This window comes from Abramis brama, assembly GCF_963993115.1.
Source record: "Abramis brama genome assembly, chromosome: 1".
Classification (NCBI taxonomy): Eukaryota; Metazoa; Chordata; class Actinopteri; order Cypriniformes; family Leuciscidae; genus Abramis; species Abramis brama.
Window position 1 is genome coordinate 52,474,567 of NC_139963.1, and position 63,461 is coordinate 52,538,027.

General features: G+C 38.0%; 2 protein-coding genes across 2 annotated transcripts; one reads left to right on the forward strand and one right to left on the reverse strand.

The window, feature by feature from the left end:
* Nucleotides 1–1,048: 1,048 nt before the first annotated feature.
* On the forward strand, nt 1,049–4,547 carry LOC311081631 (uncharacterized protein; the record flags this gene model as incomplete). Its single annotated transcript, XM_084112216.1, has 4 exons — nt 1,049–1,273; nt 3,135–4,042; nt 4,357–4,422; nt 4,506–4,547. The coding sequence occupies exons 1-4, from the start codon at nt 1,216–1,218 to the stop codon at nt 4,545–4,547; spliced, it is 1,074 nt and encodes a 357-aa protein (XP_083968342.1). The 5' UTR covers nt 1,049–1,215.
* Nucleotides 4,548–25,477: 20,930 nt separating this feature from the next.
* On the reverse strand, nt 25,478–28,413 carry LOC311081637 (uncharacterized protein; the record flags this gene model as incomplete). The annotated part of the gene is made up of 6 exons (XM_084112227.1): nt 28,362–28,413; nt 27,913–28,157; nt 27,513–27,679; nt 26,293–26,357; nt 25,978–26,072; nt 25,478–25,596 (listed from the first exon to the last, which is right to left on the reverse strand). The coding sequence occupies exons 3-6, from the start codon at nt 27,654–27,656 to the stop codon at nt 25,478–25,480; spliced, it is 423 nt and encodes a 140-aa protein (XP_083968353.1). The 5' UTR covers nt 27,657–27,679; nt 27,913–28,157; nt 28,362–28,413.
* Nucleotides 28,414–63,461: the final 35,048 nt, after the last annotated feature.

Below are 63,461 nucleotides of genomic sequence, written 5' to 3' on the forward strand. Positions count from 1 at the left end.
CTATTATATTAACAATATTGTTAATATATATTAACGATAAAATGTGCTTTTGAAGCTATTTGTGTCTATTTATTGTCTTAAATATTCATAATGTCAAGGGCAGCAGACATGGTCATCCGGTATAACCGGCCTTGGTCATTCGGTAAAACCGATATAGTAAATATTTAATTGGAATAATATTGAATATGTTGGAGTGTTTAGAGTAGTCCAATAAATGATTACATTTATGAGATCAGTGATAATTTTATATAATATTTCTTCTGTGGTACACACTATATCTCAACATCAATGTCAAATCATTTTTTTTCATGAAGAATTATCTGCAAATTAATAATTTTAGATATATTCATGTCATTAGATCTTGAAAAAAAATGACAAAAAACAGTTTAAATTGAATTTGTACAAACCACAAAATCTTATTGTTAACACCTAGGTAAACTAAAAAATGGTTTCAAATATAGTTATATCACCATTCTATTTTTTTACACTTTTAAAAACCTTATTCGTCAATGACCCTACTACAAAAAAACTCATTAACTTCAATGTTAAACACTGTAGTGTGACCAAATTCAGTTCACACATCAATGGTCTCCTACTACAACACTTAGTGTGATAAAACGTGCTTTTTGCATTTTATACTATGAAACTTACAGCTGCTTATTTCAGGCCGGGATGGAAATGCTCAAATATGGTAAAGCCCTTAGCCTCATGTTCACTGTTTAAAACACACGTATGTGTATTGATTACATTTGAGGTGTAGGCTATACTGTATGTTCGAGACTGGACTCTGGATTTGCGTTTGCAAAAGCGCTTGACTTTGTTACTTGAAGAATAAAGTTTATTTTCTGGCATCAAAACCCCAAGACTTCAAGAGGGATTTTAAGTGAAAGACTCCACAACAATATTTGAATGAATAAGGAGACTAATTTTAGGGTTATGAGTTGAATGAGCATCAGTTACTTAATGATAGACGGATAGATAAAAATGCTTAGAAGTGTCATTTAGTATAAAAACAAACTCACTAACTGATGTATTCTTGATTTTGTCAGATAAGCTCCTCCCACAGCAATCACATCATCAGTGAAGCTCCTCCCACTGTAATTCTCCAATAAATGCTGTAAATTCCCATCAGTCTACAAGTGAAGACGAGCATCAGAGCATCAGGAAGAGCTGAAATCTGCAAAGACTGAGTTTATTAAAGAGGACAGTGAGAACATGAGTGATCCAGAACCCTGCAGAATGAAATACACTGAAGATCCTGAAGAACAAAGAGGTTGGTGTTTATTCTTCATTCATTCATGATGCTGTAGAACATTCGTGTTAGAAACATTCAAGCACTTCTTCACATTTAGTTAAACAGGTAAACTATGACATTGGTACAAAAATTTCATTTTTGGTTTTCAAAAAAAGGTCAGTAACGCGAGGTTTGAGAATTTTTCATATTTATTGTCAACATCAGGTCAAACTAAATATTATTTTAGCTCTTTTACTTTTAATTTATATCTGGTTCACATTTTTTCTTCTTTGTTAAAAATTTTGGACTTTTCATAGTTTACAACAATTGTTTAGTTTTTTTGTTTTGTTGCAATACACATTCTGTATCAAGTAAATGAACTTGCTAGACTGGCAGACAGAGTTGTATGCGTAATGTAATGTCATTCACCATTGTTTTGTGGCTCTTTTTTTTTTTTTTTAAGTATTAGTTCAGGCACAGGTACTGTTTTAAAAAAGTATCGATTTGGCACCGATATTTTAAAAAACCCAAACAATACCCAACCCTAATTATTCATAGTTATAGAGATCAGTCTTCTTATAATATCTTAGGTAACAGGGTTGATGAATGTGGCAACACTGTGCAATTTGTGTAATTGGATTGAGATTATTTTCTTGTCCTCCCATCATGCTCTAAAAAGAGCCCAGATAGTTAGTGATCAACCATACTGTTTTTTATAACCAATACCTAGGGTTGCACCGATATGAAAATTTTGTCCGATGTTTTGAACCAGTGGTGGAGGAAGTACTGAATCTCAGTACTTAAGTAAAAGTACAAATAACCAGGGAAATAATTACTTTAGTAAAAGTATAAGTACCACAATGACAACCCTACTTAAAGGGATACTTCAGGATTTAGCATTAAAGGAGAACTCCGGTCAATTTTTTTTGTAAATTTGGAGTGCTGTCAATACAGAGAACAGCGACAAAAATCGGTGTTGCCTACACCGTGTTATCCTCTTTTTAAAATTTGCACCCTGTTGACTTCAATGGGGCAAGTTTTAAACCTGCTTTTAGCCTCTTAACATCCTTGATGTGTCATTACAAGTGCACAGGTCATGTGAGTGATTCCTTCAGAGTGAACGCGGGTGAATCTGACTGCAGTAGATGTGAAAGATATGAATAAAAGTGATGTTAATTCAGCCAGCGCACATACCTGTAGTTACTTCCTGTTTTCGGTCGAAGTCCATAGTAGTCGATTGTCGAGTTCACGCGCGTGATCATAGGTAACAGGATGAACAGGATGAACTATCCATTTGAGCAGATATTCTCTGACTCTCTGTGGTCATTAAAAATCCCAAGATGTCTTTCGAAAAAGAGTAGGAGTGTAACCCCGGCATTCCGGCCAAATTTGCCCAGTGTTCTCTGTCCATCATGGCCTCCTAATCATCCCCATTAAAATATATAATGGCTTCATCACTCTGTCTCCTCTCCACCATTAAGCTGGTGTGTGGTGGGTGTTCTGGCACAATATGGCTGCCATCTATGGATAATCCGACCCTTCCCCTTCTATGTAAAAGCGCGATATAAATGTAATGAATTATTATAATTATTAATTAACAACAATAAATCCAAAATATAATAATATACAGTCTTTTCCACTTGACTGCATAAAGTTTGTGTTCTTGTAATTCAACTAAGATGCCACAGTGTGACGTTTCTGTGGCAAGCAGAGCGGGAATTGGATTTGCCAAACTCAAACTGGAACACATGGAAACTTGTTTATTTAACTTTATTTAATTAATAGAAAAAAACAAACGGCAAAATGGTAATGTTTTATAGCTGTTGTCTACATTTATGTCCTTTCACCTCATTTTTTTTTTCTCTTTGTATGATTTTTATGATTTTTTTTTCCACTTCAGATCTGATGGAAGAGAAGGAGGAGAGTGAAGAACACTTGCGTCGCTCAAAGAATAAACAGACATTTTTAAAGAAAAGAAGAGCCAAGAAATTTACAACCTGCACTCAGTGTGGAAAGAGTTTCACAACCAAACATCTTAAGCTTCACATGAGAGTTCATACAGGAGAGAAGCCATTCACGTGTGATCAGTGTGGAAAGAGTTTCACTATTAAAAGTCAGATGAAGATACACATGATGATCCACACTGGAGAAAAGCCGTACGCATGCGATCAGTGTGGAAAGAGTTTCACACAATCATCATATCTTAATCTTCACATGAGGATCCACACCGGAGAGAAGCCGTTCTCATGTGATCAATGCGGGAAAACATTTCTTTGTACATCACACCTGAAGAGCCACCTGACAGTTCATACGAAGGAGAAGCCACATTCATGTTCTGTGTGTGGAAAGAGTTTTTCACTGCGGCAACATTTAAAAGTACATCAAAAAATTCACACTGGTGTGAGAGAGTACATGTGCTTTGAGTGTGAGAAGACTTTTACTACAGCGCAATGTTTAAAACTGCACCAGAGGATCCACACTGGAGAAAACCCTTACAAGTGTTCACACTGTGACAAGAGATTCAGTCAGCCATCATCTCTGAAATCACATGAGAGGATCCACACTGGAGAGAAGCCGTACACGTGTGATCAGTGTGGAAAGAGTTTCACTATTAAAAGTCACCTGAAGATACACATGAAGATCCACACTGGAGAGAAGTCGCATGTATGCCATCAGTGTGGGAAGAGTTTCTCCCTTTTAGAAAACCTTAAAGTACACATGAGGATCCACACCAGAGAGAAGCCATTCTCATGTGATCAATGCGGGAAAACATTTCTTAGTGCATCACACCTGAAGGCACACTTGACGGTTCATACGAAGGAGAAGCCTTATTCATGTTCTGTGTGTGGAAAGAGTTTTAAAGTGCGGCAAAATTTAAAAGTACATCAAAAAATTCACACTGGTGTGAGAGAGTACATGTGCTTTGAGTGTGAGAAGACTTTTACTACAGCACAATGTTTGAAACTGCACCAGATGATTCACACTGGAGAAAAACCTTACAAGTGTTCACACTGTGACAAGAGATTCAGTCGATCAACACATTTGAAAAGACACGAGAGGATCCACACTGGAGAGAAGCCGCACACATGTGATCAGTGTGGAAAGAGTTTCTTTTTTGAAAGTCACCTGAAGAAACACATGAAGATCCATGCAGTGGAGAAACCACATCACCGCAGTCTGAGATCACGGTGAGTAGTTCAGTGCTGAGCATTAAAGGGCACCTATTATGCCCCTTTTTACAAGATGTAATATTGGTCTTGGGTGTCCCCAGAATGTATTTGTGAGGTTTCAGCACAAAATACCCCACAGTTAATTTATTATAACCATTTGAAAATGTCATTTTTGGGGCCTGTTTTAACAAGAGGTGTTTTTGTGTGTAGCACTTTAAATGTAAATGAGCTGCATAATCCCCGCCCTGCTGGACCCAGATGATGAAGAGACTCCGGCACAGAATAAACACGAATGAGAATGGACTAAACGTCTCGGAATGGTTATTTGATACATTTATGTACTTATAGAGTTTTAATCGCGTCCCCTTTGCAATTACAGTATGGATGTGCAACACACACACACACACAAACAAATTGTGATAACTTTCGCGCAATTTTTTGAAAAACTAACTTACACACACGCTTATGTGGCAAATATGAGAAGACGGCTAACGTTACAGAACCAGAAACAAATGCTGCAGGGAGATAGACGTTTATACTGTCTGTGGAGATAGAGGTATTCATTTTACATTTTTTATTGCTGCAAAAAATAATGTACGTGACATAAAACTGTCTGACGTTGTTTGTTGAGACATCCTATGACGACGACAATAAATAGCTTTAGACGCATTTGTTGTTGAACTGGCTGACATCGATTGAAATGACTATTTGCTCAAAAATGATAAAATACACTTACTTCTGGAGGTGACGTTGGATCACGAACTGTAGGCAACGATCCACACTTGAGAATTAACTTTGACCCTCGTTCACTAAACAGTCAGTCAGAAAATGATTCTTGTATTTAGGAAGTTTAAGTGGTGCCTTTTCTTCATAAATAAAATCCATCCGCTGCGTTTTCAGTGGCTCTGATGTCAGTGAAGACTAGTATCTCCATTCTTACATCCCACAACAGAACACCTACACTTCTTAGGAGACATTACCGGCTGTCGAAACAATGGCAATGGTGTGCAGAACAGATCACCGAGGGCGGGGTCTATGCCAAAACCAGATGTCAATCAAACCGCGTCGGTGGGGCTTAGCTCATTTCTACGTCACACTGAGGAAAATCTAGAACAGCTCGTTCTGAGACAGTGCTTGTGATTTATTGAGATAGTAAAAAAACTACTGGGTGGATTTTTATCATTCTAGGGTGGTTTTGCTCACACACTGCCAACACACATTTATGTTCAAACACCATGTAAAAGTGAATTTTGCATAATAGGTGCCCTTTAAAGTCTCTTCTGTGTAAGTTAGTTTCCTAACAGACATGATGAGCAACAGGACATCTTGGTGGTTGCTTGCTATCCGCTTCACGTTTTTCACATTATTATGAGATATTGAGTTATAATTATAGGGAAGTATCTCATTATTATTATGAGAACATTTATCATTATGAGATGTTAAATCGTTATTATAAGAAAGCACCTCATTATAATGCAATGTTAAGTTATTACAAGAAAGTTTCTAATTATTATAAGATACTAAGTCATAACAACATTTCTCATTATTGTGACTTACATATTTATATTATTTGCGCAACTGTGATTTAAACAGGCTTCCATACTTTGTCCCACCGACATCATGTGATGAAAACAGATTAAATCAAATCAGCTTTCTGTTTCTAACATCTGCTTGTTATTATTAATTTCATTAATTAGTTGCAGCCCTAGTTCATTGAAGTTGGTTTTGATCATTAAAAATAATTGAAGAATAATTGTTTGTTGCTGTGGCTTCGACAAAACCTGATTATCCATGTTATACTGCATGATTTGAAGATCTTTAGTTACAGATGTCACAGTTCTGTTAGTTTCATTTTCATGGATTTTAGTTTGTTTTCTCAGTCACATGTTCTCCTTTGTCTTAGTTTTCCCACCACATTATGTTGTAGCAAATTCTAAGTCCTCAAATCGTGTCCTTTTCTTATCACTAGGTAGCCAATCAGCTATCTTTCTCTTCTTGCTCCACCTCAAGATCTCGCTACCGTTAGCATCATTTTTCCCGGAGACATTTTTTTTCTATTGCTGGAAAAATCTTTGGCCATTCCCATTTTTAAGGAATATCTCGGGTCACATGATTCTCTGCACCTGCAGTGTTGTAATGCCATCCATCATTTTTAATTAACGTTTTTAGTACCATCTTATCAACTACCTATACACATCTTCTCTCTGAGCTTATTAGGTACTCTTTCATCCTTACAGACCCCTTGACCTGATTTAACCTGATTTATCCTGATTTAACCTGGGTTCTGACTGAGACACAGAAATACAGACTTTTACATGAGGCAAAGGAAAATCTCCAACATTATCTGTTGTCATCGCCATTGATTAGATCTGCACAGGTGTTTGTTATTATACCCTCATTTGCCTTTTTTAAGTTCTCATTTGTCTGGTCACTTTTTCACTTTTCTGGTCAAACAGCGGTTGGTTTCATTTGCCTATCTTGTTTGTATTACCTTCTGAGTGGATAAAGACGTTATACCTGATCTTCATCGTGTGTGTCTTGCAACCATTTGTGACACGATCAATTCCACTATTATTATTATTATTATAATTATTATTATTTATTTATTTATTTATTTATTTATTTATTTAAAATATGTGATTTATCATTTATCATCTCTCATCATGCCTATTATAATTTTTGGCAATTCTACCAGAAAGCATCTGGAAGGAGAGGACAGAGAGAACAGCAGTGATCCAGAACCTGCAGAATGAAACATCATGATACTGAAGAACAAAGAGGTTTGTGTTTATTCTTGATTTCTCATTCATACATCATGATGAAGAACATGATGATGCTCACTAGATTTACATCGTTTCATGACCAAACTAGTGATTTATAACACAAATCATCTTCATAATATTAAAATAGATAATAATCGTGCACAGCAGTTGATGACCAGATATGATGGGATTAAAATGACTATTAAACTCATCAGTGATCTTGACTTTGACTTGGCTTCACTTTTCATTTCACATTTGTCTCTCATTTGAAATCTCACTTGATTTAATGTTTCTTTTAGACCTGATGGACGTGAACAAGAAAGGAAAAACAAAAGCCAAAAAAATCTGTCCCCTGCCCTCAGTGTAAAAAACGCTTCACATGAAAATCAAGGCTGAAGATTCACATGAGAGTTCACACTGGGAAGAAGCGGCTCAGGCTTTCTCTCTGAAATCACATCTACTCTCATTCTGAAGAAAGACCATTTAACTGATCAGTGCGGTAAACCGTTTCATTGGGCATCAGTCCTGAAGAAACACTTGAAGATTCACACAAAGGAGAATATTCATTCGTAATATTACAGCAGAAAAGACCCGGCGGTGTGTGTTTCAGTGCAGGAAGTCCTTCACTACAGAAGATAAACTAAAAAGTCACACTGGAGAAGAAGGCCATAACATTTTAAGAGAGACCTGAATCTGATAGAATTTTTTAACTTGTTTTTCATTAGAACATCTACTTTCTCCTCTTCCATGCAAACGCAAGATATACTTTCATTTGTCTTTGAAACTGGACACTTCTCTTCTTCTCTTGAGATGCTTTGGCTATTATTGGTCAGTAAAGAGAGAGATCTGTCTCATTCGCTTTCACTTTTAACAATATACAATGTACAATAATGTTTGTATTTGCTTAAAGTAATGATTGATTAAACTCATTACTCAATTTTTATCAACATCTCATTGTTATTGTCTGTTTTTATTTTCTGCTGATTCTGATTGAATCAGGAATAATTTTAGTTCTGAAAGCCATGAAGAATCCTGATATAATTGCTTTTTGAGCTTTCCATGTTTTAATTTTCTCAAAATAGCTTTTAACTGGCTAATAAATTATATTTCACTGCACACATGACTGATGTTGAATGAGATTGCTATCTGTCTACATTATTAACAGTTTCACCCTTGATATCCAGTATCATATATACATTTCAGAGAGTTTGTTCTAGTCAGTTTGATGTTCATTCACACCATGAGGCTTCATGAAGTCAGAACAATTACTATGAACTTAAATTAAACAACAGGTTTTACAAAATAAACACATGATTACTGTCTCTCTCACCACAACTTTACACAACCAGCAGAAAGAGAGCAGCGTGAATAAAGGCGTGTAATCCATCGTTATTTTTTTTATACGTGTTTTGATAATCTACCATTTACTGCCGATTACGTCATCACTAGCAATGTTTTATCCATGTCATATTGTGAGAAATAACAGGATTGTTTTTCAATTCCCTAGTGAAAAAAGTATACTTTATTGTATTTGAAATGTATTCCTTTTTTCAATAGTACATTGAAAATATACTAACAAAAACATGAACTATGTTTAAATAGATTAAAAGTGTTATAAACTTCTCCGAGACACGAAGGTTGAGGATCCAAATGCAGTGGAATAACGTACAAGACTTCACAGAGAATGATGAAGTGAACCAGGCTTGTATGAGGTGAACTAAACAATATAATGAGACACAGGTGAATGTGATAATCAGGGATGATGAGTAAGGGCAGTGAATTATGGGAAATGTAGTTGTAAGTGAATAATGATAGTCTGATGTGGAGTGCCCTCAGGTGGCTCTCAAGAGCACTCCAGCTGATGACTGTTACATAGCCCCCACCTCAAAGGAGCAGCTTCCAGATTCTCCTAAAATTCTCCAGGAGGGAGGTGGAGCGGAGGCCTGGGGGTGGTAAACCAAGGCGATCTTTTGAGACAGACCAGGATGTGTTAAGGGTATATAGCTGGGCAAAAGGGAACTAACCTTTGCCTTCTCATATCAGATGCTCTCTGTATGTGAATGCCAAAATTTCTTGCAAGAAATAAAGATCTTTATAACTTTTGAAATTTCCAGCTGTCTTCTAATTATTATTTAAAGTCGTGAAAGTAATTTCCACGACAAATGGCGACGAGGAGGATGGGATGCAGTTAACCGACGATCGGCGTGACTGAGGGTAACAATTGATCATCCCGAGAGACCATACTCTGCGGCTCAATATCCTCAAATCTTAAGGAGAGAGAATTGTTCTACTCATCACGACGACTTAGGTTGATGCACTCCTAGAACCGAACTCACAAGGTCATCAAAAGACAGTGAGAGAAAATTATTTACGTAGTAAATAAGAAAATTATTTGCGTATTGAATATTTTTCCTAAAAGGGTCAGGATTTTGGATTTGGAAAAAGCCTGAAAGTAATTTCCAAACAGGGTTTGAGAATAAGCCTGATAGTAATTTCTCAAATGCCATGTGTTAATTGCTTTCCCAAAAGGGCCAGAGTTTGAGAATAAGTTGAATAAGCCGGATAGTAATTTCTCAACACCAGATGGGGTGCTTGTTTGAAATAAGCCTGATAGTAATTTTCAAACATCACAGAGGCACTCGTTTGGGAAAGACCTACATCGACGGATGCAGGCATTTTTGAAAGTCCTATATTGACGAATATAGGCAGGTGCGTGGTGGCCACGCTGGGGAAATAATTAATACAATAAATATAGTGCGTGGTGACCACGCAGGGGAAAAATTTTAATACGAAAATACAAATACTGCTGAGTAAAATTAGTGCAAAAATGGGTAATGTTAATGATAAAGAGTTGGAGACAGTGGATTTCTCAAAGGGGAATTATTGTTCCATGACCAAGAAAAATGGAACAGGGTGGCAACAGGGGAAGCCAGAAAAACTTTACTAAACTCTGTTTCTAATTCTTCCGAGGAAATGAGATGCATGAAAACCCGCCTGGCTGAGGACGACCGCTGTCCGGCTCCCTACTCCCCCTACCAACCACCACCAGCAGTGGCCCTCCACGAACCACAAAGACAACCAGGAGCAATGGGAGGTCAAGATCCTGAGGAAGGCAAAGAAGAAGAGGGAACGAGTCTGCAAGCAAGACCACCAAAACACCCATATCGAAGCCTGCTAGGTTCGATCACCCTGCCCTCTGCTCCTCCAGACTACACTCCTCCATCTGCAAAGTTCGTAAATGTTCACCAACCCAAAGAGAAGCACAGGCCAGACAATCAACGATAAGTACGTATGAAGAATATCTGAAAACTGTTTTTTCTGGACGGTCTGGACCCTGAAATAGGGAAAAAGGTCAAAAACATCTTGTGTGGGGTACCACCAAGCGCGGCTGGAAGAAATCCAACGACACGCAACGCATCAACAAAAGCTGCTGAGAGACCAAGCCAAGAACAAACAGAAAAAGACTGACAAAGACACTCAACTGGCTCTGCTGAAGATGGGAGGGTTGATGATGGAAAATTACTCAAGAGGTGGAGGAAGAGGTGGCAGAAGAGGACGAGGCAGAGGAGGAAGAGGACGTGGAATGGGTGACCAACCCGCAATGGACCCTGAAGCTTGTTATAATTTTGGGTGAAAAGGACACTGGAGAAATGACTGTCCGGATCCTCCAAAGAAGAGAGGATTCCAACAGCCACCAAAGCCACAAGGAGATTGAAAGAAGGAGGGGGAGGGGAGCGACGGTGAAGGGTCTGACTCCCAGGTGGTAAATATGTCTAATCTTATCTCTTTTTCTGCTCATTGCAATGAAGAAAATGTGCTTGCTGTTTCTTGCAATGAAGAAAATTCGCTTGCTGACACTGAAAGAATGTATAAAGCATTTGCAAAATTACCAATGATTGACATTAGTGTTGAGGGAAAGAAAATTAAGTTCTAATTTGACAGTGGAGTGACGAACTCAGGAATTAAAAATGAACAATTGCCTGATTTAACTGTATTATGGAAAATGGGCAACCTCCAGAAGTGCCACAGGGCATCTGGTAAAGGAACCATATACAGCAGATTTGTCTTGTCAGATTGGTGATCGCTCATTTTCTCATGCTTTTCTTGTAACTACTACTTGTCCTTGTAATCTTCTGGGAAGAGATTTGATGTGTAAACTAAAGCTGAACTTGTATTGTGATGACAGTGGCCTCACTGCTGATATGAGTATGGTGTGAATGCCAACTGAAACATTATATGTTTTTGAATGGAGCACTCCTCAGTGTGGTCTGCAAAACAAAGCCACAAATAGGATGCCTCCTGACCATGATTTCATGGAAGAAAGTGATTTGCATTTTACATGTCATGTTAGCAGTGAGCCAGATGAAATTTTTGCTGAAAAATGGTCTGAACTAGAGATTGAGGAACTGAAAACCTCAGAGTTAGTTTGGTCCGATAAATGGTGTGCTGTAAAGGTTGAATTGACTGATAGCCAAGCATCACTGTATGATGTGGAGGGGGCCGTCCCTCACATCTCTTTAGCTAAACCACTGACTGCAGAGTGGAGAGAATTGGGGCTTTTTGTGAAACAATGTGACTCACTAAAAGATTGGTGGCCAACCACTGACAAAAATGTGTGGCAATCTGAGAGCACAGGGTTTTACAAACAGTCACTAAGAAAACATATTAAGGGAATCAGAACTGTTGAAGTGATGTGTGATAGTACAATGGCAAAAAAAATGAAGAAATTGATAAAATTATTAATCATAATAATAGGAATATGCATTCTGTGATAATTAGGAAATTTTGAGTAATGAATAAACTTTTATGAGTTAGACTTTAATTATGTATTTATGTAGATGAGATATATAAAACCGAGCAACATGTACTCTTAAAGTGTTTAATCTATTTGATTGTGAAAAGTTAGGTTTACATTCACTGTGTTAAACTCAAACACATGGCGACTGCATCGGACAATTGAAAATTGATATCCTAACGTTCAGACACTGTCGCAAGGGGAATGCCACAGTGTGTCTACGTTCAGTAGTTTCTGTCGTCGTCGAACTTTGTTACCGTTCATATTTGGTGGTATTCCACTCCTAATATATGTTCCCCATTCAGTTCATAAACTGCTAAGGCAGACAAAAAATGAATGAATGAATCTCTGGCCAGAGAGGGGTGTGTGGAGTGTGTGAAAGTGAGTGTGTGAATTATGGTGTTCAGAGACATAAATGATGTCAATCAAAATAGCTGTATCTAAACAGATTAAAATATACCCAACAAAATAATGGCCATGGATGATTTTGGATAACTATCCTGAGCTGGGTTATTGTTGTGGCAGAAATAAACAATGCCACCTGCGCAGCGTATAACTTTGGGAAGGCAGAGAGCAAGCAAGCTTGCCCTGTCCACCCCATACTTAACTTTTTCCTTTTACAGGATGTCATGATGGATCTCATCGAACAGAACTGATTCTGTTTCAAATGTATAAAATATTGTCTTGTTACTGTTTAACATGAAATTTTACAGGTCTCATAAAAAGGACGACAGGCCAGACAAGCAGATGAGTTAAATGATGTTGTCACTAACAAAAATACTTAAGGTCTCCATTCACAGGTTGTTTTTGTGGTTCACTCCACAAACAAGGTCCCATCTGGGGTGCAGTGACACCTCCGTCCAAGCATCTCACCTTAGACTACACCAACCAGCCCTCAACAACCCCACACACCAACGGCAACGCACAGCGTCAAGTGAGGGACCAAGGACGTGCTAGTAACGTTCCTCCCTTGCCAACGAGGGAAAGCCCATTGCAACGGTTCGCAAAGAGTCACCCTGGTGAAGATGGAATATCCATGGGGCAACGAGATGATCAACACATCTGGAGGAAGATGTGAACCAACTAATGGTTTAAGCTTAGCATAATAATTAATTGTGTGTTATGTTAATTGATGTTTTTATTCAGTTCAATCAAACTGTACGACTGAGAATTGATATAGATCTCATGATTTGAACAATTACTAATTAATTTGAATATTTCAGTTACACGTAAATTAAGAAGAGGAAAATCTCTAAATTCTGTAGAGTATAGGGACTCTAAATAGGTGCATTACTGTAAAGATAATAAATAATCTAGGGACTATTTTTGAAGAAACTTGAGGGGTTTAGAACCCTAATTCAGATATCATAGATGCTAAAAAAATTAATAGTGGTAATAATTGTTCTCTAATAAGAGAGGATAAGTTACTTTGCTGGACTAGGTCCGAATAGATAATAGGGTAAACTTCTATAGTGATTAATTAATGACTAAATTAAATATTTTTTAGGTGTTTCCATTTGTTAAAATAGTAAAAGAAAAACTTTCAAAAGGAGATTGATTTTGGGAAACATATTTAATTTCTGGATTATTATTAGTCCGGCTTCCAGAAATGAAATCTGGACTTGTTTTGTTGAGAAAGGTCTTCAACGAATTAAAAAAATTATGTAGGGAGCACAAAGTTAAAACCTAGACCAAGAACAATGTAACACTTTTGAATTTGAATTTAACACAGTTGAAATGTTCAATTTAAAAACTAAAATGAATCTAAACAGTTAAGACATTTCAGTGAAATAGAATATTTGCTCAAAGCAAAATTCTAAAAAAGCTTTCTTAATTCAGAATGAAGTTACAGATTTAATGATCTGGATCAATGTATCCATTATGAATTATTCCGCATTTCCAACAAATAGAGGCAGGACATGTTATGTCCATCAGTTAATTCTGGAAAAAATAGGATTTTAGAATAGGTAATAAAAGATTAAATGACATGTCAGCAGCTAAAGCTATTCTCATGGCAACAGCTGGGTGAGAGTTAATTTTAAAATTAATGACTGTTTGAAACAAGATAATACAATTATTGATATTTGTGTTAAGGATAAAAATGAAAATATTTTAGAACTTTTTGGTTAGATTTTATTACACAGATCCTTAAATAGATCTGACTAAGTAAAACAATAGCCTAAAAGCTAGCAAAATAAGGTTAAGAAAAATGGTTAATCAGCAGGTATCAGCCTGTTAAAGGCCTAATAGATCAATGTGATTCGAAATTTAGCAAAGGATAATGAAACTTGATTCAAAGTTAAAAGGCAATGTACTATGGTATGTTTAGTTTTTTACTGAAAATAGAATTAGATTGCTTGAAGATAGAATGTTGGGAAGAAGATGGAGAAGATGGTATGTGTATGTGGTAACACTGGAAACAGGTAGTATTTTAATTACAACTTAGGATGCTAATTAAAGGAATATTTGACAGGTATTCTAAAGTAAAAGATGGAACATGGTATGATTAGAGATATTAGGTGGTATTAAAGTCACTGACTTATAACTGTTATAGGAAAGGCCAAACCAGGCAAATCTGATTATGGAGAAGTAAATGTCAAATTGTGTGTATGTTCTTTGAATGAACATGGGGTGGATTGTAATGGAAATTTTACATTTAGATGTGTTCTTTTACTTTTAGGTGTGTGCAACTTGTGTTAACGTTGAACATTTATTTTTACTCATAAGCATTTAAAGAAATATAATCATATAAGCTTGCAGGAACAAAATGTTCTGGGTAGCAAAGAGACTATGAGTACTCAAAGTGACCTATTGTGTACTTCAAGTGTGAAAAGTATGTGCGCAGCTTTGATGAAAATAGAGATAAGCAAAATGTGTGAATAAGAGCAGCAGCTAAAAACAGGAGACTTTTGCAGACGTGATATTGTTCTGTCTAGATAGAATTTATGTTAGACAAGAGATCTTGAACAAAGACGTTTCCTTTTAAGGTAAACCAACACTCAAAAAAATGATTTTAGCTCTTTGTTCAATTTCATTAATTAAAATGAGCATATACAACACAACCCTTCATAGAAATGATTCCAGCTTAATTTCATTAAATGTAATCAATGTAATTTTTTAAAAATTTGGTTTACCAAATTTTTTTTAATTGAGTCAACATGAATATTTTTCGTTCGTCTTAACCAGATGTCACTCAAAAAAATAATTTTGGCCTCTTGTTAAAATAATTAATTACAATAAGCAAAAGTAACACGATTGTTTAATATTGTCACAACTTAATTTAATTGTGTTCAATCAACCTAATTCATTTGTGTGAAAACTACATGAATCATTGTTGTTGACATCTAACTGGGCAGTGGATCTGTAGTTCCCAGCATGCTTTGCAAGGGACTGCATTAAGAGGGTCAATTTAGGGAAAAAGTGTTATTTTATGTGTTTTTCAGTAAATGGAAAGATGTTGTTAGTTAATGTTAGTGTTTAATGTTCAGTTATGTTATAAACTTAGAGGACTTTCTGTAATGTTTTTGAATTTTGTGGTTACCATTTTGCAGAAGAGTGGCAACTTTGTTTAGGCTGTGGGCTCAGTATTACGCTATATGTGCATTAAGCCTCGTGTTCAGGCTGTGGGCACTCAGTATACACTGTGTAAACCTTGCTCACAGACCTGCACAAGTAATAATTCAATTGAATACTAGTAGTGTCTATCATTAGAAGTGACCATAGAGTCAAATTAACTAAAGTTATAATGTTGGTTATTTAAGGCAGGACAAAAACTAAATGTAGTTAACCTGACAAAACTTTATCTAGCAGGAATGACTAAATTAATTTAAATTCATACAACAAGATTACAACAAATTATTTCAAACTATTTCGATTTTGTTGGAAAAATGTAATTCAATTTCGTGGAAAACCTTTCCTTAATTTAATTAAGTTCGTTCAACAGATTATTTTTTTGAGTGAAGGCGATCTTTTGAGACAGACCAGGATGTGTTAAGGGTATATAGCTGGGCAAAAGGGAACTAACCTTTGCCTTCTCATATCAGACTCTGACTGATGTGTGAACAGCCTTTCTTGCAAGAAATAAAGATCTTTATAACTTTTGAAATTTCCAGCTGTCTTCCAATTATTATTTAAAGTCGTGAAAGTAATTTCCACGACAGTTCATATTCTGGGCTCATCTGCTTTTCTGTAGGATAATATGGTTTATTAATAAGGTGTGTACAGCATTTGATCTTTATCACTGAAGTAGTCTATTAAGCCACATTAAGATTATTCTTTTATTATAAGGGTTTTCTATGGGAGGAAAACGTTTAGCCTAATGTGCAATTAAACGCAATGTTCGTATTCTGGGCTCATCTGCTAATCTGTAGGCTACACATGCTTTATTAATAAGGTGTGTACAGAATTTGATCTTTTAACATGAATGTCCATTGGGCTATTGTTTCAGCTTTTTGAAGGTAGAAGTATGATAAAGACATGATTGGCTATCAATTTTATGTGGATAAAGGCATATTTTGTACATGACTACACATGTCCTTATAAGGCCAAAAAAATATGTAGTTTTAACGACATAGCATCTCGTTATTACGAGAAAAAGATGTTGTTTTAACGACATAAGATCTCGTTATTACGACAAAAGATGTTGTTAAAACGACATAAGATCTAGATCTCATTATTACGACATAATTGAGTGGAAAAAATAATATGTATGTGGTAGCAATGCGTCACCGTAACAGTGAATGCGCTGCATGGATGAGCTCAACATATCGTCTTCATGTGATGCTTTCTGGGAGAATCGAGTGAAAGAACCGGAGTGTTATATGAACACACTACTCTCACTGTTTATACTAAACATGTCATAGAATATACATAAGTGCGCTAATTGGGACACACCATAAAAGTCCATGAAATGAAACTAAAACAACAACAATCATACTGTAGAATATGACAGTCATATGTTGATGAGTGAACACTGAAGATAACTCTAGCATTATGCACTGAAAAGCGCTGATGTGAGAAAGACAGTGATGATGTACCTTTAGAAATGTGTGTGTTTATAGTTGAGGGATCCTGAGAGTGTGTGATGTGGACTGGATTCACTGCTGTCGTTGAATTAGCTTGAGCTGTGAAGATGAATGTTAGTTCAGATGATTAATACTGTACAATATGACATTCATATTTTAACTTTGATCATCACATTACATAAAAAGTTCATATTTTTGCTGTAAAGTTTCAATTCCTTTATTATTTTCAGCATCACGTTTTGGACTGTTACTTCACTGCAGTTCATTAGTTTGAAGCAATGCTTTGAGTTACTCTTCTGTGAGAGTCAAAGAAGCTTTTGTTCCCTCAGTTTGTTCTGGTTCAGTGATACTGATAGACCTTAGTGTTACTGACATTATGAGGGTCTTCTAACACTGTTTTCTCACCTGAATACTTGACAGTGTATCTGACTGAGGTCTTGAGTTGATTTATGAGAGTAAGCTGACATCTCCACTCTCTGTTGTCATCTTCATTCAGGAGTGTTGTAGTCAGAGTGATGATGATACAGTGATATTGATCTGATGATGATGATATCTGATATCTGGAGTCTGTCTTCAGATCAACACTAGTCTGATTCACCCACAACAGCTCAAATCCCCCATGACTGACCAAATCATCACAGGAGAGTCTAGTATATGCATACAACTGATAGGAGAGAGTCACAGAGCGGCCTGGACTGATCTCAGTCTGTGAGGATGAAGATGATGATGATGATGATGAAGATGGAGACACTGAAACTGAACACAAGACACAAATCACAGACTCTTCAATCATCATCTGAGTTTAAAGGGAAACTTTTAAATTGACCACATAATCATAAATTTACCATGAAGAACATGCAGATAAACATATAACACAGTATATATCAGTGATCATTATGTTATATGTTAATAAATGAAAACATAAAACATACCAGCAGAAAAAGCAGAAAACTAAAATACACACTGTAAAAAAACTGCGCTGATAAAATACATTAGACAATAAATGAGAGCCGTGCCACTAGATGATGATTGTGACCTTTAACAAACAGCCATTGTCATCTGATCCTGTTTTCTTTCAGCTTTTTTGCAATGGTAAATGTATTTAAAGACAAAGCTATCGCAGCCAAAGAAAAACTAATGTTCAAAAGTCAAGGGTCCAGAGCCCAAATAAAGCAAACACAATGAAATGAAAATACAATGACATCTAAACCTCTGTCACCTGTCAAGAGCTTCTGTAGACGTCTGACAGAAATAAAGTCAGTCTGGTTAGTCATAAGTGAAGCTGGTAATGCTGTTTGTGGAGTTGTTTAATCCTCTGCTGAGATCTTCACAGATTTAATGTCTTCTTTTCTTTTCAGTTGATTTCATATTTTTTCTGTTCTTCTTGTTCCTCTTTCCTTCAGTGATTCTGCTTGTTAACAGCAGGTGTTCATCAGTGTCTGAATTAACTCACTTGTTTTTATTCACTCAGTCAAGTGGACTATATTAGTGAACTAATGTAGGGAATAGTGAATGAGGGAGTATGGTGTGTGTTTGAACAGTCTCTGAGTGTCGACTTTGAGCTGGTAATTCATAGGCTACTTTCTCGAAAAAATATCTCCCAGAATGCATTTGTTTCTACGTTATATTGTTGTTTTAATGTCAAAATGTGGCCATTTGTTACAGTGCACACTGTAAAAATTTGCTGTAAAAAAAACTGCCAAATTTTGACAGTAACAAAATTGGGGCTAAAATCGTGCCGTGTGAACTCAGCATTAGATGAAATCAACTGAAGATAAAAGACATTAGATCTCTGAAGATCTCAGCAGAGGAGGATTAAACAACTCCACACACAACTTTACCCTCACTTAAAGCAAACAACACACTCTCCAGAATAAACTATTAGTCTTTATCAGAGAGCTGTTCAAATCACTGACACACTCTTAATATGAAGATAATTCTTCATCATCAGATGTTTGAGTGACACTATGTCCAGTATCAGGAATAATACAGTATGATGTGTGTGTATCAATACACAACTCTGCACTGTAAAAAATGTTTTAACAGTAATAATAATTTTAACAGTAGAAAACTGTAAAAAAGCAACGGAAAAGAAATGTTAATTCCTTAACAGTATGTAACAATGTACCCTTACTATATACAGTGAAAAACTGTAATAGCTCTCACGGGACATTTCATGTAATTTTACATTAATATACTGTTAAATGTACGGATTTTGGAAGTACACTGTAAAAAAAAAAAATTACCGTTGCATTTACCGTACCTTACCGTAAAAAATACGGTAGCAATTGTTTACTAATTTTACAAAGTTTTACATCATCGAACTAAAAATTACGGTAAAAAACTGGCAGCTGGTTGCCAGTGATTTACCGTAAAAAATACGGTATAAATATTTATGTTTTACGGCATTGAACTAAAATTTATGGTAAAAAACTGGCAGCTGATTGCAAGCGATTTACCGTAAAAAATATGGTAGTAATATTTTAGGTTTTACGGCAGTGATCTAAATATTACGGAAAAAAACTGGCAGCTGTGGTTGCCAGTACTTTACCGTAAAAAATATGGTAGAATTTTTTTTGCTTTTACGGCACTGAACTAAAGTTTACGGTAAAAAACTAGCAGCTTGCAAGTGCTTTACCGTAAAAAATACGGTAAAAATTTTAGGTTGTATGGCACTGAACATCGAACTGAACTTTTATGTAAAAAACAAAACAAAAAAAAACTGCCAGCTGTGGTTTCCTGTAATCTAAAAAAATATTGTATTACAAACCAATTTGTCATAATAAAATGTATTATTGAGAATTACCAGAGGTTCAGACGTTGATGTTTTATTGAAAATAATAAAGTTTGAAGTTACCATTATGGAGATGAGTGTTTGCTGTAGTTGGGCTCTTGACCCTTGACTTTCTAACTTTAGATTTACTCTGACTGCTTTAACTGTGTGGTTATATAACACAAATGTTATGGCATGCAAATCAGAGAGAAAATTTGACCAGGTGATGTTGGCAGGTTAATGATGACATAATTGTCATGTAATGGCCTGATTCACTGTTCTTATAAAAAAGTCTTATCTTTCACTTTATGAGCAAAGTTACAATATCAATATATTTCATATTGATATTGTAAGATCTCTGTAATCCCACATGAGAGCCAGCAGTGTGCAACAGATAATTTGAAGAACTTTATAAATACATGGTGTAGATAAAAGGTTTTGAACCACTGAGCTATTGAAACCAACACAGACGTTCAGCGTATGAATCTCAACAACGGTGACAATCAACACAATAATCAGATAAAACTCTGAACATCACAAAACAAGCTACTAAAAAGCTGCAACAAAAACAACAAAAAAATAAAAGCAGATATAATAATAAAAGAAAATACTAAGGCAATTCAGCATAATGTATTCTGCTGCAATGCATGCTGGGAGATACTGATGAGTTTTGATTGGAGGCTCCATCAAGTGCACTGCACTTTTATCATCACCATTGTTGAGATTCATACGCTGACTCTTGATGTCTGTGTGTGTCTAAAAGACAGAGTAGTTCAAACCATTATTGTGCACAAAATTTAAAAATTCTTCAGATTATCTCAACACTGATGGATCACATGCTGTAGAATCATAGGGCTGCTGAAATCAATAATGTAAAATTAATGACACATATAATCAAATACAAGACTCTATAAGAGCTCAGTGAATCTAACATGATGATTGCCATCATCGATACACAACCAACATCACGATTGATTTTCTCTCTGATTTCCTAGCCATAATCAACATGTCTTATAAACACAGAGTTACAGCAGGCAGAGAAAAACTAATGTCAGAAAGTCAAGGGTCAAGAGCCCAACTAAAGCAGTCACTGATCTCCATCATGGTGACTTCAAATGAAACAATAAATCATCAACATCTAAACCTCTGTTAATTCTCAAACAGAACTGTAGACGTCTGACAGAAATAAAGTCAGTCTGGTTAGTAATAAGTGAAGCTGGTAATGCTGTTTGTGGAGTTGTTTAATCCTCCTCTGCTGAGATCTTCACAGATTTAATGTCTTCTTTTCTCTTCAGTTGATTTCATCTAAGGCTGTGGCTGAAGTCAGTTGTAGTTCTTGTGTTTCTGCTCGTCTGTTTTTTCTGTTCTTGTTGTTTCTCTAAATGGACATTCCCAGAATTCCCTGTGTGACACTTCACATTTGATGCTATTTCATTTAAATAATTATGTTTCTTCTTGGTTTTTGTTATCAGTTTTATACATTTGGGGTTTATATTACATCATATATTGTTTAATGAATGTTTATGGCATTATTTGGAGTCATGTGTGTGTGTGTCACCATGATGGTGTTTTGTGTTTGTATGTATGACACTGTGCACCTTCTAAATATTAACATGTGCCTCAGTTTGTGGAAAACTAATGGTATACTTAAATCATTGTGCGTTTTTCTTTTTTACCATCTGTGTTATTATGATGGTTATCAGTATATTACAAAAATATAAAGCAGACTTTAATACTTTAATGAAATTTAATGATAACATTCATTGGTTTATGTAATATAGCGGTGAAAACTAAAAGGTTCCTACTATATTTTTTTTATGGTAAAGTACTGGGAACCACAGCTGATGTTTTTTTTTACCACACATTTAAATCCTGCTGATGTTTTTTTTTTTTTTTTTTTTAAAGTAAGGTTGCAACCATATTTTTGACGGTAAAATACTGGCAACCAAGCAGAGTTGTATAGTCCAGGGGTCAGAAAGTAGAAGTCCTGCCATAGTTTATTCCACCCATGAACTCAGTCAGCTGATTTCACTAATTAGTTCTCTCTCCTGTCTGAATTAGCAAATCCAGGTGATTGGAACAAAATTCTGAGCAGGACTTTTACTTTCTGAACCTGGACTTTACACCTCTGGAGAGAACAGAAAAAGAGACGAGCAGAAACACAAGAACTACAACTGACTTCAGACACAGTCTTAGATGAAATCCACTGAAGAGAAAAGAACAGAGGTGTAAAGTAAATCTGTGAAGATCTCAGCAGAGGAGGATTAAACAACTCCACAAACAGCATTACCAGCTTCACTTATTACTAACCAGACTGACTTTATTTCTGTTAGAACTCCTTATTGAGATGCGTTTAATTTGAAGTTACCATAACAGTGATTAGTGTTTCCATTAGTTGGGCTCTAAACTCTGATTTTGTCTTTTGTGTTTTCTGGCGGCTGTGACAGTGTGTTTGTTAAACACATTTGCAGCAGCAAAGAAAGCTCAGTTTAATCAGGGCAGGTGATGTTGGTTACCTGTTGATGGTTTTATAATCATCTTGAAGTATTGTGCTCCACTGATGCTTTTCAAATCTAACAATTGTGTTCCATTAATATTTTCTCTTCACAAATCCTGAGTTATTACAGTATGAGATACAGAAGTAATATAGGAATCAGTTAAAAGTATTTTATAAACTTGAGCGCTAAATCTACTATGACAAACATCAATAATCAGCGTATTAATCTCAACAATGGTGACAATCAAAAGTACCTTGCTGCAATGCATGCTGGGTACCAGCATAGTACAAAACTCCCAGCATGCATTGCAACATGAATAAATTATGCAGCTGAATTGTCCTATTATTTTGTTTAATTTTAAATATTTGCTTTTATTTTTTGCTGTTGTTTTATAGTGACATTTAGTAGCTTTTTTGTAATGTTCAGAGTTGATCAGTTTATCTGAATATTTTTGATTGTCACCATTGTTGAGACACACACGCTGATTGCTGATAAGTGTGTGTGTGTCACACTGAAGGTAAAATTTTTGTTCTCATGTTAATTAAAATATTTTAACTGATAGGTATAATACTGCTTGATCTCATGCTGCAGTAACACAGGGCTTATGATATTGATATATTAATTGAGCAAAACAATTGTATTACACAAATTATATCAGTGATTCAGGCAATGACATCATGATTAAAAAGCCATCAACATGTAACCAACATCGCCTGCCCTGATTAAACTGAGCTTTCTTTGCTGCTGCAAATGTGTTTAACAAACACACTGTCACAGCAGCCAGAAAAGACAAGCAACATCATAAGAGTTAAGAGCCCAACTAATGGAAATGCTAATCACTGTTATGGTAACTTCAAATTAAACACATCTCAATAAGGAGTTCTAACAGAAATAAAGTCAGTCTGGTTAGTAATAAGTGAAGCTGGTAGGGCTGGGCGATTTAAATCGCGATATTGTTATGCGCATCTCATCAGTAAAGCCGGTTCCTTGATTAGTAGTAAATCGCCATCACCTGCTTTCAGATGGAGCGGCATTTACTACAAAGAGCCGTAGTTAACTGACAAGCTGAGCCAAATCGCATCAATATCGCGGACGTATCGCCAGCGATATTTAATGCGATATGGCTCAGCTTGTCAGTTAACTACGGCTCTTTGTACACAGCAAAACCTCCAGTGTTAAATTAACACTCCTGGGAGTGTATGAGTCCACACTCAAAGAGTGTTTAAGTTAATGAGATAACTAAGTGATTAATTTAGTGATGATTGAGCATTATTGAAGACACCTGATGTTAACAAGTAGAATCGCTGAAGGAGAAAATCGCAAATTGTAAGTTACCATTATTGTGATGGGTAGTTGCTTTTGTTGGGCTCTGACCCTTTTATGTGTACTTTAGATTTTTTTTGGCGGTTCCCAGCCGGCATTTCAACGTTGATTCAACGTTGAATCAACGTCAGGGACCAAGGTTGAATCAACGTTGGATTATGATTCGATTTTGCAAAACGATTCAACGTTGAAATCGTGACGTTGTTTCAACGTTGATTTCGTGACGTTGTTTCACCGTTGATTTCGTGACGTTGTTTCACCGTCTTGCAGCAACGTTGAGGTTGAATTGATTTTGCAAAACGAAACAACGTTGAATATACAACCTTATATCGTATTTTTCAACATTGAATAAACTATAGATTAAGTTTCCTGTTCACTGTACTCTCTGAAGACATTACATTTGTACAGAAAATCAAAGCAACTGTAATTATGTAACTTGCTATGCATAATTTGCAATACTACCCTAGACACAGTGGCATCTAATGGGAAAATTTTGATTCGAAGTCAGAAGTTCAAACTGTGTACAGATCTGTAGTGCAGGTGTGAGATGTTACACATTGTTGTGAGAGGTTACACATTGTATAGGATAAATAAAATTGGCACTATGCCGCAATTATAAATAAAAACACAGTTTTGTTAAAATACATATATTTATATATGCTTTTTTTTATTTAGTTAAATCTTGTTCAACAACAGCACAAATTGAATTATACATTTCATTCTAGAAGCATCGAACCTTTAAAAAATGTGGTCTATAAAAAGGTTCTTAAAGAACTACAAACCAGAATAATAATAATAAACTTATTTCATTAAGCGACATTGTTCAACAGATCTTAAAAAAAAAAAGGTCTTACAGTACAAGCCAGAATATTAATAATAAAACTATTATTTCATCGAGTAATATTGTTCAACCGGTCTTTAAAAAAGGTCTTACAGTACAAGCCAGAATAATAATAATGTAATGTGCCGGAGAAAGCAGGCGGAAGCGAGGATCTAAACGCAAGCTTTTAAAGGGATACTCCACCGTGTTTTCATATTAAACTATGTTTTTCCCTTAACTAAGACGAGTTGATACATACCTCTCTCGTCTCAGTGCGTGCACTCAATCGCTCTGTCTCGAGGCAAAACTTTGTTAGCACTTAGCTTAACCCAGTTCATTCAATATGGGCCAAGCAGAGAAGCTAAACACCTCCACGTTTTCCCTATTTAAATAGTTACTCTCGTAGTGTAACTCGACCTAGGACGGTGACACAAAACGTTGCGCTTTTCTAAGCGTGTAAAATGGATAACTATATTGTATGGCGGAATACCATAGCAAGTGCTCGTAAGTACTTTTGGCGCAGTAATATTTAAATAGGGAAAACGTGGAGGTGTTTGGTAGCTTCTCTGCTTGGCCCATATTGAATGAACTGGGCTAAGCTAAGTGCTAACAAAGTTTCACCTCAAGACAGAGCGATTGAGTGCACGCACTGAGACGAGAGAGGTATGTATCAACTCGTCTTAGTTAAGGGAAAAACATAGTTTAATATGAAAACCCGGTGGAATATCCCTTTAATGAAATAACACATAGAACAAATAATAAAGAACTTCAGGGATAAAGAAACAAAACCACTAGAATGACAAGACTAGAAGCAACCCTTACATGTACAACAACTGACAAAGTAACAAGTGAAACACAAGGGCTATAAATACACAGGGACCAACAAGCTAAACAAGATAACAAGGGGGTGTGGCTAATTAGAAACACCTGGGGATACTAATAAACTAGAAAAACTACAAAGGACTACAAAACATGACACAGAACAGGAAATAACTAAAGTCCACACAAGACGAGCAAGACGAGGGAAACACAAGACAGGAATCATTACAAATACACTATTATTTTATCAATTGAGTCTTCATGGAAGAGTCCTCTTACGGCCACCACCACCCATCCTCTCTGGTGCATATTTCAAGTATTTTGACATGGTCTCCAATATTTGTGTACGTGTTGTGTTGTATGCGTTGATGACAGCGTCTAAAGAGAGAAAAAAAAAAGTTTGGATCAACATAACTCCTGTATATTTCAACCCATGAAACATCCTGTGTTTTACCTTTTCACAAAGATAGAATAGAATCACATGTAGGTGCATGTTAAGAAATATTTGCAAACATTCTTGATGTGTGAAGCCAGAAAACACTTTTTTGGGGCTGCTAACTTTTGACTATTGGAAGTAAAAGAGGCACAAACAATTAAAAGTCTGCCATTAATTTGTTACGTGATCGATAAGAATTATAATTTGTAAATAGTTGAAGTGTAATTACATTTGAATAAGCACAACCAAAATGATCACACACACAAAAAAACCCACAAATGCCCTTATGAGTTGTTCTGTACCAGTTTTCTTTTTCTACTTACCACAGATGATCTGGCATAGCAGAGACTGGGAAAATGGCAGCTTCCCAAATTTCCCCTTTATATTAATCTGAGACATCAAGGCATTTGAGAGAGTTCTAAAAAACAAACATGCATGTATATAGAAATACTAATTTATAAAAGGTATCTTTTCCATGTTAAATACATGACAATACATATGCAAGGTTTTTATTTATTTATTTTTTTTTTGCATAGAGCAGAGACATTGCAACGACAGCAAGAAACTACAGCTTTAATGTGTGGCGTAATTATTAATTTTAAATAAATGCAGCAATGTGTGGCATAAATGGTACTTACGCAGACATTGATTTTTTTACCATGTCTACCTCATCAACACCTCCCAGTCTTTTCAAATATGCTTGCTGTAAAAGAGTAAAACAGAAAAACAAAAAAAAAATTACTTGTCTGTAAGATGAACTTTACAATAGAAATCTGACGAAATAAAAGGGTCTAACCCTTCACCCCGGGTTATCATAATTTCTAACTAGGGGTGTAAATTGGACAGTTCATCACGATACGATATCGATTCTCTCAGCCAGCAATACGATATTTGTCGATCCTTAAGAAATTCTGTGATACAATTCAGGTATATATTGATAGATTTATCGATATTTAGATATTACGTGCCCTCACAAATGTAACAAAAAATACATAACATATTTTTTTGTTTGTGCATTTGAAGTAATATCAAACTGCAGCTGGGTTGTTTTGATTAAGTAATAAGAATCCAAAAACATACGTAACTTGCCAAATAAAAGTTAATTGAAAGTATGTTTAATAACTAATCCGAGATCATCCAAAATGTCCGCGATTCAGCTTTTGCTTTCTACAGTCGCCATTCATTGTTCACATGCACACCTTTTGTTTCAATCTAACTGAATTCATTCCGATTGGTGAATCTGAATGTAGTGTTTACATGAACGCTAAACAAGTGATGGGTAAGTAATGTGTGTTAGTAATGTGTGTTTTAACATTGCTAAGAAAAGTCCCGCTCCTCAGTGAGAGATAGCTAACTGTTACAAGTCTCACAGCTGCCGCTCATCAGTAATCACCGCACCGGCCTCGCACGTTTACTCTCGTCCATAGGTCTCGTCCTGCTCGCCACAGTAAACATAATGAATGGCGACTGTCGAACGCAAAAGCCGAATCCCTGACATTTTGGCCGATCGCAAAATCCCAGGCAGACTTGTCACGGAGACTCATTAGCTTAGCCTTGTTGTTTAACAGCGCTGTCTTTCTGGTAGGCGTGCCCTCGTAGAGCAGCGAGGCAATTGCATTCTGGGAGTTGTTGTCTTTCATCCCCATAAGCTAAAAATAAATTTTCTGGATTTTCTCAGGCTAGAAGGCTCCAAATTCAAAATTAATTTCACATTTCTACTACATAAATGACCCATTTTAAACACACATTCATCTTTCCAGAGCTGAAGTATATGTTCAATTAATTATCAATTAACATTTGGGAATAGTCACTTTGAGGCTAGAACTGTGATTGACTGCATATTTGATCTGAAACTTACCAAGGCTGCTCTTTCATTTTTGTCTTCCAAACGACTCTCCAGTTCTTGGAATTCGATCTTACTGTTGGCTTGCTTCAGATTAAATGTAGTCCCATCAGAGGTTCCGATAGCAATTTTTATTGAATCTCTAATGTCAATAAGCATATGAAGCACTTTCTTCTGGAATTCTGGGATTTAGGGAAGTGAGAACATGAGTTAATAGGGTTGGGCAATAACTTCTATAGGTACTATGTGGTTTACAGCAGTTAACTTGTAAATACCCCTTACAGATCATGTACCCAAGCTTATTCTTCATAGTTTGACAAATTATTAACTTTAAAAAAAAGAAACAAAAATTATACTGCCCAGCAATAACACAAATTACTATGTAAAGTCAGCAAAACTAAAAGTAACTACTTACTTTCCTCTGATAGAGGAAAGTTAGATGCCTTCAATTTTGGAGTTGAGGTCTGTTGAAACACTTCAGAGAAAGCAGGCTCTGATCTTTTCCTGTCCTCATTGTGGTATGGCACACAATATCTTTTTCCCTCACTTGACAGTTCCGCACTCACGGACCTTACTCTCTTCTTGTTGGATTTAAGTGGTGGGTGACTGCTCGGATGCTGGCTCAGGCTTCTCTGTAAACCTCTTATTCTCTGGCTGTCACTTTTGAGGGAGACATCAATATACCAATGTTAAGTAGGTTGTGGTCTTAGAGTTGAAATGAAATTAAAGTTTAGACACTGCCTAACAAAACAGTACTTAAAACCAAAGATTTATTCTTCTACATATCTATTATGGTATGAATCCATACTTATAAATTCAGGTAGGTTCAGTTGTCAATGGTATTTTTTTTAGTGGCAGACTCACCTCTTACTGCCATTTTTGCATTTATCACGGGAGGCTGATTTGGAGGGTCTCCTTTTGCTGTGTGACTGGGTGTCTAATATGGATCTATCTGACAGACTCCAGTTGCTGTGTGACTCTGAAGAAATACTCCTCCAGCTGTGTGAGAGGGACTCACTGGACTGATCTCTCCTGTGATTCTGTGAGAGGGATTTACTAGGGCCTCTTCTCTGGCCGTCTGAGAGGGACTCACTGGACCGATCTCTCCTGTGATTCTGTGAGAGGGATTTACTAGGGCCTCTTCTCTGGCCGTCTGAGAGGGACTCACTGGACCGATCTCTCCTGTGATTCTGTGAGAGGGATTTACTAGGGCCTCTTCTCTGGCCGTCTGAGAGGGACTCACTGGACCGATCTCTCCTGTGATTCTGTGAGAGGGACTCACTGGACTGATCTCTCCTGTGATTCTGTGAGAGGGACTCACTGGACTGATCTCTCCTGTGATTCTGTGAGAGGGACTCTATGGGGCTTCTCTGGCCATGTGAGAGGGACTCAGAGGGATTACTTGGGCTGCATGTGGATGGTCTGCTTTGGTTTGGACAGATGCCAACAGTTTCTGCTAAAAAAGAATAGATGACAATAAAGACAAAATACTAAAAACCATGTACCAGCTTTATTAAGTGACTCTGATCGGGGGCACAAAAAAAATTGGATTGGGACATCCCAACTAAACTTTTACTATGCACTTACTTTCAAGGAACAAAATTTATGTTTAGTGTTGAAATAAGACAAGATTTAGATTTAAGTTCAGCAGAAAAAAAAGGTTTAAACAAACACCAACCAGAATGCACATTCTTCTTTACTTTCTTGGGTACATCAGGAAGAAAGAGATCATCTACAAGGGAAAAGGATATATATACTAAATATCTCTGACCATAGGCTCCATTCAGTTCATATTTATATTGGCAGGCATAAACAATTTATCAATTTCATGACAAAATTGCTTTTTAAAACTTTGTCAGATACCTGTGTGCTCATGTATTTGGGGCCCAGCAACAGCCACCATTTCAAATCCATTTACATTAGTGTCAGGAAGGTCATCTGCAATAATTTACATTCAACAATTTGAGCTATTCAGTTAAAGGTTCAGTCTTACACAAAAGAAAAACAACCAAAATCAAAACTCTTCTTATTTATACCAGAAGGTACAACAAACGCCATGAAAGTTTTATGGAAATTATCAAAAATGCACTGGCTGGTAACTTAAAAATAAAATGCAGGCGGGGAAACAGGTAATAATAAACTACCAACCCATTTGATAGTCAGGATAGCTCTTCTTCTTTGACTTCCTCTTTTCGGGGATCTTTAACGGTTCTTCCTCTGGGCAGCTCAATTCAGCAGTGGTTGTTAAATCATAGTTTTCACATTCCTGTCTGTTATCTGAAAGACATTGTTTTGCACAGGTATAATGGAATTATTAATGTTGTTATTATTATTATTATTATTATTAATGTTGCACCTCTGATAACATCATGTAAACTAGGGCTGGGTATTTACAAAAAAAACAAACAAAAAAAAATCCACTATAAACTATACAGGGAGTCAAGTATGTACGCAGGGTTTCTGCAGGTTTCACGAAGACTTTAAGACCACTATGAATGAAATTTAAGACCTATATCACAACAAAGTTTTTGACAGATTTTAAACCTTTTTTAGACTTAAGACCCCGCGGAAACCCTGGTACGATATTAGGCTTGTATACAAACACTTAAAGAATGCCAAAGTGGTATTCATAATAAAATAGACAGAATCTGATAATTTTTGTTTCACATCAGAAGTAAAAAAGCCATTTACTGGATGGATACACTTTCGTTCATTCATCAACTAAAAACAGTATAGACTAAAACGTTATCGGGATTTAAGAATGTATAGCCAACCAGTTCATATAAAAAGACAATAGATTATAAAATCGAGAAATTTATATTTTTCCCAGCCGTAATGTAAACAAAATAATTACATACCTGACTGAAATTTTACTTTGATAAGAGGAAACGTCATCCATATATCTTCAGGCTCTTTGCAGGTTTTCATGGCTTTTTTCACTCCCTGATCAGGCCAAAACACACAACCATTTTTAATCCAACAAGATGGCACGACTCCCTCCATCTCCGCATTGCATTCTCTCCATACAGCTCTGGCCCACATTGTTCTTGTCTTCCACTATACATAGACAAACATAAAAACAATAACAGTTTAAAAGCTAAGACATTTTTTGACTATTGTGCAGATGGTTAAATGGAAGAGGATACTGGTGAAATGTTATTGCCATAACATTTAGTACAAAACAATAGTAGGATTGGGGTTACCCATTACAAATACAAAATTTGTCCAGTTTTTAAAACATGGATTTTAAGCAGAAACCACTTGTTTTCAGATATCCTCCCCTCTTATTTTGTAAAATCTTACATCAATTTTGCGAGAGAACTATTTTATACTTGTCTTTAGCACTGACCACTTAAATATGGATCACAATACCAGGTGTAAACGGTGTCAATATTTGTACAGGTGTACACACATATTTAAAGTATGAACACCTTCACAGTGGAATATCTGTGTTTGAAATATGCTTTTTTGTTATAATTAGGCATGTGCCGGTATCACATTTTCATGCTGCGATTAATTGAGTGATCTTTTATCACGGTATACGGTATTATCACGATATTTGAATTGGACATGAGAAACAGATGGGGGTGTGTAAAAAATCAAATAAAACTTGCATCACAAGGTGTAATTGTGATTGTCAAAACATTTGGTAACTTAACTGAATTAAGTTACAGTTATGTTGTCACTAAACTGTCACTAACAGTTTAGTGACAACATGTTACAATGATTACATGGTACAATGACTGGTAGGCTACTGTTTGTATTGCTTAACACAAATTTAACGATTTCAATTCAATACTTGGGATTTGATTTAAATCTTGATTTAATACTGACTAATTTTGGATAAATATTAGGAAGGCTACAGTATATAGCCCACGTTATTTTTTTCTCATGAAAAAAAAAAAACTCACATAATGCTATGTAACCATAAGCCCCTTTCACACAGCGCATTGAACCCGGGAAATTGCCGGCAAATTGCCGGAACGCCTTCTGTGTGAACGCAAACACAACCCGGGTTTGATGCCGGGAACGATTCCGGGTTGGGGACCTAGTAACATTGCCGTGTTCAGTCCCGGAACGCGCGCTGTGTGAACAAAAGCCGTAAAAATGCCGTGTCGTAGTGATGACGCTGAAGCGCGGGATGGTTCGCCAGCTGTGAAACGGTACGTAATGCGCAATTTTATGATCGAATCAGAGAAATAAATGCACAAGCGTGGTTTCTCGAGAGAGAAATCGCAGCTCATAAGCAAACTTAAGACGCTGCTGAGACATTACAAGTCACATCGATGTCACGTGTCTTTCCGGAACATACACGGGTCGTGTGTGAACGCGCTCTCTGATTCCGGAAAATCACTGGCAGTGTGAATGAACCAAAATCAAACGAACCCGGGTCAAATCCCGGGTCAATGTATCCGTGTAATTTCCGTAATCTCTGTGTGAAAGGGGCTTTAGTGACATCCCTTGAAACAGAACCTTTATGTGAAAAAAAATTACCATGTCTTTAACACCTCTTGCACATCCTTGGACACAGTTCTTAATGCCTTTCACTGCCATGAAGCATTGGTATCAGAACAAATCCATTTCCATATGGAAGACAGACAGCTTTCTTTCTCAGGTCTTTCAGTTCAATGAGCTTTCGTTTTCCAGGTCTTCTTTCATCCCTTAGAAGCGCAATGTTTATAAGTTTGGAGTTGCATGGAGTGTCAAAAAAACTGTCTAAATGGTCAAGGTGGTATACCTCACACACACACACTTTATCCGTTCTCTTTTTCTTTACAAAGGCAAAACCATCTCCAACAAGAAAACAGGAGTCTTTCTTTTTGGTGGACACAAATGTCCGGTGCAGTGCTGGTGTAATGCATACTTTGGCATTATCCATTTCAGTTATCCTCTTGTAAAGTTGTGTAATGGGTTTTTTTGCATTTCTGACACTTCTCTTCAGTTTTTGCAGATGGTTCTCAAATGGAAAAGCACAAATCTCATTTAGTGAAGTTCCAAAATTCCTAACATCTTCTGCTAAGTGGGTAAGAGAGTGGACATTGTAAGAAGGAAAGATGGGACTGTAGAGCTTGGTAGATGCTTTATAAAAATACATCAGTAGTTCCTCAGCATAGGCAGTATATGCACTCCTAGTGTAGTCATTAGAGTCCAACAGTATGGACATGGCAACAGTCAGTGTCAAGAAGTGGTGGTAGAAGCTCTCAGGCAGCACTGCACGAAGAGCAACAGGTCCAGTGTACAGTAAGAACTGTCTGAGTTCCGTTGCTTTCCATCTGTCCAGAACAGCAAGAGACCGCGGCTGTCTGGCAAATTCCCTTGGCAATGTTCCATTGAGGGACTCAAGTTTGGAAGAAATTTCACCAATTTGTCTCTGAGAAAGTTTACACTCTCTTGGACCCTGTCTGAGGAAAGTCAGTAAGCGTCTAACCACCCCTAGGCAGACAAGATGCATGTAGTCTAAGACGAATGACTGTATGCATGGCAAGCCTACATCTACCAGGGGTGAGTGTCCACTTTGGTGAGAAGAGTAGGACTGCCTGTTGAATTCCTCTTCTGTTCTTGATGAAACATTCTCTTGTGATTGGTGATTAAACACAACCCTGTGGTTCACATATTGTCCTTTAATAGTGCATCGCTCACAACTATTGTATCCAGTGTGTCCCTTTATGCATTTCAAGAAGGCTCTTGCTGGAGCATCACAAATGAAAGCATTAACTTTCACATTTAAGGTTTCATCTTTGAATGCAATTCCATCTTGTTGGAGCCTAGTAAGCTCTTCAAGAAATTCTGACATGAAATCACTCACAGAATTGGGTTTTTCATTGCCACAAAATACAGCTACAATAAAAGGCTGAAACCTTTTGACGCTGCAAAGGATTGGCCAAATCTGGACATTTGATGACTTGAACAATGGCAAACCGTCTATGTTAAAATTTAGGAGTACATGATTTTCTCTGGAGAAGTCATCTGGGTATTGTGAACATATTTTCAAAATTCCTGACTCAAGACCAAAATACAGATATTGACCACCACATAATTCCCGTTCTTCTACTTGGCGAGGAGTTCCTAAAAGTGTTCTTGCATCTTTAGGCAGTCGATGTCCATGTTTTCTTAACACAGAGAGGAGCTCATCAACAGATGTACGTGTTGCTTTATTCTGAACAGCCCATTTAGCCAAATCACTCCTCAGATCACTTAATTCATCTGAGGAGGTGTCTGTTATAGTACCATGATCACTTTCACTGTAACTATCATACGGCTGGCCATCATGATCATAAGCAAGATCATCGATGTCTGCAGCACTCTCTGCACCATTTTCTCTCTGAGACCCAGCAGCAAAAGAAGAATGATCCTCCTCTGAGTCACTGCTAGACAGCGCTATTGCGTGCAATTCAGCATTTTGCCTCCTCCATTTTTTATGGTACGCCATCTATGAAAAAAACTATGTATTAAAAACGATGTATTTTTACTGTCATAACAGAAGCAGGGTTCGTACAGACTCTGTAAAATGAAATTCCAGGACTTTCAAGGACTTTTCAAGCACTACTTTTTTGGATTTCAAGGACTTCAATCAGTACTTATCAAACAATAAATTTGTTTATTTTTTTTACTCAAATTACATATATATAAATGATAACTAATGTTTCATGTCATAGAGATCAATCCATTGACCAGCGCTGTCAGGCATGTGAAATCACCTTAACCATTGAAAGGATATTGAAACAGATTTTTTCTATGAATATATGATTGACCTGAAGAATGAAAGTTGTATTATATACTTATCATATACATAATATCATGCTCATAGCCATGCGAAATAGCTCTATATCTCAGACAGGCTGCAGCGTTAATTTAGCATGAAAAGATTGTATTTTTTCAACAACAATATTTTAAATGTATTAGTATATAAACCAAAATAGCTCCAGAAGGGCTCAGTGCTGAGGATTGGGTCAGTGTAACAAATGTTTAGATACCAGTGAAATATCAATTATTTAATCCAATTTTGATACAACAAAAACTACCAGACTAATTAATGTGAATTTAAAACATTATTAAAGACAAGTAAGCAATCAGTAACGAAATAAGAACAAATAATCGAATTACAAATAGGACAAATAAATACAATAGAACAAAGAAAGGCTACAAATGAAATAAACAGTGTTTTTAGAGTTTTTCAGGTAGATCTAACAGGTACAGAAATTTGAATAAAGTAATCAAATGTGAAAAAAATGCATATTCATTACTGTATAAATTATATATAGGTGGATTTTTGAAAAGGGTAGCCTATTTAGTCAATAGCAGTGAGTAATTTATTTGTCCTTTGTTTGAACATTAAAACACAGAAGCAGGTTTATTAGACAGCTGTCCCTTTAAGACCGAACGCACCGACCCCATCGTGTGAATTCGTCCGTTTAAGCGCAAGACGTGAAAGACAATTCAATACAGTATTCGCGCGCTGAGACGCTGGTTTGCAGAGCGCGCTTTGGATGTTTGCATTCATGGAACGATCTTGACCTGCACACGTCCTGTAATAATGTAGGGAACCACTCAATATACTTAAATCAGGTAACAGTTCATGTTTTACTTTACTTACATATACAATTTAGTTTTAATCCAAATGACACGTGCTGAGTGAACGATCAGCAATCAAGAGCATTCAACAGAAGTGCGCTGGCTCGCTCTCTCTCTCTCTCGTCAGTTAACGTTAATAAGCTACATGCCTTGTTTTATTTTCTTTGCCATTGACATCCGACTGAACAAACTTTTGCAATAATACGCTGATTTACTGCTCAATAAATATTTCTGATTGTTATCAATGTAGAAAACTGTTTTGTTTTTTTCAGGATTCTTTGAATATAAAGTTTCAGAGTTTTCTGAAATGGAAAGCTTTTCTAACGTTATAAATGTCTAACATTATACTGTCACTTTTGATCATTTGAATGCATCCTTGCCTATTACTTTTCTTAATTTCTTAAAGGTCCCATGACATGCTACTTTTTGTTGGCTTTAATATAGGCCTTAGTGTTCCCTAGTACTGTATCTGAAATCACTTTCCAAAAATTCAGCCTCGGTGCAGAATTATAGCCACTACAAGCCAGTCCCAGAATGAGCTTCCTTCAGACAGGCCGTTTCGGTGTCTGTAGCTTTAAATCCTAATAAGGAGGAGAAAGGCAGCACAAGGTGGAGGGTGGGTGTGGCCTTGACCATCTTGCGCAACGAGGTACCGTGGCGTGCATGTTTACGTTGGATATATTGCAATGGCACGAAGACACGCAGTCTTTCAAGCATTTCAGTTTGACCCAGAATCTGATCCGGATGGAGAAGCAACGGATGAAGAAGTTGCAACTCAGCGGCTCCAGCAGGACGTCTCCGAATGGTTCGTTTAAAAGATTATGTCTGGATACGGTGCTTTATTCGGATGGTTTACAGTTATTATCATGTAGCTAACACAAACCTACTGTTGCCTTTTCATGAGAGATCTGTAACGTCTGTATTTATCTTATTACATCAAGCTCTGCGATTTTGAAATGCGGATATCGCGCACGCCATATAACCAACAGGAAAACGGTTATCCAAATAACAAAGAAATGTACAACACTCGCGTTACAGTGTGTGTATTCACACACATAAACTGCATAGCTAATGTTACAGCCACATTCTACGTGTAACATTTTAGGCAACCATAAACAGTAAAGCAACACACTTATATATCATTAGTTGACTTACACTTGTCCGAGGTGTGTAGCTGAGCCAAAGAGAGTGATCCAGACTTTAGTTTCAGACGTTCAGCTGGGGTTGCCCAGCTCTGTATTGGCCCTTCGGTGTTCATTTGTACATCCAATTATTGAGCAATTGTTATGCTTCGCTCGCTCAAAAGCCATAATATCTCTCGTGGACAAACTAAAATCGCGTGCGCGCATTCCTACTTCCTTTCGCATTTTCTCATGGGCGGAAAATATTCTCTGGGAGGGCAAAGCAGAGACAGGGGAGGTAACATTTCCTCCTTATGACGTCATAAAGAGGAGATTCAAGATCAGCGTGATTGAGCCTCCATTTTCTCAAAGGCAGAGAAAGATAGCAAAAGCTCGATTTACACCGATTGAAATTTCTAGAAACTTGGGGGCCATATACAGGCTAGGGGAACTAATATTAATGTTAAAAAACCTCAGAAAGTGAAAATTTCATGTCATGGGACCTTTAAAAAAATCTTACTGACCCCAAATTACTTTTACTGGTTCTTTGTGGAAACTTTATGCACCAGTGCTACCAAGTAAAAAAGTTCATTTCGAGCCCTGCTACTGTTTTGTGGCTCTTTGATGTGTCGTGACAGATTGCCTCAGTTAAAGCCAAGTTCAAATTCACCGACGTTCATCTACTAACTCTCCTGAATGCTTTGTTGGACAAAAATGGTGGATTTTGATTAGTCAGATCACATTTCAATCCAACTCCCTGCGAAGGATGAATTGACGCTAATTTAAATATAATAAAAAAAATCAGATGAAACCAATATTACCGGTGTTGTCAAAAGTCGATTAACCGGTGGGAGAATATTATAACCGTCACATCTCTAATACTTACCAAGAACCAGAATTGAGGCACAATTAACCACAGTTCTGGAGGAGGTGAACCCAAGACACTGTCAGTACAAAGGATAGTCAAATCCTGAGGAGAAATCGGAGAAGTCTGTTGAAAACAGAAGAGACAGTACCAGTACATATAGGTGACACAGACTGTGCAGAGTCAACAACAGCATCTGAAACACTTCCAGTACTGTATACATAAAATATGCATTAGAATTTTCATGAAAGAAAAGAAAAAAGGAAATGTAATCGGTTGATTATTGTACTGTGATTGCAAGGTAAATAATTATTGAGATTGTTGTTTGATGTATTACATATTGTAAAATGTGTAAAGTGATTGCTTAGTGGTTACCTAATCTATAAGTAATTAACTGTGATAACTTGTTCTTTACATCTAAAGGAACTGTACTACCGAGCGTAGGTACAGCAGTTAATGAATCAACAGTACAGAACCGATTCAAGAACTGCTGTACCTACGCTCGGTAGTACTGCACGCATGCGCAGTATCAGCTGCCTGCTCGTGCTCATCACTCCTCTCAACATGTCTCAGTCAGTTCAGTGAACTGTAGTAACTAGTAATATGCTACTCCAGGATATTAGTTTATTTACAGTCGGAGGGACTGTCAGGCATATTTGAAACTGAGTAACTTTAATAACTTGTGGATCAGCGGTGACGCAAGACGCAAACCGTTTTGAACGATTCAGTCCGATTTAGTGTCCTGGTTCGACCGGTTCACTAAAAAGAACCGGTTCAAAAGAACGATTCGTTAACGAACCGGACATCACTAGTGTTCTGTCTCGCGGAGGAGCTAATTTGTGTGCATCTGTGTGAAACACGCATAGGAAAAAAAGAACGACAGAAAGAACGGCTCCCCTCCAGCCGCGACTCGGCTCTCATCGTCATGTTTATGAGCCGTTCAAAAGAATCGGTTCGTTCGCGAGCGTCACAACTCTACTATTTTGAACGATTCAGTCCGATTTGGTGAACTGGTTCGACCGGTTCACTAAAAATAACCTGTTCAAAAGAACGATTCCTTCACGAATCGGACAATGACGAAGATGCAAAAATAAGAAATAAGAAGCACCCATTGTATCCTTTAACATTTTATTGGACCGCCAATGTTATGACGCTTATTATTATCAAATAAAAAACCTTGCAAAACTGCCCCAACTTAGCTTGTTATCGAATCACGTGACTAGCTAACATTACTTCAGATTCCTAATAGGGGAATTAACCTTAACTGTTACAAAAAAGGCATACCTAGAGTTAAACAGCTGAAAAATAGTTAAAGAATAAAAGCTGCTACGGTTAAATTGGCGGTCGACCCGTTACACAACACTTTGTCTCTCTGAAAATCACGTAGCAACTGCAAAAACACGAGGTGGCAAAAGTAAGTGAAATAAATGTCGAAAAACATTTCCTGTCCCTCGTTAATAAGCTAACTGTAGCGTTAACATTCGTGTTTCAGTCACATTTACATATGAACTTAACGTACCTTTTCGTCGTCTCTCAAAATCCCGCTCTCTGCTCTCTCAGTGTGTCCTTCCTTGACCTTGAACCGTACTTGAGCAATCTTAAGCGAAATATAATTAAATATATATCGCGATGGGCTACTGGGTGTTGTGGGTGGTTAATCAATATGATATAATCCGCTCCGACCGAATAATAATTGCAAACTGTCGTTGCTCACACCACCGAGTCGACTCAAACAATAACGGACGTATTTTCAAATTTAGAATAGGCGCGAACATTGTCATTGGCCAGTTTCCTGGAAGACAGAAGATTAACCAATCATGATCAAAGTTAAACGGTGAAACGACCAATAACAATCGTTAATGGCGAAGTGTGTACGTGTATTGTTTTATTTGCAGTCTGTTATTTAATTAATTTGTCAAAATTGTTTTCATAAACTATGAATATGTGACGATATGTAATTAATGCATGGTAAACTTTTAGGCAAGCACAAAATAGTAAATCCACACAAAATCTCGTTAAAGCAAATTTCTGCTGCTCTGGATAAAATTAGAGCTGTACGTACAGCTCTAATTTCATCCAGAGCATCAACGAGCTTTTGTGTGGAGTAAAATATAATTAATGATCTAAACGTTAAAAGACAGCTATTTCGGTTGTATGTTGTTGAAAACATTGTTTCAACGTACAGATCTTGTTAAAATTAACGTTGATAGTGTTTTGTTAACCTTTTTCAACCATTTAGCATTAGACTTTATTTCAACGTTGTTTCAACGTTGAAACAACAACTGACATTATTTCAACCATATTTCAACGTTGAAGGTTGGTCATGTACCGGTTGGTTTTCAACCATTTAGCATTAAACGTTATATCAACGTTGTTTCAACGTTGAAACAACAACTGACATTATTTCAACCATATTTCAACGTTGAAGGTCGGTCATGTGCCGGCTGGGTTGTATCTGAGTTAAAACTGCCAGTTGAACAAAGAATAAAAAGTGATCTGATGGTGTTGGTTATATTATGACAATCATCATTTGAACTTGATCACTGAACTCATTAAAATCCTTCTTTCTGACTTCGATTTATGTTGTTGGTTACAGCATAACTGTGAATCTGAATAAATGGCCAGAATTTATAATATTAAAGATTTCTTAAAAGTTGTTTAAAAAAAAAAAATCATTCTTTTAGGCACACACAGATGTCAAGATTCAGTCTATGCATCTCAACAATGGTGAGGAGCAGAATATTCAATTAGGAAAAGTAAATTACATAGACAATTCAGATCATAATTTATTCATACCGCAATGCATGATGGGAGCCATTAATGAGTTGTGATTGGTGGCAGCCACTGCAACATGCTTTATTATTGTCACCATTGTTGAGATTCACAGGCTGATTATTGATGTCTGTGTTTTAAATGATTATGTTTGAACATCTTTTTGATCAGAACAATGTTTATTAAATATTTTGAATTATAAGTGAAGTACTGATAATCATAGGCTGAAGAATCACTAAACCAATCTATCTTAATATGTTTCATTGTTCAGATCACAGCATGATTATGTCAAAACATAACCAACACTATAAGATAACATTTTACTTTGTTCATTTAACTGTTATAAATCAATAACAGCAGACAAACAACAGTAAATATTCAAGTAAACATATAATGGTCTAGAGCCCAACTAAAGCAAACACCCATCACCTTAATGGTAACTTACAATTTTTGATTTTCTTCTTCAGTGATTCTGCTTGTTAACATCAGGTGTCTTCAATAATGCTCAATCATCACTAAATTAATCACTTAATTATCTCCTCAGCCCTAAATGCCGCTCCATCTGAAAGCAGGTGATGGTGATTTACTACTAATCAAGGAACCGGCTTTACTGACGAGATGCGCATAACAATATCGCGATTTAAATCGCCCAGCCCTAGAAGCTGGTAATGCTGTTTGTGGAGTTGTTTAATCCTCCTCTGCTGAGATCTTCACAGATTTAATGTCTTCTTTTCTCTTCAGTGGATTTCATCTAAGACTGTGTCTGAAGTCAGTTGTAGTTCTTGTGTTTCTGCTCGTCTCTTTTTCTGTTCTCTCCAGAGGTGTAAAGTCCAGGTTCAGAAAGTAAAAGTCCTGCTCAGAATTTTGTTCCAATCACCTGGATTTGCTAATTAGCAGTTTTTCAGCCAGGAGATAGAAATCAGCTGACAGAGTTAATGGGTGGAATAAACATATGGCAGGACTTCTACTTTCTGACCCCTGGACTATACAACTCTGGTGTCATTAGTATGAGAAAAAAAATTGATTTTAATTGTCGGCTCGGGTCGTGCTCGGACATAAATATCTGTATGCCTGTCGGGCTCGGGTCGGGTTCGGTTACTGCTCTGTCGGACGCGGGGCAGGCTCGGACAGAAAAATTCGGCCCGATCCGCACTCTAAAATGTATATATGGTGTTTGGGTTGTTTTCAATAAAAAAAAAATTAGATTTAATATATCATACAGTTGTTTGTTGTGGTGGTGATTAGACGAGATCTGTGGTGACGTCAGAGTCGTACTGCATTGTGGGACTTGTAGGTGCCTGAAGTGTACATTTGAAGTAGACTCGCTCCCTCTGTCAAAATCGAGGAAACGAGGGTCTGTCCATATAAACTTCCCTCGTCCACTTCACGAAGTGGAACACACTTCAAAATGGCGGCAGGGATTCCCCCGAGGGGAAGTTTGCAAGTGCGTGTCTAAAAATGGACTGGAACGCAGCAATAGTGTGCGTTAAACGTGTGAGAATTGCATATACTGTGAACACACTGTCTCACACATCTGCTCTGAACAGTTTATTGGCTACTTTTGCACACGAGAGAATTACTGTTAGTCTCACTTCTTTATTTTAGCAGTTTCCCTCATGACGTTAATATCAAAAAATAAAATAATTACATTATTAGTGAAACATTTTTTTGTTACTGAAAAGGTTTCCACTATCCATGACTAACTTGTAGAAAATTAATTGTAAAATAGTTTTTAAGGTATTTTGAAATGATTAACATCAGCTCCAGTTTGGTGAAACAGAAAGTATTTGCAGACACTTCATGAGCGTCTGTAAAGCAGATATTAAATGTCTTCAGGAAGAGTTTCTACACATGGATTATAATGTTCTGCTTTACTCTCTCCAGCCCTGAGAAAATTGATCAGATCCACCACTATATTTCGCACACACAATCTATCTATTTATCTATCTATAGCAGGGGTCGGCAAGTAACTTTGGTCGCGGGCCAATATTTTTTTTAGCCAGTAGATGGCGGGCCAGCTACACAGAGTAGGCCTGGATACAAATTAAATACTCTTATATAGGCCTATAATCGCGGAATATGATGGGTTCGTCACGTCCGTGGATCATTCGTTCAATCGTTTTTTGTTTGTTTGTTTTTTTCAAATTAAAACCAAAAATAAAAAGATGAAAAACGACTTGTTTTTCCATTATTTATTTATTTATTTATTAAAAAAATATTCTTAAGAAAGAAATATTATTAAGAAAATATTATTTTCTGATTGTGCTCAGATCAAAAATAGAAAAAAAGAATTACTGAATTAGACAAATTTTAATTTTGAATTTAACACCTTAGGCATGATATATCAAGGAAATCATTTTAAACAGATCAAGTAGCCTACTATTGTGGTAACAGATTACAGCCATTTTAATAAAGGTGCATGTGAATAGCAATCATGCCTCATTCGCTTACAGTCCGACTTTTGAACTTTATTCCTTTTTTATTATTATTATTTATTCGGGACACACACCTAAGGTTTAAGAAGGTCTGCGCGGGACTGTTTTTTCCGTCCCGCTCCCACAAGGTTCTATTCAGCAACCGCTTAAAATACACTCGGTGTTCACCCGCTTTATTTCCCGACCTGACGGTCCGCAAAATTTAGATCTCGTTTCCATAATCTCACATTCAAATGTCTCTAACGGAAAGAGAGAGATTAAGTAGCCTATAACAATTATAAATGGCTATACAAAAATTGTGTTCGTGTCAACATAAAATATTATTTTAACATTGTAGCCTACAGTCAGCAGAGAAAAAAATGCCACAGGAAAAATGTATGAAATATAAATAACATAAATTGAATAGGACAAAGCCCACTCAAATTTCAAAGCAACATAAACGAAAATCATATTGCCCTACTGAGAAATGAAGTAGGCTATTTTCTGCCGAACTATTTCAAACATCCTTGCAAAAAAAGAATGTTGTTGACTGACAGCTCCTCAGAGGTGTGCAGGTGGTCAAGAATTAAGCGCGGATATGCTGTCAAAAGATGTTGGAAGTGGGCTATTGTCAGTCAGACCGCCCGCTCCGTCCAAAGTACAGCAGACTTCTGACCGCTAACGTCTTTTGACGCGCGAATGCACACAAAGTGGTCAAGCATATAACTAGACGCGGCAGGCGCGAATTTGACGCGCTATTCGCGGCCGGTGTGAACGCACAGTTATAGCCTACTTTAAAATGTAATCCTGCGCCGCATGGCGGTGAAATCGCAGCGCGACTACGGCTTTTCTCAAGTATTGGAAGAGTTTTGTGCAGCATTTAGGACTTCCAAAATAATCCGGCGGGCCAGAAAATATTGCTGGCGGGCCAGTTTTGGCCCGCGGGCCGCCAGTTGTCGTTCCCTGATCTATAGCAAGGTAAAAGTGATACGGCCCCTTTAAGAGCGTTTCTTTGTGGGCGGAGGTGTGTACGCGATTAGATTTCCTGCGCTTTTTAAGACCGGAAGAGCAGTTGATTGCGTGGGCTACTGGCTTTGTTTTCCGTTTGAGACTTCAAAGTAGGTAATCGTAAATTAAACTAACAAAAAAAAAAGCCTAAAGGAGCTGACATACAGCAATAACACCTCCTCCATGCTCAGGCATTATCGAGCACTGCATGAGCACGCACAAACTACTAACAATCCACACAGTAGACAAAGTCATTGATAATAATAATAATAATAATAAAAAACATTATTTAAATAATATTTTAGGCTCCTACAATACACCTGCATTTTATTTTATTATAGATTTCCAAAAAAGAAATGGTGAATGAGGCCCTGGTTAACATGGTCATCACAGACTCCCAACCCTTTTCCATTGTGGATGATGATATTATCCCAACTCGAAAGGTATGTGATTAATAAAGTGGTTCATCATTATTTAACAAGTTAAAAGTAAGAGTAGCTGCATTTATTTTTATCCACAGGCTTTGAAGGTCATGGTTGATCATAAACACAAGGAGGCTAAGGAGAAGGCCAGAGAGCCGTTGCAGAAAGTTGCGACTATAAGCCTTTCCTCGGACATGTGGACATCCCTAAACATGGATGCCTACCTAGCAGTAACTTGCCCTTTTACAGATGACAATGACAAGCTCTGCACTATTTAATAGGTGTAGAGCATTTCCCTAAGAGCCATTCTGCTGAGAACTTGGCTACTGGACATATCAAGCTCATGGAGGAGTGGGGCATAAAGGATGAAGTGAAGTGCCTGGTAACTGATGCTGCAGCCAACATGATAGCATGTGTAAGATCATTGAATGTTAGGCATGCGATATGCACTAAACCTTATTGTGAGGAAATCTTTTGATGACATCAGTAGCTTCAACGACATTTGATCCAAATGTAGGAAACTGGTGACCTATTTCCGAACCAGCACTACAGCAAAAGAGAGACTGGCCCAAGTACAGGAGCAGATGGGGAGACCAGTTCTGAAAATGATAATTGAAGTGGACACTCGCTGGACCAGCACTTGTAACATGCTGGAACGTCTCTGTCAGCCGAGAGAGCCAGTGGGGGCAGCCCTGGCCTCTCTAAAGACTGACGTCAGCCCTGGAGTATGAGGCAGTCCAGGATGCTTTAGATGTTCTTGCCCCTTTCTGCCAGGATACAGTAGAGCTTTCGGGAGAGAAAAGGGTGTCTGCCTCAGTTTGACAGAAACGATGAATAACGAGTGTTTTCCTGTTTACTGTAGTAAGAGGGTGGAGTTAATGATCACGTTCCACAAGTGATCATTACAGTAATTCCACGTTCACTATCAGGATCTTTTCAGGTTACATTTTAAAAACACTTCTAGAAGTATAGAGGAGAGCACACACTAACACGGGGTTAGTTGTCACACACTTGTTTTAAATAGAGATGTTCCGATACCCTTTTTTCCTTCCCGATACCGATTCCGATACCTGGACTCAGGGTATCGGCCGATACCGAGTACTAATCCGATACCTGGGTGTGTATACAGCTGCAATTCATACTAGCCCTGTATGAATTGATAGAATTATTTTATAAAAGGTATTTTAGTTTTACAATATAACTGTATAAAAAGTGCAACAAATAAATCTAGGAATCTAAAAAATTATGAATAATAGGGGTGTAACGGTCCACAAAATTCACGGTTCGGTTCGATACCATACACTGGTGTCACGGTTCGGTACGTTTTCAATACAGCAAAAAGAAAGAAATGCCAGAGAAATTTCCTTGATTTACATTTTTTATTTATTTATTTTTTATTAACATCATAAAGTATGATCATTTTTTACTTTGAGCAATGATGGAGCTATAATTGACATAAAACAAAAACAGCTCCTTATAAAAAAAATGAAATGTAATATTGTAGTAGTTAAGTTATAAACAAAGGTTTATTTTATTTAAGATTAACATTTGAGGGCAGCAATTTTATTCATAATGTCAAAATAAAACCAACGTAACGTTACTTGAAAGCACAATGTTCCTGGTTTCCACGTCAGCGCTGTTTGATCCGTTAATAACGGAAAAATGTGAATGTTTCTCACTAACGTTAGATCTTGCAGCGATGTTATTACTTCTGTGGCGAATTCAAATGCTTTCTTTACTGGATCTCTTAGCGCTGTGTAGTAACAGTGTAGCTTGATCAAGATCGGCTCGCGCTGCATTGTTCCAAACTGTTTAATGGTCCGTGAAGCACAAAATAACGAGTAGCGCAGTTTTGTTCCGTTTTCATTACGTTTGCCATTTGATGTTGGGCGTCAGCGTCTCTTACATTATGCGCTTGCCGCGCGCCTGCATCTGAAAATTTGCGTTTTCATTTCTTCTTCGCTGCTCTGAACAGTGGTTGCTTATGGCAACAGCACAACTTCCTGTTTTGCCTCAAGCAACCACTGTTTAGAGCAGCGAAGAAGAATGATCTCCGATTTGCAGCGTAAAGCAAAGCTAGCGTGCATAACTAGGTATTGTTTAATAAAATGGTATCGGATCGGTACATGGGTAGATGTACTCGCCGATACCGATGCCAGAATTTTTATTGGTATCGGCGGCATTTCCGATACTAGTATCGGAATCGGAACAACCCTAGTTTTAAATACTTTAGAAGACACTCGCAGGGTTTAAATCCCAGTTCCTCAGGCGGGGCATGTTGTCACACTACGTTATAATGAGCCCCTATTAGAACTATGAAAAAGGGAAAATAGCAGAACAGACCATGTGTAGAGTTCAGTGAGCGATTAATCAATCATCAAACATGACTAAACTTATTCTTATTGCTAATGATTTTTTCTTATTTCTTATTGTCAATAAACTAAAATCATCTATGAAATAGAATCTTACATAATTCAAGCACATTTAGACCATGATGTCACTTCCTGGTTTGTGTGAAGATCTGTTTCAGAAGATATGAAAAATTAAACAAGACACTTTAACGCACACATTGTTGTATTGTGTTTGAGCGTGTGATTAAAACACTAATGTTTATGATTTTTTAATTAATAATATTTTTGCAGCTACAATTTTGTTGATAGTGTTCCTGAGCTGTGGAAGAACATTCATGCTGCCCTTGTACATTAGACAGTCTGGATACAAGCACCTTTTTATATATATATATATGAGCAGAGTCCAAAAGTATAGCCAGAAAGGTGTCTTTTTAAAAGAGTGCCTGATCCTCACTGTTTTCCTCTGGGATTGGGTCAGGAATTGACTGAATAATCTCATCAACCCTCTGCTGGTAGATGCTGGAACAACACCATCATGGCAGTAACATGATTTATTCATTGACAGATAAAGCCAATGCTTCATGTTAAATGTTAGTGTTCATGTGTGTTTAAAATCTGCTAAATAAAGAGAAATAGGACTATCACATATGCAAAACCTCAAATGATCTCTTATAGATTATTTAACTGAGAGAGTTACTCAGGAGAATAGAGAAAGCTCAGATATGCAAGACTCTGAAATGGACTTCAAGTGCAGCATTCAGTGTGATTTCCAGATGATGGAGATTTTGCAGGATGCATTTGAACACGTTCAGAGAATAGCTCTGCTCTCAGAATAGGTTAAAGCGCTGATAAAGCTGTGAAGCAGATTTGAGGAAGTGTCTAGAGACTGTGAAACATGGTGTCCAAATGTTCAGCATTTCCTTGTAGCTCAGAGGGTGGTAATGGACTCTAGTGTTTAGTGCTGTCATCATCCTAGGTCCCCCCTATTTTTTTATTTTATTTTTTAAAAATTGAAAATCAGTAATATTTTTTTCATCAAATAGCTTTGTAGTTCCTGCCAAACATACTTCTGTTTTCCAGTGGCGGCTGGTGGGTTTTAAAATAGAGTTTTTTTTTTAAAGGAGCAAGTTTAGTTACGTCTGTTTTTACATAGAAGAGACAAAAACTTTTCTTTTAACTCATGATTTTTCATGCTCTTTATTGTCACATGTGAAAAAAAGAAAAAATAACTGACATTTAATTGTGTGACATATACACACTGCAAAGTCAAATTTTAGAATATTTTATGAAGATATAATGTGAGCAGACACTGGTGTAATTCTCAGACGGACTTCTCTGATATACAAGCTGAAGCAAGAGGATCATTTCAGCATGAGCTTCTGCATGAAGATGAAGGTTTTCAGACAGAAATCCAGCAGATGAACAGACTCCAGTCATGCAAGAGGCTTGTGAGACACTAGATTGAGTCTGGCCTGTATGAAAACACATCAGGGCTTCAATCTCTAACTTTACTGTAGCTGTGATGATATAGATGAGATTCTGTGCTCTGACCAGATGATGATTCACAATAAATCTCACTCATATTCACAAGACATTCAACAAATATCTGCTCGTTCACACACACATATATAATTCCTCCAAACCCCAGAGAGATGAAATCTTCCCGTCTGCTCCTGATATGATGAGCTCATGATCTGGATCATTAATGTTTATTTGTGAAGGTCTTGTTCTTGTTCACAGAGGCGTAAAGTTGATCCTGAGGTTGATCTTCTCTTCCTCTGACGGCAGCATAAGTCACTGTATCATCATGATCCTGAAAGAACAGATTCTGTCCATCAATGTTTGAACCACAGCGATTATTATTATTATTATTAGAGCATGAGCTTCATTTATCTGAGAGTCGAACTCATGTGCTGTATCTACTCACACTGAGTGATTTTACTGGCTTTGTATTGGAATAAGTGACCTCAGAATAAGTCACATCATCTGTCTGCTCCTAAACATCAATGCAAACGTGCAGAGAGTCAAGTTTAACACACAGAACAGACATATCTCTCACTATAATATGGAGAATAACACAAAAGCTTTTAAATCACATTATTGAACAGACAGTGAACGTAATGTTTGATGATTTAGTGGACTCACATTGGCTCTTGCAGCGGGAGGAATGGACATGTTGATCGTCTCATTCGCCCCGTTATGATCATTTTCATCGTTGACCTTCAGAACAAACAGTTAAACTGCATGAATGACACTTTATTGAGCTTTAAAGACAGTAATCAAATCTAAATCACTGCATTACTGAACTCACCGCAGAGTCGCCAGTCCCTCTTTTATTATCTGAAAACAAGAGCCTCATGAAATATGAGTATTTATGGAAAACACAATGTTAAGTATTAAGCTTTTCAACAATCAAGATTTTGTTTAAGCATTAAAATGAATAATAAAAATGATTGTTGACGTGATAACTCTGTGATATTGACATTACAGGACTTCTCAGCAGGAATAAACTTCTGTTTGAGAATTTCATATAATCCACATGTTTCTATGATACTTACAGTCTGAACATGATGTGTTTGTTTGCTCATCTGAACTGTTTTTAATTGTTATAAAGGAGTAAATCTGAAAACTCACCAGCTCTTTTTCTGCAGATCAGCCAGAGAAGAGCAAGAAGGAGAACAGCGACTGCAGCGACAGAAATCACTATGACTGAAGAAGAGATCGAGCACAGAGTCAGAGACGGACAGGGCAGATTGAGGACAACTATAAACAAAGACAAAACACTGTGATTATGTACCTTGTATGATTTTATTCCAATGATCCTGAGACTCTGTGAAAAGGATGAATGAGGACAATTATATACAAAGACAAAAGCCATTGACAATGGTGACATGCTTCATGGTATTATAAAACTCATGGCTCCCAGCATGCATTGTGGCATGAAGCATGTCACACCACACCACACACTATAACTCTATATAGTATGATATTAGACTTTTATTTAGATTTTTTTTTTTTTTATATATATATATAAATATTTTCTCCAACAGCCCAAGCATACATACAGACCTATATAATGCTGTGTAAAACAAATGTATAATTTATAATCAGCTCCATATTGGATTCCAAGTGATCAAGGGCTTAGGGCATTTCAATCAAACTCATTTCAAGAGTTCAGCAGTAGTGGACACTCGTGCAACATTAGCGAAGGATGAGCATAAAAAGTGGTCGTAAACACAGCCTCACCCTGCGTCCCATACTATCCTTCCTAAACAGTGTGTGAGATTAAAATAAGTGTCTCAAAGCATAGTATGTTGAAGAGTGTGCCAGAAGTCTCCGGATGGTCTACTATTTCCGGTGGATTTTCGAAGTGTGGATCCGTTGCTCACTATTACGGCTAATATTACCCACAACCCATTGCACTTTGGAGGAGGAACTACAAACACGAGTAAAAAGTGTTTTTAAAAAAACTACAAAACATGGCGGATATGCACGACCAGTGGTGAGAAATTTAGATAAAGGTTTGAGTGACTAATCAAAGTTTAACCTGATAGAAAATATTTATTTCATGTTATCCATGTTATATTTCATCTGCAATAACCATGTGGACTTTTATAAAGATCCGTTTGGCCATTTACTTTTAAATGCATCATTCTGCATTAATATGAGGAGAGTCTCCGCATGAAAGACCCGCGACTGCAGATCAACGTGATTTTGCATTTCTCTCCGATACGGTAGAAAATTAAATTAAATTAAATGTGGAGGACTTTATCTTTGACAAGATGATTGACAGGTCAGTTTGAGTGACAGGATGTGCGTAACTAAGCGACAGAAAGCAACCGTTAAAGATGCAGTTGTATGACATGGTAGTTTGTCCCAACCCAGATAGCAACATTATTTCGGCCCGGATCCGGCCCACATCCGGCACTTGTGGAATACGGATCTGGCCCACATGCAGCGTGGAATGACGGCACTTGTGTGGCCCACTACTGTTTGCCAGATCTGGGCCACAAGCAGGCCATAGCAATGCCACATGTCAGCCAAGAGCAAAGAAATAAACCAGAACTGGACCTTATCTGAGCCACAAAACCTGTGTATATTAAATATGGAGTCATCTCAGCCTTAATAAGCCTGTTAACAAGCAGAATCACTGAAGGAAAGAAGAGAACAGAAAAAGAGACGAGCAGAAACACAAGAACTACAACTGACTTCAGCCACAGCCTTAGAGGAAATCAACTGAAGAGAAAAGAAGACATTAAATCTGTGAAGATCTCAGCAGAGGAGGATTAAACAACTCCACAAACAGCATTACCAGCTTCACTTATTACTAACCAGACTGAGTTTATTTCTGTCAGATGTCTACAAAAGTTTTTATTGAGAATTAACAGAGGTTTAACTCTAATGTGTTTCATTTAAAGTCACCATAAGAGTGATTGGTGTTTCCATTAGTTAGGCTCTTAACTCTTAATATATCTTAACTCTTAGTCTTTTTTAGCTGCTGTGACAGTGTGTTTGTTAAACACATTTGCAGCAGCAAAGAAAGCTAAAGTGAAATGTGATCAGGTGGTGATGGTTACCTGTTGATGGTTTTATAATCATCCTGAAAAAAACTCATTCACTGATGTCTTTGGAATCTAACAATTGTGTTGATCCATTAATATTTTCACATCACAAACCCTGTGTTACTGCAGCATGAGATACAGCAATATTATAACAGTCAGTTTAAAGCTTTTAACAAACATGAGATCAAAATATTAGCTTATGCTGACACACACAGACATCAACAATCAGCGTATGAATCTCAACAATGGTGACCATCAACAGGTAACCATCATCACCTGATCACATTTCACTTTAGCTTTCTTTGCTGCTGCAAATGTGTTTGACAAACACACTGTCACAACTGCCAAAAAAGACTAAAAGTTAAGATATGCTAAGAGTTAAGAGCCCAACTAATGGAAACACCAATCACTCTTATGGTGACTTTAAATGAAACACATTTGAGTTAAACCTCTGTTAATTCTCAATAAGAACTTGTGTAGACATCTGATAAAGTCAGTCTGGTTAGTAATAAGTGAAGCTGGTAATGCTGTTTGTGGAGTTGTTTAATCCTCCTCTGCTGAGATCTTCACAGATTTAATGTCTTTTTTTCTCTTCAGTTGATTTCATCTGAGGCTGTGTCTGAAGTCAGTTGTAGTTCTTGTGTTTCTGCTCGTCTCTTTTTCTGTTCTCTTCTTTCCTTCAGTGATTCTGCTTGTTAACAGGCTTATTAAGGCTGAGATGACTCCATATGTAATGTACACAGACTTTGTGGCTCAGATAAGGTCCAGTTCTGGTTTATTTCTTTGCTCTTGGCTGACATGTGGCATTGCTATGGCCTGCTTGTGGCCCAGATCTGGCAAACAGTAGTGGGCCACACAAGTGCCGTCATTCCACGCTGCATGTGGGCCAGATCCGTATTCCACAAGTGCCGGATGTGGGCCGGATCAGGGCCGAAAAAATGTTGCTATCTGGGAAAGCTTGTCTACTCTTCTGCTACACACTCAAAAGTATGCACCTTTTCTTCCCAAAAAGAGCAGGCATACATATCTGTGTTCAGTCGCAACACCGGTTTCATCACTTGCACACCGCGGCACCAAAAAAAAAAAATAAATAATAATAATAATAATAATATTTTACGCAATTATTCGCAGAATAGGTTTTTTCTGTAACCCGTTGACTAGCATTGTATGATCACGCTCTTATTAATTCTTAAACCATTCAAGCGCGACAAGACTAAAGAGACCGCGCTGCCCTGTCTATACACACACACGACCCGCGTCAGTATAGAGTTCTCTTTCGGGCTTGAACAAACCAGAGCACACACAAATTATGCCAAAATGTCCATTTTGTCGAGTGTCCTCATAAGAGCCGTCTTAAATTATTGAAATAAAGTCTTAAATGAACGTAGAGATTGAGAAAACGGGACGCGTGTCAGATCGCGTCTCTGTCAGCAGCGGCTGGTCTTAAAGTGTCATTAATGTTAATCAAAGAACAAAGGTAATAGAGAGTAAATGACTCACTCAGACCCGGCACCAGGAGGATTATTATACCTGTAGCCTAATAATAATGAATGCACTCCGCTATCTTTTAACACATCTCCGGTGAACGGTTTCTTCACGCAAAAGAAAAACTCTTCATGAAGCGCATTGAAATTCAGTGACCTATGTGGCGTTTCCTGATGGATCGAGGTTGTTCGTTAAATTCATTTTATACGTGCAATTCACACGAGCTCTAAGCGCATAAAAATAGGGTGTTATTTGAGGAGATTTTTTTGTAATTTTAGCCATTTTTAGTGATGTCCGAAACCATAGTGGACGTTATTGAGTGCATTTATTCAATCCCACATTGCACTGCATTAACGAGTGTACAGCTTATGTACGCTCAATGGCTGTCCGAATTCGCTCACTCGTTTTCATTCACTCCTTCACGTGAACGGCGTTAGTGGACTAACGCAGGGAATAGGCTTAACTTAGTGAATGAGGGTTTAGGGGGTGATTTTGGATTCAACCCATGTTCTCAAGCAGTGAAAAATAGAGGACACTGACAACGCGCTGACAGACAGGACAGAGCTATATTTAATATGAAACAAAGTCTCAACTTTCAAATTTGGTCAGTCAAAGAAAATTAAACAATAGGCCTACCGTTTTGTGGCTCTGTAATGAGTCGTGACAGATTGCCTCAGTTAAAGCCAAGTTCAAATCCACTGACGTTAATCTACTTAAGCCGCCTTACCACTGCACATGACATTCGCATTGGATTGTCGCATTACGCCCCCTGGTGTCAGTCGCGGTCGTGAAGCAACCGTTACCCTGGGCTATTCACAATGGTAAAATGAACATTCATTAAAATGATTTTAATGAATGTTAAGCATGCATGAATATATCCACACAAAACAAATGACCCTCAATACATCTAATATAAAAAAATAGTTGATTTTATAGAGCTAATCAAAAATTGATTTAATAATGATAAAACTATATTTTACAGCCATAATTATTAATAACCGTCATTTTGCAGGAATAACGTTTACATTAAAGTATTAAAATATTGGTAATTCTAGCTTAACGCTCATAGTTTTTCACATCCGGTCGATCGGTCACATACGGTCTATCCGCAGAAAAAGCTCAAATTGGATCCGAAATTTCCGCATACGCATATGATCGGAACTCCCCGCAGCTCCAGTGCGACTCTCCATTGTAAATTAATGACTTCCGGTCCGAAGGCTGTCATTTGTCGTGTGGAAAGGCGGCTTAACTCTCCTGACTGTTTTGTCGGACAAAAATGGTGGATATTGATTGGTCAGACTCAGATCGCATGTCAATCAAACCCCCTGCGAAGGATGAATTGATGCTAATTTAAAAGTGAAAGTGAAGTGCACACTGCCGCACCAGCTTTTTGTAAGCGATGTAAACTATTTTTTTTAAAGAACCGGAGTGTTATATGTAACAGGTGTATATATTATCTAAGTTATTATTTTATTATTAATTATATTATAATTTTTTGGCGGACTTTTATTTTGACGGGCGGTTTGGTTTCCTGTGTGGAGGGTGCGTGAAAAAGAAAGAGAAGAAGAGCGCGGCATATAAGAGACGCACGGAGAAGAGAAAGTGAGTGTTGTGTCGTGTTTTGAGAAGCTCGTCCGATAAAGTGACTTAAATGGAAGATAATCAGGGCTTTAGTCGGATACAGGACGATATAAAGTGATTTTTGTTCCGCATTTCGTAGTTTTTGTGTAGTTTTGATCCATGAATCGCATTGCATTGGACTGCTGGAGTGACGCAGTAATGTTTTGTGAAGGCTACGAGAACTGTGAGTGCATTTAAAGTACAAATTTAGCCTGGTTGGGGACGATTGAAGAGTTTTTTCACATTTTTGTTGAGCTTTTGACTTCTTCCATCTTGTTCGAAAAGCACTCTTACGAATTAACGTTTCAACCAGACTGGTCACGTGTATTTGAGTGTTCGGCACGTGTCATCGCACGTGAGATGGGAATCGATGCTTGCAGTTGGCGCTGAACATATTTTTTTTTGAGAAGATTTAAGTTTAAGACTATTTTGTATTACCCTGCCATCCAACGACATCTCAGTTTGACACATCTCCGTTGGTGTATCCCAGTTTGATACATTCTAGTTGATATCTCATTTTTGAATCATCTCCATTTGATTCACTTACTTTTCGACTCATTTTGATTTATTATTTTTTTGTTGGACATTTCATTAAGCTTGAGTGATATTTCTACGAAAACCTCAAGTTAATTTCAACGCACGCTACGTCAAGACAACTTTTCAATTGATTCCTTTTTGATATTTTTGATCTGAGGAACACTGAACGGTGAGAGTTCAGTTGAACTACAGAACTCAAATGAACTGAGTGAACACATAAAGGGACGTTTCACGTAAGTGTTCTTCCAGATGTGAAATTTCATTGTACCATTGTTGATGTTGTTTTTCCAAAATGTGATTGTTTGATCATTCGAAGTTGATCATTTGAAAACTGTGAACTCATCCTAACTGGTGTTTACAAAAGTGACAAGTGTTTTTTATTTTATTTTATTTTGAAGTGAGATTTACCATTGTACAACTGAATGGTTTAGAGCTTTTACATTGAAAGTGGTTGTGTTGTAGTGAGTTTAAAAGAAAACACAAAGACCATACATTTTATTTATTTTCTTTTATTTTGTGATTATCAACCCTGAATTAACACCTGATTACTAGAAAGAAAAGTACACAGAGAATAAATATTGTTTAATTTTCGTACTTACCTGCATTGTACCTTTTTGTTTAGAGCTGTCAAGGAGTAGGGGCATCTCAGCTACTTTATTAGACCAGGGGAGGGAGGAGTATATTAAACTGTCTGATACATTTAATATTCCTTCAGGAAGCCATCTTGTTACGTTTACTCATACTGAAGCCTACCCTCGTCGGTCTGTACATTTTAATAGAGTAGGACACAACTTACATACAATTAGTGTGTAATGAGATTAAAAGCACTGAAAGCGGGGACTAAGATCTTTACGTTATTCAGTCTTCCGTGGCAGCACTAATAAAATTCCCCCTACAAGACGAGTTAAATACTCGCTACATAAGTGGCGTCACGAACAGGATCATACTTAGCCTAGTTTTGTTGTTGTTGCACTATTCTGTCCCAGGTCTGTGAGCAAGAAGAAAAATGGCAGAACTGGAAGAATTGAAGAAGGAGTTCGCTGAAATGCAGAGGAGGTTAGCGGAGCAAGCTGGGGCATTGGATCATGCCAGAACGGAGCAGCGAGAAGCCCTGTCATTGGCCAGAGCAGTAATGGAGCAGCAAGCAGCCACTCGTGCACCCCCAGCAACGATCTATATCCCAAGAGATCATAAACTTACCGATTTCACTGGCACCACAAAACCCGGAGAAGGAAGTGTGGAAGAGTGGATTGTCTCTATGAAATCAGCCTTTCGAGTCATGAAGGTGCCAGAAGAGGATCAGGTGGAGCTGATAAAGCAGCACTTAAAGGGAGAAGCTAAAGATACTGTGAAGTTCATGATGGAAGAAGTGGATAACAGTGTGGAGTCCATCTTCCAGCTGCTCCAGGAAACCTATGGAGACAAGGTACCTATTGGCACGAGGTTGAAAGATTTTTATGATCGAAAGCAAGCACCTGGTGAGACCATACGCGCCTATGCTTACGATTTACGAGAAAAGCTCCACAAGGTGAAACGCAGAGAGCCCAGACGAGTTTCAGATGAAGAGAGTGTTTTGAAAGAGCAGTTAGTCCTTGGACTGAGGGATGATTTCCTAAGAAGAGAGATGAAACGAAGGGTCAAGGAGGAGCGAAGCTTGACTTTTGCACAGCTAATGCAGGACGCCATCACATGGTCTGAGGAAGAGGAAGCACAGCCTGAAGGTAACTTGAAGACCCCTGTGCGTGCGAGAGTGGCAGCTCACACTACAGTTGCGACTGGTGACAATCCATCCTCATTGACATTAGAAAAGTTGCACGAGGCAATAGAGAAGATAGCTGCACGGCAGGAAGAATTGTACAGAATTGTCCATAGTCAAGGGAGAGTTGATCCCCAGCCGGGTGTTATGAGAAGACAGCCACTGAAAAACAGTGAAGGGCAATATATCTGTTACACATGTGGTGAACCAGGTCACACGAGTCGACGTTGTAGGCAGCTTAAAGAGCTGGGTAACCGGGGCACTGCGTCGTCACAAATGGTGGAAGTATCTGAGGTGTTAAGAGGAGCTTCATCGGGTGACTTGGCAAGCACCAGTGGTCCTTCAGTAATCCGGAGCCATACAGCTGACTGGAATGCAGATATAGCACCAGAAACACTTAGGGATAGTGCTTTTGGAGACTGTTTGACAGTGGATGTAAAAATAGCAGGGGTGCCCACCAAATGTCTGTTGGACACCGGTTCAGAGGTCACCACCATCTCAGAGTCTCACTTTAAACATAATTTCGGAGGACAAGAGATACAGCTGTCGTCTGCTAACTGGGTGCGCCTCACTGCTGCAAATGGACTAGACATTCCTGTTCTTGGATGTCTACAGGCAGATATAGAGTGCATGGGAACTCTGCTTCCAGGGAAGTGTGTTTTTGTGCTCACAGACTCGAACCCCGACATGAAGGAGATGAAGGGATTGGCTGGAATCGTGGGGATGAATGTGCTTAGTGAATTGAAAAACCTTGTACTGTCTGGAAAGGATTTGGATAAGGAGAGCAAAGTGAGCCAACGTGCAGATGCTAACGTCAGACGAGTCATAGCAAAAGTAAAAAAAGATGAAGGACTCTTGGGCCCAGAAGGAAGGATAGGATTTGTTAAGGTGTCTGGGAAGCAAGTTGTGATAATCCCACCCTTAAGTGAGAAGATTGTGGAAGGCCACTGCAGTATACCTCATCAAGTGAAGCATCAAGTGTTGGTGGAGTCCACAGGTTCTGTCACCCTTCCAAAAGGATTGTTAGTAGCCAATGTGCTTGCAAGCCCAGAAAAGGGTAAAGTTCCGGTGCGAGTGTTAAATCTATGTCAAGAAACCGTCAGGTTGATGCCGAGGTCCAGGATTGCAGTTGTGTCTAAGCCTCAAAAAGTAGTCCCAAAGCAAATTGTGGAATTCGAAGAGGATGATGATGAGCTACGTGTTAAACACCATGTACAGTGCAGCATTAAGATTGAGAGCCAGCCTGAACAACTGTCAATTCCTGTTCAGATGAATCAGGACGGATTGTCTGAGATGCAACGAGAGGAGTTAAATGCTCTGCTGACACGTTACAGTGATGTTTTCTCCAAGAGTGACACAGACTATGGATACACAACAACAGTGACACATAGCATACCTACCGGAGATGCACAGCCAATAAAACAACGCCATCGAAGAGTCCCACCTCACGTTTTCCAAGAGTTTAAGAGACATGTGCAGGATCTTGTCAGTCAAGGTGTACTGAATGAGAGTCGCAGTCCGTGGGCCTCACCTGCAGTCATTGTGATAAAGAAAGACGGAGGTGTTCGTTTCTGCTGCGACTACAGGAGACTCAACCAAGTCACATTCAAGGATGCCTACCCCCTTCCACGCGTGGAGGAATCCTTGGATGCTTTGGGGAATGCACAGTTGTTTTCCACACTGGATCTCACGGCAGGTTATTTTCAAGTGGCGGTGACTGAATCAGATCGGGAGAAGACTGCTGTCACAACTCCGTTCGGGTTGTTTGAGTGGACACGGATGCCGTTTGGTTTATGCAACGCTCCGGCCACCTTTCAGCGATTGATGACTGCAGCATTAGGTGATCTGGCTTTTGACATTCTCTTGATCTATCTTGACGATATTATTGTGTTCTCTGTGGATTTCAAGAGTCATTGTGAGAAGTTGGAGCTTGTTTTCTCAAGGTTGCGTCAGCATGGACTGAAGCTGAAACCGAGTAAATGTTTCCTCCTGAGGCCAGAGGTCCGGTTCCTGGGACACATAATTTCGTCAAAGGGAGTTCAGGTGGACAAGGACAAGGTTCAGTGCTTGGATGCGTGGCCTTCACCGGCGAACGTTAGGGAGGTTAGACAGCTGCTGGGATTTATGAGTTATTATCGTCGTTTTGTTCCAAGATTCGCACAGCTGGCAAAGCCCCTACATGCCCTGGTGGGAAAAGGTAACAAAGGCAAGTCAGCAGAAGCGTTTGTCTGGAGTGATGAGTGTCAGTCTGCATTCAGCAAGCTGAAGAGTTGTCTCATGTCACCTCCGATTCTGGCTTACCCTGATTTCCAGTGTCCGTTCATACTCACAACAGATGGGAGCCTCAACGGACTTGGAGCAATACTCAGTCAAAAGCAGGGGGGCGTTGAACGTGTCATTGCCTACGCGAGCAGAGGTCTAAAGGGATCTGAAAGAAATGACAAGTATTACAGTGCCTTCAAGTTGGAGTTACTTGCCCTTAAATGGGCAGTAACTGAGAAATTTAAGGAATACCTAATATTTGCAAAATTTCAGGTTATTACTGACCACAACCCTCTTCGCTACCTGGAGACAGCCAATCTCGGAGCAGTGGAACAGCGTTGGTCTGCACAGTTAGCGGAGTTCAACTTTGAGGTTTGTTACAAGCCTGGCAGACAGAACATCAATGCTGACGTTCTTTCTAGGATTCCCTGGGGTATGGAACCCGAGGAGGATGACACTGGAAAAGACTTCATTCGGTTGACATCAGACGAGGTACGAGCATGCCTGTGGCCTAGTAAAGAAGAAAGGGTTGACAAGTCTGTTGTCCGAGTTGCCAAACAAGCAGCCATAAGAAAGGGTGTTGATGGTTATAGCTGGTCATCCATCAAAGAGCAACAGAGAAAGGATCCTTGTATAGCACCTGTGTACAACGCTGTATTTGAGAACAGGAGGATAATGACACGTAGTTTCCGGGATATGGAAACCCAGCAAAAGAAGCTAGCTAGACAATTGGAGCGTTTGAAATTAAAACATGAAGTGCTGTTCCGAGTAATTACAGACCCAAGAGACGGGGAAGAGATTTGGCAGTTGGTAGTGCCTGAGTCTTTATGGGAGAAAGTGTATAAGGGAGTCCATGAACATGGAGGACATTTTGGCAGCAGGAGTACATTAGAGCAAATGCGACAGAGTTATTATTGGCCCTCAATGGCCAATGACGTACAAACATGGGTAACCCAGTGTCGAAGATGTACCCTAGCTAAGGATGTATTCCCCAGGATTCGTGCTCCTATGACCTGCACCAACGTAACCGCACCTCTAGAAGTTCTTGCCATGGATTACACCATGCTTGAGAGGTCAGCAGGAGGTTACGAAAATGTTCTAGTGCTTACAGACATGTTTACAAGATTTACTGTGGCAGTCCCGACGAAAAATCAGACAGCACTTACCACCGCCAAAGCCCTTGTACGACACTGGTTTGTTTGCTATGGGTGTCCTGCCCGATTGCACTCGGATCAAGGCAGATGTTTCGAGGCCAGCGTTATAAAGGAACTCTGTAAATTGTATGGGATCAGCAAGAGCCGCACCAGTCCTTATCATCCGCAAGGGAACGCGCAGTGCGAAAGGTTCAATCGCACTATGCACGACATGCTGCGAACATTACCTGCGGAAAAGAAGAAGGATTGGAAAACTTACCTGCCTGAACTTGTGATGGCCTACAATAGCCACGTTCATTCATCGACCGGTTACTCCCCATTTTATTTAATGTTTGGACGAGACGCAAGGCTGCCCATGGATGTCCTAGGAGGAAAAGACCTAACTGATGATGAGGCGGATGATCTGGATGAGTGGGTAAAGAATCACCATGAACGCCTGAGAACTGCAGTGGAGACAGCGAAGGTAACTGCTCAAGAAGCTTCCAGGAGAAGGAAGAGGGTCTATGACCGCAAGGCTTCAGGAGCGCTCATTAGACCTGGTGACAGAGTATTGTTGCGTAACCACAAGTTTAGGGGGCGAAACAAAATCCAAGATAAGTGGGAGTCTGTACCGTATTTGGTAGTTCAACAAAATCACGCAGGTTTACCAGTCTTTACTGTACGTCCTGAGCAGGGAGGTTCCACAAAGGTCGTTCACAGGGATCAATTGAGACACTGTACTTTTCCCTCACCCACAAGGCAGGTTACGCATGCAAGAAGGGAAAAAGAAGTGTCAGACTTAGACTCACAAGACATTGTTTACATTCCATATACTACACACTTACCAAACACCTGCTTACCTGGGGAAGTCGAGGGTGGAGTGGTATGTGAGGAGGGTAATGTAGCTGGGAGTGAGAGAGTAGTCACAGGTCAAGATGGGGAATCTGAAGACTCTGACATTTCAGAAGCTGACACTAGTGGGGTACCTAATCTCAGACGTTCGAAGAGAGAAACCCAGGGTAGATTGCCTGTAAGATATAAGGATGATTACATTATGTAATTTGGGTTTAAAGTGCCAATACATGTGTAAAGAAAATGTCAAAGAATGTGTTCCGTCTAAAGAGGATGTCTAAGCAAAAATTGAAAATGTGTTATTGAATCCAATTTAACTGCTCTTGTGTTTTGTTTGTTTAACCAGGAACTGGTCTGTTTGGAGATGTCGATGGAGTGGCAGGGTTTAGCAGGGGGGAAATGTAACAGGTGTATATATTATCTAAGTTATTATTTTATTATTAATTATATTATAATTTTTTGGCGGACTTTTATTTTGACGGGCGGTTTGGTTTCCTGTGTGGAGGGTGCGTGAAAAAGAAAGAGAAGAAGAGCGCGGCATATAAGAGACGCACGGAGAAGAGAAAGTGAGTGTTGTGTCGTGTTTTGAGAAGCTCGTCCGATAAAGTGACTTAAATGGAAGATAATCAGGGCTTTAGTCGGATACAGGACGATATAAAGTGATTTTTGTTCCGCATTTCGTAGTTTTTGTGTAGTTTTGATCCATGAATCGCATTGCATTGGACTGCTGGAGTGACGCAGTAATGTTTTGTGAAGGCTACGAGAACTGTGAGTGCATTTAAAGTACAAATTTAGCCTGGTTGGGGACGATTGAAGAGTTTTTTCACATTTTTGTTGAGCTTTTGACTTCTTCCATCTTGTTCGAAAAGCACTCTTACGAATTAACGTTTCAACCAGACTGGTCACGTGTATTTGAGTGTTCGGCACGTGTCATCGCACGTGAGATGGGAATCGATGCTTGCAGTTGGCGCTGAACATATTTTTTTTTGAGAAGATTTAAGTTTAAGACTATTTTGTATTACCCTGCCATCCAACGACATCTCAGTTTGACACATCTCCGTTGGTGTATCCCAGTTTGATACATTCTAGTTGATATCTCATTTTTGAATCATCTCCATTTGATTCACTTACTTTTCGACTCATTTTGATTTATTATTTTTTTGTTGGACATTTCATTAAGCTTGAGTGATATTTCTACGAAAACCTCAAGTTAATTTCAACGCACGCTACGTCAAGACAACTTTTCAATTGATTCCTTTTTGATATTTTTGATCTGAGGAACACTGAACGGTGAGAGTTCAGTTGAACTACAGAACTCAAATGAACTGAGTGAACACATAAAGGGACGTTTCACGTAAGTGTTCTTCCAGATGTGAAATTTCATTGTACCATTGTTGATGTTGTTTTTCCAAAATGTGATTGTTTGATCATTCGAAGTTGATCATTTGAAAACTGTGAACTCATCCTAACTGGTGTTTACAAAAGTGACAAGTGTTTTTTATTTTATTTTATTTTGAAGTGAGATTTACCATTGTACAACTGAATGGTTTAGAGCTTTTACATTGAAAGTGGTTGTGTTGTAGTGAGTTTAAAAGAAAACACAAAGACCATACATTTTATTTATTTTCTTTTATTTTGTGATTATCAACCCTGAATTAACACCTGATTACTAGAAAGAAAAGTACACAGAGAATAAATATTGTTTAATTTTCGTACTTACCTGCATTGTACCTTTTTGTTTAGAGCTGTCAAGGAGTAGGGGCATCTCAGCTACTTTATTAGACCAGGGGAGGGAGGAGTATATTAAACTGTCTGATACATTTAATATTCCTTCAGGAAGCCATCTTGTTACGTTTACTCATACTGAAGCCTACCCTCGTCGGTCTGTACATTTTAATAGAGTAGGACACAACTTACATACAATTAGTGTGTAATGAGATTAAAAGCACTGAAAGCGGGGACTAAGATCTTTACGTTATTCAGTCTTCCGTGGCAGCACTAATAAAATTCCCCCTACAAGACGAGTTAAATACTCGCTACATATATGAACACACTACTCTCACTTTTTATACTAAAAATATCATAGAATATGCATAGGTACGCTAATTGGGACACACCATAAAAGTCCATGAAAAGAAACTAAAACAACAACTCAATGTGACAATCATACTGTAGAATATGACAGTCATATTTTGATTAGTTAACACTCAAGATAACCATATTTTAACTTTGATCATCACATTACATAAAAAGTTAATATTTTTGCTGTCAAGTTTCAATTCCTTTTTTATTTCCAGCATCACGTTTTGGACTGTTACTTCACTGCAGTTCATTAGTTTGAAGCAATGCTTTGAGTTACTCTTCTGTGAGAGTCAAAGAAGCTTTTGTTCCCTCAGTTTGTTCTGGTTCAGTGATACTGATAGACCTTACTGTTACTGACATTATGAGGGTCTTCTTACACTGTTTTCTCACCTGAATACTTGACAGTGTATCTGACTGAGGTCTCGAGTTGATTTATGTGAGTAAGCTGACATCTCCACTCTCTGTTGTCATCTTCATTCAGGAGTGTTGTAGTCAAAGTGATGATGATACAGTGATATTGATCTGATGATGATGATATCTGATATCTGGAGTCTGTCTTCAGATCAACACCAGTCTGATTCACCCACAACAGCTCAATTCCTTTAGAACGAACCCAATAATCACAGGAGTATCCAGCATCAGTATATGAATACAACTGACATGAGAGAGTCACAGAGCGGCCTGGACTGATCTCAGTCTGTGAGGATGAAGATGATGATGATGATGATGGAGACACTGAAACTGAACACAAGACACAAATCACAAACTCTTCAATCATCATCTGAGTTCAAAGGGAGAATCTGCCCTTTTTAAATTGACCACATAATCATAAACTTACCATGAAGAACATGCAGATAAACATGTGCATCAGGTCCTTGTATGTCATTCTGTCCGTTTTTCACATATTGTCGGCAGGTGTAAGATCCATAATCTTCTACTGTGACGTTCTTGATGTTCAGAGAGCAGTCAGACTCTAGACTCAGTCTCTCATGTCTCTCTGTTTCTTTATTCTTTATCCCTAATTTAATCAGTGCAACTGAATGTCTGTTATAGGTCCATGTAATTGATTTGCAGTCAGAAAGAGTTTTATTACAGGGCAGACGCACATTTCCACCAGAACTGATGAACACATGATCATCCACTAGAGAGA